We start from the raw sequence: 72,089 nt of genomic DNA on the forward strand, positions 1-72,089 counted from the left end.
GCATAATACTCCGTAGTATAAATGGACCACATCTTCCTTATCCATCCATCTGTTGAAGGGCATCTTGGTTCTTTCCACAGTTTGGTGACTGTGACCATTGCTGCTATGAACATTAGAGTACAGATGGCCCTTCTTTTCACTACATCTGTATCTTTGGGGTAAATACCCACTAGTGCAATTGCAGGGTCATAGGGAAGCTCTATTTTTAATTTTTTGAGGAATCTCCACACTGTTTTCCAAAGTGGCTGCACAAACTTGCATTCCCACCAACAGTGTAAGTGGGTTCCCCTTTCTCCACATCCTCTCCAACACACGTTATTTACTGTCTTGTTAATTTTGGCCATTCTAACTGGTGTAGGTGGTATCTCAATGTGGTTTTGATTTGAATCTTCCTGATGGCTAGTGATGATGAACATTTTTTCATGTTTCTGTTAGCCATTTGTATGTCTTCATTGGAGAAGTGTCTGTTCATATCTTCTGCCCATTTTTTGATATGATTATCTGTTTTGTGTGTGTTGAGTTTGAGGAGTTCTTTATAGATTATGGATATCAGCCCTTTGTATTGTCATTTATGAATATCTTCTCCCATTCCGTGGGTTGCCTCTTTGTTTTGTTGACTGTTTCTTTTGCTGTGCAGAAGCTTTTGATCTTGATGAAGTCCCCAAAGTTCATTTTCACTTTTGTTTCCTTTGCCTTTGGAGACGTATCTTGAAAGAAGTTGCTGTGGCCAGTGTTGAAGAGGTTACTGCCTATGATCTCCTTCCTCTAGTATTCTGATGGATTCCTGCCTCACGTTGAGGTCCTTTATCCATTTCAAGTTTATCTTTGTGTATGGTGTGAGAGAATGGTCAAGTTTCATTTTTCCACATATAGCTGTCCAATTTTCCCAGCACCATTTATTAAAGAGACTGTCTTTTTTCCACTGTATATTTTTTCCTGCTTTGTCGAAGATTATTGGACCATGTAGTTGAGGGTCCATATCTGGGCTCTCTATTCTGTTCCGTTGGTCTATGTGTCTGTTTTTATGCCAGTACCATGCTGTCTTAGTGATCACAGCATTGTAGTAAAGCTTGGAATCAGGCAACGTGATGCCCCCAGTTTTGTTTTTCTTTTCAACATTTCCTTAGCAATTCAGGGTCTCTTTTGATTCCATACAAATTTTAGGATTGTTTGCTCCAGCTCTTTGAAAAATGCCAGTGGAATTTTGATTGGAATGTCATTGAAAGTATAGATTGCTGTAGGCAGTATAGACATTTTAACAATGTTTATCTATAAAAAACAATATTAGTCACTTCAAATAGTTACAGGTTTTTTTTTTTTAAATTTCTCTTTGAATGGCTAATCTCTAATGAAATACTGACTTATGGCAATGACATTGGGTACCCTCATCTCATCCTTAATGCCTTGGGTGGGGATATTTCTATTTTGACCATCATATATGAAGCTTAGTGTACTGTTTCGGTTCTACCTTCACAGAGTGAGAAATTTGCTTGTGTTGCTAGTTTATTGAAGTTTAACTTTTTAAAAATTGTATATAAACTTGAATTCTAGCTAAAACCTTTTATATTAGGTCTTCTCAAAATCCTAGAATAAACCCTGCAGTGGCATCATGTTATCTATTAATATCCTTTTAGCAGCACATTGATGGGCATTATCCTCAGAATAAACTAGTCTTAAAGCAGATGATACAGTGAGGATCCAGGACCTTAATCTGTGGGTAGGGCCAAAAAGATTATGTTCATGTTTCTTATTCTCCAGATTTTAATTCTAAAAAAATATGTTTGTGGTAGAATACTATGATTGTGCTGGTGAGATACAAAAACAAAGGCAGTGAGCTAGTTAAATGAACAACTAGCTACTTTTATTTAATAGGTCAAATATGAGTACACTACGTTGGGGAAACTAATTTCCAACTAACTCAGATGTCAGAGGTTTGTTGGCATCTATGTTCATGAGAGGTACTGGGCTGTAGTTTTCTTTTTTGATATTAGGTTATGATAGTAGGGCACGTAGTATTGCCTTACAGAACAAGCAAGGAAGTATTCTCTATATTTCTATGCTCTGAAAGAGATTTTAGAGAACTGGTATAATTTCTTCCTTAAAGATTTGGTAGAATTTACCACTGAACCCATCTTGGCCTGGTACTTTCTGTTTTGGAAAAATATTAATTATTAATACAATTTATTTAATAGATGTAGACCTATTCAGGTTATCTATTTCTCTTTGTGTGAGTGTTAGTAGTTATGTCTTTCAGAGTTTTGGTCTATTTCAATTGGGTTAACAAATCTGTGACATAGAATTATTTATGGTATATCTTTATTGTCTTTTTATTCTCCATGGATCTGTAAAGATGTCCCACTCTTTCATTTCTGATTTTAGAAAATTGTGTCCTCTATCTTTTTTCCTTAGTTACTCTGCCTAAAGTCTTATACATTTTGTTGATCTTTTTAAAGAAACAGCTATGGTTTCATTGATTTTCTCTATTGATTTCTTTTTTTCAATTTTATTGATTCCTGCTCTAATTCTTACTATTCCATTTCTCTGCTTACTTTAAATTTTCTTTTCTTGTTCTCACTTCTTTAGGTAGAAACAGATTTTTTTATTAAAAGTCTTTATTCTTTTCTAATATATGCATATAATAATATAATTTTCCTTTTGTTTTTTATTTATTCTTGTTTTTAGAGAGTGAGAGTATAGGGGTAGGGGAAAAGGGAGAGGAAGAGAGAGAGAGAGTCTAAAACAGGCTCCACCCCCCCAAGGATGAAGCCTGACCTGGGGTTCCATCTCATGACCCTGAGATCATGAACTGAGCTGAAATCAAGAGTCAGACACTTGCCAACTGAACCACTCCGGTGCTCCAATATAATTTTTCTTTTAAACACCGATTTTACTACATCCTGCAAATTTTGCTGAATTTTCATTTTAAATAAGTTTATAGTATTTTTAAATTTCTCTTGAGGTTTCTTCTTTGATCCATGTGTAATTTAGAAGTGTGTTGTTTAATCTCCACATATGTTGGGATTTTATCTTTTTGTTACTGGTTTGTAGTTTAAATGCATTATCATCTAAGAGCAGATTTTATATAATTTCTATTGTTTTAAATTTTTTAAGATGTGTTTTATTGCCTAGACTGCAGTCTATCTTGGTTGATATTCTATGTGAGAATGAAATAAACTATGTTCTGCTGTTGTTGGTTAAAATAGTTGATATATGCCAAGTATATCCAGTTTTGATTGTGTTACTGAGTTCAACTATGTCCTCACTGATTTTCTGCCTGTTAGATCTATCCACTTGAGTTGGTGGTGTTGTAGTCTCCAAATATGATAATAGATTTATCGATCCATCTATTTATCATCTATTCTTGCAGTTCTCTAAATTTTTGACTTGTGTGGCTTGTGCTCTGTTATTAGTTGCATACATATTAAGAATTGTTATGCCTTCTTGGAGAATTGACCTTTTTATCATTATGCAATGCTCTCCTTTATTCCTGGTAATTTTCCTTACTTTGATGTCTTCTCTGTCTGAAATTAATATAGCTACTCCTGCTTTTTAGTGATTGCCAAGATATATTTTTCCATCCATTTACTATTAATCTATATTAGTATTTTTTATCTTTTTATCTTTTTTGTCTTTTTATCTAAAATGAGTTTCTGGGGGCGCCTGGGTGGCTCAGTGGGTTAAAGCCTCTGCCTTCGGCTCAGGTCATGATCCCAGGGTTCTGGGATTAAGTCCCGCATCAGGCTCTCTGCTCAGCAGGGAGCCTGCTTTCCCCCCTCTCTCTCTGTCTGCCTCTCTGCCCACTTGTGATCTCTGTCTGTCAAATAAATAAGTAAAATCTTAAAAAAAATAAATAAAATGAGTTTCTTATAGACAAATTTAGTTGGATCTTATTCTTTAATCCATTCTGACAATCTCTTTTAAATGATGCATTTGACCACTGACATTCAAAGTGATTATTTTTATAGTTTGATTAATATTTGCTATATTTGTTACTGTTTTCTTTTTATTTCCCTGGTTTGTTCCTATTTTTGCTTTCTACTCTTTTCCTTTTGTGGTTTTAAGTGGGCATATTGTATGATTTCATCTTCTTTTCTTCAAACATATGTTGTACTTACTTTTTAAACTTTTTTTAGTGGATTCCCTACAATTCAATACACCTTTACAAATAATCCAAGTCCACTTTCAAATGACATAATACCACTTCACAGATAGTGTGAGTACCTTATAACAGAATAATCCTAAATCCTTTTTCCTGTCCCTTGTATCATAGCTGCCATTCATTTCACTTTTATATAAACATACATAAGCATATATATAATACAAGGGACAGGAGGAAGAATATTTATATATATGTGTACATAATTGGGTACATAATTATTAATATTTTGAACACTCTAGTATCTGTTCAATTAAGAATATAAAAAATAAAAGTTTTTTTTTTTTTTACTTATTCCTTCTTTGAGTTTTTCCTTTTTGTGTATAGATACAAGCTTCAGACTTATATTAATTTCCTCTCTCTAAGGAACTTTTTTTTTAAAAGAATTTATTTATTTATTTGACAGAGAGAGAGACACACACACACAGAGAGAGGGAATACAAGCGGGAGGGAAGTGGAGAGGGTGAAGCAGGCTTCCTGCTGAGCAGGGAGCAGGATCCCAAGACCCTGGCCAGCATCATGACCTGAGCCAAAAGCAGACGCTTAATAACTGAGCCACCCTGATGCCCCTCTAAAGAACTTCTTTTAACATTTCTTGAAAGGTAAGTCTACCGGTAACAAAGTCCTTTATTTTTTGTTTGTCTGATAAAGCCTCTGCCTCTTATTTTTGAAAGATAGTTTTGCAGGGTGTAGAATTGTAGGTTGGTGCTTTTTTATTTTTGTTTTTATCTAAACACTTCAAATATTTCACTTGGCCCTCTTCTTGCTTGCATGGTTTCTGAGGAAAAGTCATGTAATATTTTTCTTTGTTCTTTTAAAGATAAGGTGCAGCTTTGTGCAATGAGGTTTATCTGAGGCACGATTATTGCTAATTAAAGATAAGGTGCTTTTCCCTTGGCTTCTTTCAATATATATATTTTTTATTTTTCATAGGCTTTTGTTGGAAAATGATATGCATGGGTGTAGTTTTTTTTTTTTTTAATTTATTATGCTTGTATTCTCTAAGTCTCCTGGATCTATGGTTTGGTGTCTGATACTAATTTGAGGAAATTCTCAGACATTTTTTTTCTTATATCTATCTATCTATCTATCTATCTATCTATATCTACCTATCATCTATCGTCCTTCCTCCCTTCCTTCCTTCCTTCTTTCTTTCTCTTTCTCTTTTTCTTTCTCTTTCTTTCCTTTTTTCTTCCTTTCTTCTGATATTCCCATTACATATTTTATACCTTTTATAGTGATCCTAAGTCTTTGAAGAGTCTGTTCTGTTTTTTCCATCTTTGTTCTTTTTGAATTTTTTGGTTTTCAAGGCTTGTATTGATATATCCTCTAGCTCAAAAATTCTTACCTCAGTTGTATCCTGTCTACTAAAAAGCCTGTGAAAAACATTCTTCATTTCTGTTACAGTGTTGCTGTTGTTGTTGTTGTTGTGTCTTGTATTTTTTTTAGTTCTTTATGAGGATTTCTGTATTTCTACTTACATTGCACATAATTATAGCAGGCTGCCTTCTTTATCCATTAGGTCCCCTAGCATATTAATCATAGTTCTAAAAAATTACTGGTCTGATAATTCTATCATTACTTCTATATCTGGTTCTGATGATTGCTCTGTCTCTTCAAATTGTATTTTTGCCTTTGGTATGCCTTACAATCCCCCCCCCCCACCAACAGCCAGACATGATGTACTGGATAAAAGAAATTGCTGTAAATCGGACTTTAGTAATGTGGTGTGCGGTGTGGTGGGGGGAGGGGAAACGTTCTGTAGTCCTATGGTTAGGTCTATATTTTGGTAAGCTTGTGTGTCTGAACTGTGAACTTCATAACCATTTCTCAGGGTTTTTTTGTTTTTGTTTTTGTTTTTTGCTTTGTTTTGTTTTTTTTTTTTTTTTTTTTTTTTTTTTTTTTTTCCTTTTTCCTTAGATGGGACAGGATGGGCAGAGTGGGCTGGAGTTGAGTATTTCCCTTCTCATACATGGGGTTTGTTATTTTATTAGATCATTTTGGCTCTAATACCATCCTAGCAGGTTAGGCTTGTTTAACTACATTCCACCAACATTAGTTCTTCTTAAGAAGAACAGTTTTCTGTCATATTTCAAAATAGTTTCTTTTCCCTTTTCCTTTCAGACTCCCAAAGAGATTTGTCTCTAATTTTTACTGTGGGAATTTGGTCCAGGTCCTGGTGGTAAAACTCAGAATATTATGAAGTCCCCTATGACTGTTTCCTCTTGAGTTTTTAACTCTCAGACTTGACTCCATGGAGCTTCCATCAGTCTTTCAATTACAATTGAGGTTTTCCTACCCCTGGCACTGGTCCTCAAGACAGTTACTGCCCAAAGAGTGTCCACTCCAGGAAGCCTCGACTGTCTGTATTCACTTGTCTGACTCTCTAGTCTTGCAGGAAGTGGTTTGCCCTGTGTCCTGCCCTCTCTGTGGTTCCAAGAAGGATTGTTGGAGTGGCAGTTTCCAAGGTTCTTACATGTAGAACTAGAAGCTAGAAGTCCTTGATGTGTTCCATTTCAAGAGTAATGTCCATCTTTTCATGTGTCTGTTAGACATCTGTATGTCTTCTTTGGAAAAATATCTATTCATGTTTTCTGTCCATTTCTTAACTAGATTATTTGTTTTATTGATGTTGAGTTTGATGAGTTCTTTATAGTTTTTGGATACTAGCCCTTTATATCCAACATGTAATTTGCAGATATCTTCTCCCATTCTGAAAGTTATCTTTTAGTTTTGTTGATTGATTTCTTCACTGTATATTTGTATATATGTGGTATATATGCAAATGATATATATGTTATATACAAGTTAAATATGTGTGTTATATACAACTGGAATATTACTCACCCATAAAAAAGAATAAAATCTTTCCATTTGCATGACATGGATGAGCTATAGTATGTTATGCTAAGCAAAATAAGTCAGTCAGAGAAAGATAAATACCATATTATTTCACATATATGTGAAATTTAAGAAACAAGACAGATGAACATAGGGGAAAGAAAAAAAAAGAGAAATAGAGGCAAACCATAATAAATATTCTTAACTATAGAGAACAATCTGAGGTTTGCTGGAGGAGATGGACTAAATGAGTGTTAGGTATTAAAGAGGACACTTGTTGTGTTGACCACTGGGTGTTATATGTAAGTGATGAATCACTAAATTCTACTCCTGAAACTAATATTATACTATATGTTAATTAACTAGAATTTATATAAAAACTTGAAGCAAAAAATAAGGGTAATGTCCACACTCATCATAGATATATATCCAAGTTTGCTCACTATTTTGACATAGTATAAATATAAAGGGTCTTCTATAGAACTTGAGGACCTCATCAAGAGAAAAATTTTTAAGAAGAAAGAAATCTATAACTTTCCAACAAAGAAAAATCTTTTTTTAAAAGATTTTATTTATTTATTTGACAGACAGAGATCACAAGTAGGCAGAGAGGCAGGCAGAGAGAGGGAAGCAGGCTCCCACTGAGCAGAGAGACTATGTGGGGCTCAATCCCAGGACCCTAGGATCATGACCCGTGCTGAAGGCAGAGGCTTTAACCCACTCAGCCACCCAGGCGCCCCAAGAAAAATCTTTTTATTAAGATTGAAATCCATAATAAAATTATACTTAAAAAGTAAAAGATATATTCTTGCTAACTACCCTGCAAAACAAGAGTCAGTTATTAGTTTTATAACATTACAACAGACATTTGGTTTTATTTTCATAACTCTGAAAATATATATTTTTTAAAAACCCTACAGATGTGAAAACATATTATCCATTTCAATACTTTCTCAGGAGTGATGATAGATGATGAAAATTTCAAGACAGTTTCTTGGTAGTTCTTAAAACCATTTGCAGAACTTTAATTTTCGTGCTACATGGGAGCATCCATAATGGCGGGAATAAAATGGATCAAATTTCACAAAAATATTAGCAAGATAATTTTCTAGAAGATTTAATGAGTGACTGAGCTTGACTTATCTATAATTTGTTATATAAACTGAATTTTCTGTACAAATAGAACAAGTCTGATAACTACTTCAAGAACACTTAAATAGTTACAAATGGATGTCATTTGTTCAAATCACAAACTGTTCTGCAAATCATAAAGTTTGGAATATGTTTTAGAAACAGTTTTTAAGTTTTATTGTTGGATTGAAACTTTCTCTTGCCAAATTCTAATTGTCTGTTATACCAAAGCTTATGCTGTATCATTCAAGAAACATTTATCAAGCACCATCTATATGTTTGAGATTGGGTGAAAGAATTTGGGTGCAATAATTAGGAAGACAAACCCATTTTTTCCTCTTACAGAACATATCATCTCATGTATAGTGACAATTAACCATGATAGCCATCCAAAGTAAATATTAAAATGCTTAACAGATATTTTTCCAAAGAATATGTGTTGTAGATGGCCAATAGGCACATGAAAAGATGCTTAATATCAGTAATAATCAGGGGACTAGAAATTAAAACTAAATGAGGTATCACCTCACATCTGTCAGATTGACTATTATCAAACAGACCAAAAATAACTAGTGTCAGGATGTGGAGAAAAGGGAGCCCTCATACACTGTTGGCAGATAAATAAATGGTTCAGCCATGATGGAAGTTCCTCAAAAAATTGAAAATAGAACTGCTGAATGATCCAGTAATTCTACTTCCAAGCATATAACTGAAGAAAATGAAAACGCCAGTTCAAGAGATATCTGCACTCCTATGTTTATTGCAGCATTATTTAAATGGGTGTCCATTGATAAATGACTGATAAAATACGTATAAATAAATACTATGATATATTTTCAGCCTAAAAAAGAATGAAATCTTGCCGTTTGTGACAAAATGGATGGACCTAGAGGTTATTATGCTAAGTGAAATAAGTCAGGCATAGAAAGACAAATACCATACAATTTTACTTACACGGGGAATCTAAAAAACAAAACAAATGAACAAACAAAATAAAACAGAAATAGACTCATAAATACATAGAACAAACTTGTGGTTGCCAGAGGGAAGAGGAGTTATAGGACAGGCAAAATAGGTGGAGGAGATTAAAAGGTACAAACTTCTAGTTATAAAATAAGTAAGTTATGGTGGTTTAATGTACAGCATAGAAAGTATAGTCAATTATATAATATCTTTGTACAGTGACAGATGCTAACTAGACTTATTGTGTGAATCATTTCATAATGTATAAACATATTGAATCACTATGCTGTACACGTGAAACTAATGGGATATTGTAGGTCAATTATACTTCAATAAAAAAGAAATTCTATTTTAAAAACATAATCAGATATAAGATTTTCCTAAAAAGCAAAATGCACTATTCAAATTAATAATTCTAGATTTTACTGGCAATATTTATAAACAACTGTTCTTCGTTAAGCATAAGATTAAAATAATAATGAGTATTCCCCTGAAGAATAAACATACTGTTTCTTAAGGGGGGTATGCTTTAGAATCACCTGGGGATATTTTAGAAATACCTATGCCTAGTCTCACTCCTAGAGATTCTTCTGCAAACATCTCTAAGTTAGTTTCCCAAGTAATTCTGAAGCTCACTTCTACCCTAGAAGTGTTAAATTATTGAAAATCTTTATTAAAAAGGCATGCAGTCCATATGCCTCCACAATAGCAATAATTTGACATAAAGTAAGACAAGTATAGACATACAGTGATTAACTACGTTAATCAATAAAAAGAGAATAAGCAACACTCAGTGCCCCAAGTAAAAGATGATTTTTCACTGGCTAGTGGTGCTTCTCAGTGTGAAATTTTAGAAGTGGTTGATACCTGAGATCAGTAAACCAATAGAACAAAGGGAAGGATACTTCCCCTCGCTTATAAATTTGGATAATTTGGGAAAATGACTAAAGAATTCTATTAGGCATCAAGTGATATCCAAAAGGTTAAAGAAAAGGTAGTAGGTGATACTAACTGGTGTATTTGAATTGTTCTATTTTGTTTATGAAGCTCCTAGAAAAGAAAAGAAAAAAACAAAACAAAATAAAACAAAAACAGCAACCACTAAGGGTCTCTAACCACTTGAAAAAAGCTAGGAAAAAATTATTCCCAGGATAAGTTCTGCTAATCATCTAACCAGGAGAAGTAGCAAACTCTTATCAGATGATCTGATCCAACTGAAAACCTTATATGGGGTTTATGCTTAAATCTTTTTAAGTTAACAAGAAGAAACAAACTATATTGACTTAACAATGCACTTATATTAACTATACTGTTATTTATGCCTTTATAAGTTATATTAGAATAAAGTGCTTCTGCAAAGTTACATATACTTTTGAATGTTATATTTAATAATATTACTGCTTGCTAAAATTAAACACATTTCTGAAGGAGGTTGTCCCTGTGAATGTGCCAGTTTGATTTTTCTTGTCATTAGAAATGCAGATGGTGTGGGGTCTGAAAGCTGAAATCTTTCTTCTTTCTGTTTTGACTAGAAATAATAAATGAATCCTTAATTGGTATACAACAAAATGTGTTTCCGTCTGTATTACAAATGCATTATGTTTACTAGGTAAATTATATTATTACTAAGGAAACCATAAAGCTTTGTGTAGAAAATCTATTCAAAGTGAATCAGTGAATGAAACAAAGTAGGCCAAAAAGGATTTGGATTTAGACTAGAAGAGAGTTTGTGTTCAATATGCGTACTTCTGAAAAAATAGCAGCCCTTTAATTTAATTAGATACATATAAAATATATAAATGCTTACAAATACTTGACCTTGGGGTGTTTGGGGTTTTTTTGTTTGTTTGTTTGGTTTTGTTTTTTAGCGACAAAGAATGTGCATATTTGCAAGTGAGAAAGAGGGGCTGGTGGGGGTGGGGGAGAGCGAGAGAGTGAATCTCAAGCAGGCTCCACTTAACCAACTAAGGCTTAACCAACTGAGCCACCCAGGTGGCCAGTGGGGTGTTTGTTTTATATCTTGCACATCTGTTCACTCCTTATTAGTCCCTATGTTTATTTTGTGGCACCATTAAAGGGGGAGAAAAAAAGAAAGACTTGGGTTTTCTCTAATTCTTTAAAAAAACTATTAAAAAAGAAGAACTCTTGCCATTGCTACTTTTCTTTTTTTTTTTCTTTTTAAAGATTTTATTTTATTTATTTGTCAGAGAGAGAGCGAGCACGAGAGAGAGCAAGCACAGGCAGACAGAGTGGCAGGCAGAGGCAGAGGGAGAAGCAGGCTCCCCGCCGAGCAAGGAGCCCGATGTGGGACTCGATCCCAGGACGCTGGGATCATGACCTGAGCTGAAGGCAGCCGCTTAACCAACTGAGCCACCCAGGCGTCCCCATTGTTACTTTTCTATATTAAATTTCAATTAGCATGTTTCTTCAACAGTTTTTCTTTTCATGTCAAATTTTAAAAGAGGAGGTGAATAAAAGCCCATACTTGGAAGAATAGAGGAAGTGAGAATGCAAGACTAGTATTTAGATTTGAGCCTATATTTTTTTATTGTGCTATGTTAGTCACCCTACAGTACATCGTTAGCTTTCGATGTAGCATTCCATGATTCATTGTTTGCAAATAACATCCATTGCTCCATGCAATCTGTGCCCTCCTTAATACCCATCACCAGGCTAACCCATTCCCCTACCCCCCTCCCTTCTAAAACCGTCACTTTGTTTCCTGGCATCCATAGTCTCTCATGGTTCATCTCCCACTCCATTTTCTCCCCCTTCATTTTCCCCTTCCTTCTCCTAATGTCTTTCATGCTATTCCTTATGTTCCACAAATAAGTGAAACCGTATGATAATTCACTTTCTCAGGTTGACTTATTTCACTTATTTCACTTATTTCACTCAGCATAATCTCCTCCTCTATGTTAATGCAAAAGTTGGGTATTCATCCTTTCTCATGGCTGAGTAATATTCCATTGTGTAATGGAGCACATCTTCTTTATCTATGCATCTGTTGAAGGGGATCTTGGCTCTTTCCACAGTTTGGCTTTGTGGACACTGCTACTATGAACATTGGGGTGCACATGGCCCTTCCTTTCACTACATCTATATCTTTGAGGTAAATACTCACTAGTGCAATTGCTGAGTCATAGGGTAGCTCTAGTCTTAATTTTTTGAGGAATTTTCACACTGTTCTCCAAAATGTCTGCACCAGTTTGCATTCCTACCAACAGTGTAAGCGGGTTCCCCTTTCTCCACATACTCTCCAACATTTGTTGTTTCTTGCTTTGTTAATTTTAACCATTCTAACTGGGGTAAGGTGGTATCTCAACGTGGTTTTGATTTTAATTTCCCTGATGGCTAATGATGTTGAACACTTTTTCATGTATCTGTTAGCCATTTGTATGTCTTCTCTGGAGAAGTGTCTGTTCGTGTCTTCTGCCCATTTTTTGATTTGATTGTTTTTTGGGTGTTGAGTTTGAGAAGTTCTTTATTGATCTTGGATATGATCCCTTTGTCTGTAGTGTCATTTGTGAATATCTCCTCCCATTCTGTGGGTTGCCTCTTTGTTTTGTTGTCTGTTTCCTTTGCTGTGCAGACACTTTTTATCTTGATGAAGTCCCAAAAGTTCATTTTTGCTTTGTTTCCATTGCCTTTGGAAATATATTTTGAAAGAAGTTGCTGTGGCTGATGTCAAAGAGGTTACTGCCTATGTTCTCTTCTAGGATTTTGATGGATTCCTATCTCAAATTGAGGTCTTTCATTCATTTAGAGTTTATGTTTGTGCATGGTTTAAGAGAATGGTCGAGTTTCATTCTTTGTTTACCAGCACCATTTATTGAAGAGACTGTCTTGAGATTTGTTAAGAAAGTTGGTAAAGAGAGGAAAATTCAAAACCATCAGTACACCTTGAGGAAAGCTCTGAAAAGTTCCCGCCAAAGAGGAAAGGAAACTCAAAGAAAGAAAGAAAACTCTGTATCTACAAACGCTCACTTTTTCCACATACTGACATGGAGATTGAGTTTACTTTTTGGTCTAGCTCTGCATATATCTGAGATAAAACTCAAGAAATAAAATTTCTAAGAAGTTCTTTTCAGTTTAAAAATTCTAGATCAAAATTCTGTTTAAAACATTTCTACATAAGGCTAAACACTCTGTAGAACAGTAATGAGAGGAGGAAAGAGTTGATTAGTAAATGACCCTTCTGATTACACTAGCATTTTCTGCTGATGATTCTGTTATTTATATATTTTGTAGGTAACTTACGGAAGTTTTACAATATTAGTTTTTTTTTTTTTATGGGAACTGTAAGGTCAAAACTACTTTCATCATAATAGTAAAGTGCTATCTGACTTTTTTCATAGTGTTGACATTTTCACTGATGACATAGAAGTTAATGGTGAACAAAACTGCAGATGGTTTGGCCTAGAATCCAAGCAATGGCTTAAAACTGAAATAGTAGTTCTTGTTTACTATCATGCACCTATAGTTAAAAAATTAAAAATACATGAATAGTTTCACTTAACATGACCTTAATGGAGCAGGAAATTTTATTAATTTCATTAAGTCTCTAACCTTGAATATAGCACTCTTTAATATTCTGTGTGAGAAAGTAGGAAATATGAATAAAACACTTCTTTTGGTTAGCAAGGTAGAATGTCTGTCTCAAAAAAAAAAAAGCATTTGTGCAATTGTTTGAGATGTGAGCTGAAAGAGCAGTTACTTTTTTTAATGAGGCACCACATTTAGATAAATATATTTATACAGAGTCAGATATTAGGCAAACGGTTTCTTGAAAAGGAACAACAAAAAAACCACAGTATTTGTTGCCAATAAAATTTGAGATTTCAAGCAAAACTTAGAATTTTGGAAAACTATCCACCATCATGAGCTTGACAGTTTCCTATTATTTAAAAAAAATTCTGATATCTGTAGTTGTATTAACAAATGTGATTTTGAAATTAGGTAAGAAACATGAAAACATTTGGACAATCTGTATAACTTAGTGAACCAATATATCTCAAATGACAAATGCCTTTATAAAATCATGTATGGCATTATAAAATCATGTATGGACAAAATGCCCATTTAATGTGCAAGACTGTTAAGTTGAGCATCCAACTTGATTTCAGCTCAGGTGGTGATCCCAGGGTCATTAGATAGAGCCCCACATTGGGCTTCTACTCGGTGGGGAGTCTGGTTGAGATTCTCTCTCTCCTTTTCCCTCTGTCCCTTTCCCAACTTACTCATGTTCTTTTTCTCTCTAAAATAAGTAAATAAATAACTCTAAAAAAAAAGAGTGAGGACACCTGGGTGACTCAGTGGGTTAAGCCTCTACCTTTAACTCAGGTCATGGTCTCAGGGTCCTAAGATCGAGCCCCATATTGGGCTCTGCTCAGCGGGGAGTCTGCTTCCCCCTCTCTTTGCCTGCCTCTCTGCCTACTTGTGATCTCTCTCTCTCTCTCTCTCTGTCAAATAAATAAATAAAATCTTAAAAAAAAAAAAGTGCAAGGTGGGCCAATGGATTTTATTGTAATAAAGTATGAAAAGTTTCTTGATATGTTTTTAGATTCTACGCTGCAACTAATGTTTAAGGAATAATACCAAATTTTGTAGTAACTTCACAGAAGAATAGTCAAAGTTATCTGAAAAGGTATTTAAATACTCCTTTCTTTGCCAACTATATGTTTTTATAAGGCAGCATTTTCTTCAAACATTTCACACAAGATATTACAATGGATTAAATGAAAAGGCAAATATGGGAACCCAGATTTCTTCTAGTAAGCCAGAAATTTAAGAAATTTGCAAATATTTTTAAAATGCCATTGTTCTAATTTTTATAAGTAATTTTATTAACAAGACTATGCTATTTATGTTAACAAATAATGGCTTTATTATTACTCTGAGGAATTTATAAATAAATATTTTTAAATGTATATTTTAATTTCTAGTGGCAAATATCACTAGATAAAACCAACATAAACAAAACCTCTTTGGAGTCCTGAATAATTTTTAAGAGTACAAAGAACTTTTGAGACCAAACTATCTGAGAAACATGGGGCTAGATTCTTCTGGTGTCTTATGTCAATCTGAGGTCATTGCTCTTTACTTCCTAATATCTTATAAATTTGGGGGAGAAAATATCAAACCTACACACAGATAGAGATAATAGTATATATTAATAATTATGTATTGTTTGTAATAACATATCATGTATTACATTATATATTAGCTATATAATTATATAACATATGATTATATATCAATACCCAGATTTAGTAATTGTGAACATTTTGCCAATGTTATTTCAACTATTTCTTCTTTCCATTGATATTTTATTTTGTTTAAGTTTTAAAAGCAAATATCAGATGTTATGGCATTACAGGGAAAGACTTCAATACGTGTACATCATATTCATGTATTTTTGTTATAAGAAAAAGGCATATAAATATGCTTCATAAAATCAATAATTTTCCTTTAATATTATCCAACATCTATTCCATATTAAAATATCCCCAGTTGTTTCAGAAACATATGTTTGTGTATTACAGCTGTTTTCTTAAGTTAGAATCTAGTTAAGGGTTAAGGTCTTCCCATTTTATGGGTTATGTCTCCTTTTTAACTCTAACTGTGTCATTCTCCCCACCCCCACCTCTACCATGCTGCCAATGATTGGAATATTAGAGAAACCATCTCTGTATGCTATGTTGGAGAAACCAGTTCTCTTGTCCAACACAATGTTTCAATTTCCACATTTGACTCATTACTTCATTTGATGTTATCAACTTTTCTTCTATTCTCTGTAAGCTGGTAGCTAGATTCAGAGGTGTGATAGATTCAGACGTATTATTTAGCAAGAATTCTTCCTAGATGGATGCTTTCAACTTCCTTTTGAAGTACCTCTTAAAACACAAAGGGTCTTGTTACATTTTTAATGAATAATAAAGCTAATCAGTGGGTACAGTAGTGGTCACCTTGATTTATCCACTATAAAGTTCTTCATTAACACTTCAGTTAATAGCTTTAGAATCTATTTAATAATTGTTTCTTAGATTTATTATTTCACTTTGGGTGATTTTTTAATTCTGTTTTCTGCACTTTTTAAAGCTGAACATTTTCTATAAAGAATAATTTTCCTTATTTACTATTCATTATTTTGATACAGGATCAAGGCTTGGTAGTAGCCAGCACTATTGGCCAACAAGGTTTTTTGTGTTTTTTTTTAATCATTATAAACAATTTTTTATATAATGTATGTTAATCAGTTGCAGAGAATGTTTTTTTCTGATGATTAAATTGCACCAAGCTTGCTTAGTGGGAACCCCTTCAAGTTGGCTGCTTTGTTGTATGTCATAAATTCATTAATCATGTGAAAACTTCCTTTCTTTCTGGCAAAAGAAGATGTTATAGATTCATTTTGTATATTTCTTGACACAAATATGGAAATACTAATTTCTGCAAGGAGATTTGTTTCTTTCCATAGGAAATAGTAACTATATTATAATAACTATAATAGTTATTATATATATAATAACTATATATATAATATAATAACTATAATAGAAACTATATCTAAGTGCAATGCCATTTTTAATTTCTCTTATTAATCTAAACAATTAAATTAGTAATTAAATACTTAAGAAAATCCCACCATATATTTTCCAGAATGAATAAATATTGTTTGGTCATTGGTGGAATTTGGAAGAAAGCATTTGATTGATTAATGTTCATTTTTTCTTCATGAACTTTGATAATTAAGAATTTATCACAAGTTTGAAATACATAATGTCTTTCAGTTATCTAACATAAACTCATTTAATTCTCTTAACATCCCATAAAAGCCCCAAAAAGGATGAAGTATATTTAAAAGTGGGCACCTAGTGTGTGTGTGTATACATAGTATATATATTAATGATTACTATATTAATACTAATATATTATTAATATATTAATATATGATATTAATATTAATACTATATTACAGTATTAATGATATGGCCACACTAAAAGCTTGTTCTCCTTATAGATTCTTTCAGTTTTCAATCTCTGAGTGCCTTAAGAGTCCTACATAGGACACTTGGGAATTTTCTAAGGACCTAGGACTACAAAATGAATAATATAGGCCCTTGAAATTTCCAGATTTTTAGATCAATTTAATTTAGATTTTCCATCTGATTAAAGTAGTCAGATAATTTGTAAACTCCATTTCACTTCTGCTAAGATATGGAAGATGTACAGTTCAGTGTTTTATCATCTTGATACAGTTTTAAACTGACAGTTTTAACTCTTCTTTCAAATGAAGTATTACCCATCATCCCAATATTGGCAAGGATATAAAAATAAAACACGCCCAGCTGTTCTGTTTGAAGCAGAAATGGGTGGGAGTGAAGCTCTAACTGTAGTTGGAGAGCAATGAATTTATGTTAGTTACTCTCAGTGTGCTACCCAGACCTGGAGCATCAGTATTCCCTGAGAACTCAGAAATGCAAAATCTCCAGCCTTATGCTGTGCCCACTGAGTCAGAGACCCAGGGAACAGAGCCCAGCCGTCTGTACTTTAACAAACCCTGAGGCATGCTGGAGTTTGAGAACCACTAACGTGTAGTACTCTATTTTCCAAAGTGCACTTCCCTGTACCCACTCCCATATTTTTATATTGCAAAACCTGCTTTGGAATTGAGAAACCTGAGAGACTCAAGCAAATCTACAACCAATATTCTGATCTTGCCTTTGAGTTGGAACACATTTTGTCCTATCATGTGGCCACATATTAAGTTTCCTCTGTTTTGGAATTTCTGTATTTCACCTGCTTGGACATATTTTTTTTTTTTTAAAGGAAGAGGTTTTTTTTGGGGGGGGGGTTAATGATTTCGTTTATTTATTTAAGAGAGAGAGAATGAAAGAAAGAGAGAACACAAGAAGGGGAGAGTCAGAGGGAGAAGCGTATTCCCTGCTGAGCAGGGACCCTGATGTGGGACTTGATCACAGACTCTCATGACCTGAGCCAAAGGGATTCACTTCACCAACTGAGCCACCCAGGCACCCCTTGGACACATTTTAGAGTGATGCTTGGCAATTACGTAATGAGAGCAAGAAATCCTTTCCCTTTGAAACTTCCTGTAAGACAGTTATCTGAATACAGAAGGGACATTTATCTTCTGAGGCTGCACTAACATCTTTTGAAATCAGACCTGGGCTCTCCAGCTAGAGACAGCAGTGTGCTGGGCACATGCATCAATTTAGCTCCGTAACCCCTCTTTTTTTTTTTTTTTTTCTTTAAGTAATCAGCTATTCAGGAAATTGGTCACAGTGTAAACTGCATCTATTTTAAGTGACTTTCATTCTTGAGGTATCCTGGACTCTAAGAAACACTTGAGCTGCTCCTTGTAAAACGTGGAAGAGATTGAGTTTAAAGATAAGAGTTTGTTTCCTCTTCACACGAGGCAAACTGTTGGATTATTTGTTCAGGTCCCCTGAGCAGCTGGAGCAGCGGTGGCCACGGCAGCCAGCGGCAGCGCGAACGGCATCAAGTGCGGTGAGAGGGAGATTCGGCACCCGAGGAAATGAAAAAAATATTAGAACTGTTATTATCTGTACTTACAATAGAAGTACAGCATGGCAGATAACGGCATTCGAAGTTCTCTTTTTTATTTATCTTACATTACATCTCCTGAACAAAACCAACGTGTAGACAACTGAAGCTTGTTCTAATAACAAAATTGTTGCCTGAAATGAAATTCTTGACATACCAATCATTCTCTGTAGTCAAATCATTTTTTCATATAAAACACGTTTGGAGAGTACTTTAATGAATGTTTTGCACTTAGTCATCCACTTTATTTTCTTTGCTAAGAGATCCTTCAGTAGCCACAAAAGAACAAAGCTTTCCTGGGCAATATATTTCCTGGCATGTTATTAGCAAAGGTCTTCCCAGGGAGTTAAGGCGAAAGAAGCTGACAGTGACAGACCATGACTTTTTTTTCCTTGCAATTAAAAAGAGCAAATGAGAAATTTGGGGATGGCTGTTTTTGACACTGTCCCTGAAGATTTGAGTGAGAATGTTCTAGGTCGGAGAAAAATCTGAAACCTAAGGATCTGACAAAGGCCACTACTAACTTAACTACTGGTTGATGGGAAATAGATCATGCCAAATGAAGGCCATAGCCCTTGAGTTTGAGGTGGATGACAGAAGACACATTTTAGGAGAGGAGGAAGGGAATCTGGGCTTAGTCCAGATAAATCAGTGTTATGGGTGTGTGATAACTTCCCTTGAGCAAGTCACTCTTTTCATCTCATCCTGAACCTCTCTCACCTGAAAAACATTTGAACTTTTCATCCCATAGTTAGAAGTAATATTTTACATGAGCTACCCTTAAGTAGAGGAGCACTGTATTTGTCTGTTCATTTTGAACTCTAAGATCAAGATTGGCTTGTTTTCTGAGAGGGTGTTTTGGAAACGAGGTAGGGTATGAGACTCTCAAGAACAGTAACATTAAGGAGGTAAGATCTCCACTAATGTATAGGCTCCTTGAGGACATGGTAACATCTGCCTTGCTTACCCTTGAGCTCCCTTGCCCAACATGAGGCCTGAAGCACCATATTTGTTGTTGGAATGAAGGCACGTGTGTAGGATGAAGGCTGCAAAGCAATGTCACTGAGAGTGGAAAAGATACCCTAAACTTTAAGGGTGCCACGAGTGTTTGGACTTGGAACTGCTGTTTCACTAGTAGTTGCTGGGAAGCTGTTCCCACTGGTTTCTTTCTTTCTTTCTTTTTTTTTTTTTTTAAGATTTTATTTATTAATTTGACAGACAGAGATCACAAGTAGGCAGAGAGGCAGGCCGAGAGAGAGGAAGGGAAGCAGGCTCCCTCCTGAGTAGAGAGCCCGATGCGCGCGCGCGTGAATGTGTGTGTGTGTGTCTAAAATACAAGGCCATTTAAAAAATTATCATTAGTTTCTGAATGTTGTGCTGCACTAACGAGCACCCTAAGTATCACCCTGTTATTTGCAAGACTGTGGAGTGAGCTGGGAACTCTCAGGCGATTGGCTATTCCAGCAGGGAACTGCAGAGCTGGGAGTGATGTGATGCATCCCAGCTCTGCATGCCAACTCTGCTCTCTGAAACATAGATAGGAAGAATTAAAGAAGCAATCATTTTCCAACACAATTACTTGTTATAAAATAGTGTCCAATAAACCTCAGACAAAACTAATTAGATACAGAAGCAACTACCTTCTCTTCTACCTCTCCCTTGTGTTCTGCCAAAGGCAGAGACTGTGGGTTGAGTGAGGAGTGTAGGTAAACTTGTTTAAGAACTTGTTTAACTAGATACCATTTTCCTTCCCATAGAATGTAGGTTCTACAAAGTCAAATGCATTGACTCTTCAAATCAGATTTGTCAGGCGTCTTATAGTGATAGATTTTTCTATTCATTTTAATTTTTTGGTGTGAGTAATATTGCTTTTTCCTAGTTTACTTCTTAATGCCCATTTTAAAACATAATTATTTCCTTATTGTGATTGTATGAATGTAATGTGTTGCTGATTATAGGTCTAGCTCCTAGAATCAAAAACTTTGCTATCAAATGCATTTTAATATTTACATTTTTTTCCTTATATAATTTTGCTATGGTTAGGAGTTTTGATGTATTATACTTTTGTTTTATTTCAGGCCTACATATTTTGTAACTTCTTTCCAATTTCTACCTAAGGTTATGAATTGTTTAAAATTGAAAAATTTTTTTGCTTCCAAATATATTTTAGCAACATTTGGTTTTGAGTTCTAATTTCACTGAATTGTGGTCAGTGAACATAGACTCTATGGTATTGATTTAAAAGAAATCGTGGTCTGATAGCCAAACTATGGAAAGAATCCAGATGTCTATTGAAAGATGGAAAAAAAAAGATAGGGTGTATATATAGTGGAATATCATGCAGCCTTCAAAAATTGATATCTTGGGCGCCTGGGTGGCTCAGTTGGTTGAATGACTGCCTTCGGCTCAGGTCATGATCCCGGACTTTCAGGATGAGTCCTGCATCGGGCTCCCAGCTCCTTGGGGAGTCTGCTTCTCTCTCTGACCTTCTCCTCTCTCATGCTCTCTCTCACTCATTCTCTCTCAAATAAATAAATAAAATCTTTTAAAAAAATTAAAAAAAAATTTAAAAAATTGATATCTTGCCATTTGCAATGATGTGGATGGAACTAGAGGGTCTAAGCAAAATAAGTCAATCAGAGAAAGACAATTATATGATCTCACTGATATGAGGAATCCGATAAACAAGACAGAGGGTCATAGGGAAAGAGAGGAAAAAATGAAACAGGATGAAACCAGGGAAGGAGACAAACCGTAAGAGACTCTCAATCTCAGGAAACAAACTGAGGGTTATTAGGGCGTGGGGATGGGAGGGATGGGATGGCTGGGTGATGAACACTGGGGAAGGTATGTGCTATGGTGAGTGCTGTGAACTTTGTAATACTCATGAATCACAGACCTGTACCCCTGAAACAAATAGCACGTTATATGTTAATGAAGATAAACAAATTATAATAAATTAATAAATAAAGAGAGAAATGTTAATTCTCTTCGTAAAAAAAGATTTCTTTGTTGTCTAAGAAATGTATAGTGCATATTTTATATCATACTTGTGTATTTTTATTAATATGATGTGTTTCTCTGAGTTCCTATTAATAGCTTTCCCTTTGAATTATATTTTACCTAATGCAACTAGCTTTTGGCTAGTATTTGAGCACTATAACTAACTCTACTCTTTATTTTCATCAACTTTACATTTTATTTTAGTTGCATTACTTATAATGTAAAAGTTACATTTTTAAAATCTAAGGCAAGAATTTTCTGATAACAAATGATACATAAAACATATATTTTTGGTAAAAAATTAACTCATTCTATACATTTTGCATCCTCCTGAACAAGACAAAAAAGAAATTTGACTTAGTATTAACCTGGGAGCCAGGTCAAAAATTATATTGCTTCCTCTCAAACAGAATGCTAAGGAGAAAGAGAAAAACGAATATGGAAAAGAGACAAGAGAATTCTATAGAGTTGACAACGTAAAATAGCATTGAGGTTCAGAGGGGAAAATGGAGATCAGTGAAAGCTGATTAGATCTTTGTGCATATAGATAGGAAATAAGTAATATAAGATAACCTATTCAGTTAGTGAATTCTCTGTTCAATCTTCTTTTTAGACACTATAATCATAGATCTTCTTATATCGAAGGTGAACATTCTTTAATACCATAATCAGAAACCTGAATATGCGGGGTGAAGATACTCTAAAGGGGTAGCTGTAAGAGAACAAGAGGAAACATTTGATGTCCCTTCATCAGTCTTTGGTGTAAGAAACACACGGTCCTTAAACTGATGGTGTAGGAGGAACAATAGTCAGCAGTTGAAAGGAGAGGCTTTTTAATAAGTGTGGCTCTGGATCTCCTTAATCAAAGAAGACATGCTCACTGCACTCAGGTGAGTCAGAATCCTTTGGGAACCTGAACACATCAAGGAGAGAGTCTGAAAATACATCACTTCATGTCCTCCATTTCATTTTCCAAATGCTGCTTAGAAAGCAGAAACAACATCTGGGTAACTTTCTGTTTCAAAGTAACAGTCTAAAAGAAATGCCTACTTTTCCAGGAAAATGAGGCTGTGCCTCCCATTTTTTACTTTATTTCTTAGGGACAGGAAGAAGAAGAGAAAGGTAGACATCAGGGATAACAGACAAAGTACATTTTGATATTTTGTGGTGTTTTTTGCTTGATTGTTTTTAGGGAGAGAGGAGTATGTGTGAAGCAAAATGAAGAACCAGAACGTGGATCCCCATTGGAGGGAGAAGGAAGTGTCAGTGATGGCGCCAAGGTCTGTAATTTACAATATCTAATTTCTTCTTGCCCTTTCTTCCATCACTGGTTCTCCATTCTAGGTTTCTCCACAGACTCCCAGATGCTATATATCTTCATGGAATGAAGTGTTTCCAATGATTCATTTCTTCCATAGTTTGAGCCTGCTAATGTAGTTATTCAGGAGAAGTTAAGAGGAACGTGTGTGTCTTTTTATCCAGTTATATGTGGAAGGGTTGTAAACACTATTGTTTCTTGTTTGCAAAAACGACAGTCAACTCTGTACAAATTCACACTGAGAAGGAAAAAAAAGAGTTTTGTTAGTATTTGTGTACTAGTACGAACTCCATTTTTTTAAAACTTGGTTTTTCCCTGAGACAATGTATAAAATGTATAGATTGGGGATTTTTCTTTAATCCATAATTGAATGAGTGACGAGACCAGTAGGTCACAGAAACAAAAATAAAAGTTATAGATTTCAATTTTCACAAGGATCCTGGTTTCATTTCACATAAACACTAAGAAAATAGTTTAGATAATACATTCAGTGCATCTAGTCAGTTAAATAGTCCACAATTATACAATTATAGCCATCAAGACTCAATGTTCTCTGGGGAGAGAGGAAACGTGACAAAGTAAAGTTTTAAAAGAGATCTGTCCTGAATCCAAAATAGATATTTTGTTGATATTTTGTTAAACATGCATGTTTTTTCAGACATCTTATTATTATACCCTTTCTCAAATAAAACCTGCAAATTCTAATAATGAAAATTTATAAGCAGGATTATTTGGTAGTCACTTATTTTCTAGTTTCGGTTTTGAAATAATTACTTCTTTTAGACAAACCATGATATCAGTAAGAATGATTTAATGAGCTAGCCATTTTAAGTACAAATTACTGGGTATGTATGTATGTATGTATATATGTATATATGTAAGTATGTATTTAGAAGTAAAGTAGAAATCTATGAGTCCACAATAGAAACTAGCTAGCTAGCCTGCTAGGTAGATTCAGTAAATGTCTCTTCTTACAATACAATGCTGATTGATAAATATAGAAGAAGCAACAGAGTTGAAAAATTATTTTGCAATTATAATTCTAAATATTTCAAGACTCATGAATGAGTATTAAGTCTAGGGGTGCAGCCATTATGGTGGAGTGTTAGGGTAATCCTGTTTATTTGCCTAAATAAAGAAAAAAAGGTTTGATGAAGATCAAAATAACTGCATAATCTCGAAGTTCCTGCCTACCCATTGCTTACTAACTACAGAACAGAAGTAAAAACTATTTAGTGTGAAACCTGAGGGACACTGTGATTGGGTCATCAAAGTTAACATCACCAATAAGGGACAGATGGACACTGTGAGCCTCCAGATGGGATAGCCTCTAAAGGTTACAATATAGGTTATGTAGTATTCCAGCAGCTGGGAATGCATAATTTGCATCTAATTATGAAGAGATATCCGACAGAACCAAAATGAAGAACATTCTATAAAATCATTGGCCAGTGTCTTCAAGCCACCCTTGTTATGAGATACAATAGTTTCCCCTCTTGAGATGCTGCTTTCCTAAACCATGATTCCTAGCCTTCACTTGACTCCGCAATCCTAGAAACAGCAGTTTGCCTTGCATTCGTCTCTTTCAGGGGTCTAAAAAGAATTGTTGATTTTTTAGATTGTTCGTTTTTTGCTTATCGTTAGAATGGGGTGTGACTTCCAAACTGCTCACATGGGGAATAGGGTGTTTTAAAGTTTTTGTGTGATAATTCCCATGTGAATCATCTCAGGATTTTCACCTGTTGATTGTCTTTTCCATTGACAGTTGGTCATGTTCTTGGTTGTTTTTTATGTTAAATAATTCTGGAATGCATCCTGGACACGTAGACTATTTTGTTAAAAAAATTAGGATCCTGTAAAATGCTCTGGAGAATGCTGATTTGCTTCTGATTTGCTGCTGATGCTGCTGTTGTTTCGCCAGGCTACTGACTCGCTTAAGTTCAACGAGTTCTTTCTTGCCTTCTGCAAGCAGTGATTCGTTTGTCAGCTAGTTTTCCTTTTCTTTTTCTTTCTTTCTTCCCCCCCCCCGCCACCTCAGTACCTGGGTGTAAGACTGTGGCAGGGACCCGCTGTGGCCTCTGGGATGCCTGCCTCTCTCCTTTCCCATCCCAGCCCCGGACTAGGTTGTCAGCTAATTTTTCAAAGCATTTGCTGTGGTAATTAGATCAGATCCCTCTATGCCACTCATAGTTTTCTGGGAGTTGGCAGTGGTTCTCAGTCTTTCCTACACTTTTGTGAGCCTGTTCCACACCTGTCCAGGTCGGGTTTAAGCCTAGTACTTGTGTTGGTTCATACACATAATTATGGAATTTTCTCTCCTGTTGTAACTTCTTTCAGACTTCACCTACAATTTCAGGTTAGCAATAGCCCCCTTTCCAAGTTCCTCTGACCTGAAATTTGGACTTTTCCCCAGAGTTCTAGCTTCCTGAGCATTTATATTTGACGGACAGGGTGTCTCCTTTAGGGCAAAATTGTGAGGAAATAGGAAAATATTAGGAATTCCATAGGATACATTTTTTTGAACAGCAACCTTTTTCCTAGTTCATCTGGCCAGAGATAAAAGTTTGACTGAGATTTTATATGCCCTTGACTCCATCTCCAAAACTGCAGCAGCTATACAACTCTGCAATGATTTTACCCTGCAGCAGGACTAGAGAAGAAAAGAATCAAGACATAAAAGAAAATAAATTTACCCAGAATTCTCAGCTTTTTCTGGCTCTAGAGCCAGAAAGAAGACATTTCCCTTAAAGTGTTTTGTTATTTGCATCCACTGCAGTTCCATAACTCTAGGTACTGGATTTTCCTTAAGTCAAAGCTGTGAAAGGAAGGAGAGGAAAAAAAAATTTAAAAATGTGCTAGTGTTGATTATGCCTCAAGTTTTGACCCTCTTTTTTATCTGCCTGTTGTTTAATTTTTCAGAGTTCTCTAATAGTCATATTTTTGTATTCTTTCAGGTTTTATATTTGTAACTAGTGAGAGAGATAGGCTCTTGTGACCTTACAGTATGGCACTGAAGTCTTCATCCTTACAGGAAAATCTCCTGAAATATTAAAGAGTAAAGGGTCATATTGTATGTAACCTAATTTCAAATGGCATAGAAAAGGTAATTTACACACATAGATCTAAATGTGGATATAGTTATAGAAAGAATGTTAAAATGCAGCAAAATGTTAAAAATTAGTGAATGTGATTAAAATATATAGAGTTCCCTTTCCATTTTTGTAACTTTTCATTAATTTTTAAATTATTAAAAAAAATTTAAAAGTGCAAATAACTCAAAACATCTGCAATTTAATATTATTCTCTAATAAAGTTCTTCAATACATGACACTTACCAATACTATTAAAAGATCCTGACATCTTTATAACTAGTGCTTCTCTGGGCAACATAGAATGACATCTTTAACACAATAACACAATATATCTTCATTTTTTATAAGAGAATATGTTCCTGGAGCAATAGTTCTTGCTATTGCTTTTGTTCCATCAACTCAGAAGTCAATGTTTTGTTACAAATTAATGTGATGGGATCCTAAAAACTGACAAAAACACTTCAGGGCACCTTTGTTTACTGTGTCAAGTATTTTTGAAATTATTTTATTTCCATTGTATTCACTTGCATAAAATCTCTGTATTAAAATAAGCAAAATAGAGATGAACATAGTGTGCTCTATTCTAGCTGAACTGTGATGTCCTGCTGAATTATAAAACATCACAATAATTTATTCTTTAAACAAATTCATCAATTATTACGTGTTGATTTTTGGATCTGTGTTGATTTTTTGAACTGTGTTTTTGTAGCATTTTTTTCATAAAAACACTTATTTCAATGTCGATGGCATAGGACTTAGAAGATTTTTTAATCTTCCTGAAGGTCTATGCTCCTTCCTTTCTTCAAAACAAACAAGTAGGGCACCTGACTCGCTCAGTGGGTTAAGCCGCTGCTTTCGGCTCAGGTCATGATCTCGGGGTCCTGGGATCAAGCCCCATATCAGGCTGTCTGCTCAGCGGGAAGCCTGCTTCCCCCTCTTTCTCTACCTGCCTCTCTGCCTACTTGTGATTTCTCTCTCTGTCAAATAAATAAGTAAAATCTTAAAAAAAAACCAAGTAAACAAAATTAACAAACTGTAATATCACAGGGTCATAGAGTTTTTTAAGCAACATTTCACTCTGAAAAATACTGAATAATTTCTTTTATCATAAAATGTAAAATTCTATGTTATCCCATCACATTCAAATCACTTTGGGTGGTAGTTTTGGGCAATATATGCTTTCATTTGCTCTTTCTGGTTGACCATTGTTACATATTTGGTTGATGATAGTATATGTGAATTAGTCTAATACACCTCCTGCCTTCATGGAATACAAGTCCAATGGAGGAAGCACACAACAATTGACAAAAAGATGAACAGAAAGATTCTAAATGATGACAAATAGGGTGTTAGGATAAGACATAAATGAATGAGACCAAAGAATAGGAATGTTTCAGGGAGAGGAGACATCCAGATGTGTAAGGAAAGAAAAATCTTTGGCATGCTTGAAGAACCAAAGGAAGATCAATGCGGTTGGAGATTAGTGAGTGAGGGAATGAGTGGGAAGATCCTGAACATAGACTGGAAAATTGTATGGGACTCTGAAAGCCATGATAAAGGACAGATTTTATTCTAAATTTGAAAGGAAGGCACTATTTATTAACATATAAAATTTACAATAAGAAATACATGTTTCTCTAATTACCAAGTAAAAAATAGATTGGAAAGAACAAGAATGAAAGCAGAAATATCATTTGGGAAGACTTTGCTTTAATCAAGAATGGATGTTAGCCTGCATGAAGTTGAAGGCTATGGAGACGGAGACATATGAATGAACTAGGGACATATTTTTGAGATGGAATCAGTAAGAAATGATAATACATTAGATGTTGGGTCTTGAGAGAATATTGAGACATGATTCTCAGGTTATTACCTTGAGTAGTTGGTTGGATAATTATGCAATTTATTGGGATGGTGGAGAAGGGGAAATAAGCATCTGGAAAATAATTTAATCAGGGGTTTGTTCTTGCTTATCTTAAATATCTCATTGGAAGTGAGAGAGTCTGATATTTTGGTCACAGATATACAGGTTAATCTTGAAATAGAGAATGATAATGAAACAAGAGTGTTAATCTTTTTCTCTCAGAATAGTGGTTGAACGACTCACTCAAGATTTAAAGAGAAGTATATTTTGAATAATGTGAAAATTTTATTAATTAATGAGAATGAAAAGAGAGGTTAACAGAGAAAGTTTGAAGTCTCAGTTGAAGTCAGATATCATGAATTTGTAATGAATATCTTAGTATGTACTAAAATGTACATCATTAGAGATGTTTTTTGAAATATCATATTAGTGATGTATTCTCCATCATGGATTCCTTTAGAGGTGTAGACACCATTGTTTTTGAACAATTAAGACATTGGTGCTTTACATGCACACACAGGGAGAGTGGGAAGCCATGTGAAGTCACTAACAGTGAGGCACCACACAGCTGCTTGTGAGTCTGGATCAGGCCCTGCCTTCTATCACTGGCTGGCACTAGTACCCACCCGCAGCTAGTCCCCACAGCGGGGTACCTGCATACCGCAGCCTGACTCTGTCACCAGACTCCACTGAAGTGTGTACACCTAGGGGGACAGTGTGCAACCACAGAAGAGCAGGCTGCCGGTGAGCCTATGGTTGGCCCTGGCCCTGGTTATTTACCTTGGTTCTCATCACTACAGGTATGTCTACATCTGGTCTACCATATAGGAAACTGCTGGTGGCCTCAATAGCTGAGTGTGTGCACACCACTGAATCTGGTCACCATTGCTGCCTACTCTGATCCCCTGCTACTAGGTGAGAGGTGCCATTTTAGGACCCTATTTTAGGTAGCCACTGTGAACCTCTGCAGTGCTTGCCAAGGACCACACAGTTGTTGCTACAGTGGACACCAGAGACCTGAGCTAAAGAATATCATGTCCTCCTGGGCCTGCGGAGACATGTGGTGGAACTGAATTGACATCTTGTATCACGAGACCTAGGGTCAAAGCACAATCCAGCATGACCCCACTGAGAGGTGATAGGCTTCCCTTCTCAAAGTCAGTCCATAAGACTTGGAAAAGGTGGGTGCTTCTTCAAATGCAGAGAAAACTACAGAAGACTACAGAGATCATGAAGAATCAGGGAAACATATTTTCACCAAAGAAATACAGTAAACTTCTAGTAACTGGCCCCAAAGAAATGGAGATCTAGAAATTGCCCAACAAAAAATTCTAAATAATTGTTGTACAGATACTCTGAATGCTATAAGAAAGCACAAAGAAATAGTATAGCAATAGGAGGAAAACAGTACAAAAACAAAATGAGAAGTTCAACAAAGGGAGAGAAAACATAAAAAAAGAACCGAACGTAATTTTGGAGCCAAAAAATACAATGAACTGAATCATTCAACCACAAGACAAGTTAACTGAAATTATCTAATCAGAAGAGTTAAATAAATAAATAAATGAGAATAGCATATGGTAATTATGGGACATCAGCAAAGAAAAAAAAAAGAGAGAAAGAAAAAAAGAGTGGAAGGAGTAGAAAGCTTATTTAGATAAATAATGGTTGAGAACTTCCTTAACCTGGGGATATATTTGGAAATTCAAGTTCATTGAAATTAATAGGTCACCTCCAAATTTCAATCCAAAATGATTTTCTTCATAGCACATAATAATAAAACTGTTTAAAACCAAAGACAAACAGAGAATTTTAAAAGCAGCAGGAGAAAAAAAAAAAATTCTCTTGAAAGGGAACCCCCGTAAGGCTATTAGTGGATTTCTCAGCAGAGTCCGGGAGAGAATGGTATGATATTTTCAGAGTTCTAAAATAAGAAAACTACCATCCAAGAATACTTAACACAGGAAAGTTGTCCTTCAGAATTGAAGACTAAATAAAAACTTTCACTAATAAATAAAAACTGAGGGGTGCCTGGGTGGCTCATGGATTAAGTGTTTACCCTCAGCTTAGGTTGTGATCCCAGGGCCCTGGGATCCAGCCACACCTAGTGCTCCCTGCTCTGTGGGAAGCCTGCTTCTCCCTCTGTCTGCCACTCCCCTTGCTTGTGTGCTCTCATTCTCTCTTTCCCTCTAATAAATAAATAAAATCTTAAAAGAAAAAGCTGAGGAAATTTATTGCAACTAAACATACTTTATAAGAAATACTGAGAAGTTTTTCAATCTAAAGCAAAAGGATGCTAATTAGTAACATAAAAACACAAAAATATGTAACACACTGGTAAAGGTAAGCATATAGTGATGTTCAGAATACCTAATACAATACTATGGTAATGTGTTAATTGACTACTTAACTCTAGTATAAAGGGTAAAGGAGAAAAATATTAAAAATAACAATAGCTTCAATGAATTGTTAATGAATACAGAATATTAAAGGAGGCAAATGGTGGCATCAAAAACATAAAAAGGAAGTTAAAAATAGATTTTTATATGCAATGTATGGCAAATTGTTATCAGCAAAAAATAGACTGTTAAATACATTAGAAATATGTAAGATGTTTTGGGTCAGCCTCAGGAAAACCACAAAACAAAAATCTACTATAACCACAGAAAAGATTTAGAGAAGGGAATCATAGCCTACAACTATGGACAATAATCAGTTCACCAAGGAAGACAGCAAGAAAGGAAGAAAAGTAAAATGGAACTACAAAACAGCCAGAAAACAGTTATTCAGATGGTATTAGTAAATTTTAACCTAACTACTTTAAATGTTAATGGATTGAGTCCTCTACTCAAAAGGCACAGAGTAACAGGATTGTTAAAAAATAAGCCCCACCTATATGCTACCTCTAAGAGACTCACTCTAGGTATAACAATACATAGGCTCAAAGTGAAGGTATAGATTATCCAGACAGAAAATCAATAAGGAAACATTGGATTTGAAACATACTGTAGACAAAGATATAAACAGAACATTCCATCCAACAGCAGTAGACATTTTTCTCAAGTGTACACAGAACATTCTCTAGAATAGATCAAATTATAGGCCACAAAACAAGTCTTTGCAAACTTTAAAAGACTGATATTATACCAAGTATCTTTTCTGACCATGATGGTGTAAGACTAAAAGTCAGTAACAGGAGAAAAGCTGGAAAATCCACAAACTTGTGGAAATTAGAAAACATGCTACTGAACAACTAATAGGTCAGGAAGAAACAAAAAGGGAAGTGAAGAAATATCTTGAAACAAACATAAAAGGAAGCACAACATATCAAAACGTATGGAAGGCTGCAAAAACAATTCTAAGAGGGAAGTTTAAGATGATAAACATCTATATTAATAAAAAAGAAAGATCTCAAATCACCAACCTCACTTTATACCTCAAGGAAGTAGAAAAAGAACAAACCGAGACAAAAGTAAGTAGAAGGAAGAAAATAACAAAGTTTATAGCAGAAATAAATTGAATAGAGACTGGGAAGACAGAAAAATGAATGAAGCTAAGATTTTGTTTTTTGAAAGGATAAAAAAATTGACAAACCATTAGCTAGACTACCTCAGGAACAAAGAGAGGCAACTCAAATAAAATTAGAAATGAAAGGGAAGACATTACAAGTGATATCACAGAAATACAAAGAATAATGAGAAATTACTATGAACGATTATATGCCAACAGACTGGTAACAGAAGAAATGGATAATTTTCTAGAAATATACAAGGCTGAATAAAGAAGAAACAGAAAATCTGAACATACAAATAATCAGTAAGGAATTGAATTAGTAATCAAAAATCTAACACAAAAAAGTCCAGGCCCAGGTGATGTTACAGGTAAATTCTATCAAACATCTAAAGAATTAATACCAATCCTTCCCAAACTCTTCCAAAAAAAGTTGAAGGAGAGGTACTATTCCCAAATTCATTTATGGGGCCAACATTACTCTGATACCAAAGCCAGATAAAGACACTATGAGAAAAAAATTACAGACCAGTACTCATGGTGAATGTAGTTGAGAAGGTTCTCAACAAAATATTATCAAATCTAATTCATCAGCACATTAAAAAGATTTCTCATTGTGATAAATGGGATCTATCCCTGGGCTGCAAGGATGGCTCAACATATGCAAATCAATAAATGTGATATACCACAATCAGATAATGAAAGAAAAATTCAATATTCTTCTCAATAGATGCAAAAAAAAAAGCAGTTGATCAAATATAACATCCTTTCATGATATAAACACTCAACAAATTGGATATGGAAGGAACAATACTGCAACACAATAAAGGCCTTGGATCACAAACTCATAGCCAACATTACACTCAATGATAAGAGGTTGAAAATTTTTTTGCTAAGATCAAGAACAAGACATAGGTGCTTACCCTTATCACCATTATTCACACAGTACTAGAAGTCCTACCTGGAGCAATGAGACAGAAATGAAATAAAATAAAAGGCATTCAAATAGGAAAGAAGTAAAATTGTCTCAGTTTACAGATTATATGGTCATATATACGGTGAATTCTAAGACTCCACCAAAAAACTGCTAAAACAAATTCATCAAATAATTCAGTAATGCTGTCAGACATAAAATCAACATACAGATAAGAGCTGTGTTTTGTACATTAACAACAAAACACCTGAGAATGAAATAAAAAAGACACTCCCATTTATGATAGTATAAAATATACCACAATGCTTAGGAAAAAATTTAACCAAAGAAGTGAAATATTTGTACACTGGAAACTATAAGACTTCAACGAAAGAAATTAAAGAACACACGAACAAGTGAAAGGATGTCCTCTGGCATGGATTAAAAGACTTAATATTGTTAAAATGTTTATACTACCAAAGTCACTTACAGATTCAATACAATCCCTATCAGAATTCCAGTGGCCTCTTTGTTTTGTTGACTGTTTCCTTCGCTGTGCAGAAGCTTTTGATCTTGATGAAGTCCCAAAAGTTCATTTTCGCTTTTGTTTCCATCGCCTTTGGAGACATATCTTGAAAGAAGTTGCTGTGGCTGATATCAAAGAGGTTACTGCCTATGTTCTCCTCTAGGATTCTGATGGATTCCTGTCTCACGTTGAGGTCTTTTATCCATTTGGAGTTTATCTTTGTGTATGGTGTAAGAGAATGGTCGAGTTTCATTCTTTTACATATAGCTGTCCAGTTTTCCCAGCACCATTTATTGAAGAGACTGTCTTTTTTCCACTGGATATTTTTTCCTGTTTTGTCGAAGATTATTTGACCATAGAGTTGAGGGTCCATATCTGGGCTCTCTACTCTGTTCCACTGGTCTATGTGTCTGTTTTTATGCCAGTACCATGCTTTCTTGGTGATCACAGCTTTGTAGTAAAGCTTGAAATCAGGTAACGTGATGCTGCCAGTTTTATTTTTGTTTTTCAACATTTCCTTAGCAATTCGGGGTCTCTTCTGATTCCATACAAATTTTAGGATTATTTGCTCCAGCTCTTTGAAAAATACCAGGGGAATTTTGATCGGAATGGCATTAAAAGTATAGATTGCTCTAGGCAGTATAGACATTTTAACAATGTTTATTCTTCCGATCCAAGAGCATGGAATGGTCTTCCATCTTTTTGTGTCTTCTTCAATTTCTTTTATGAGTGTTCTGTAGTTCCTCGAGTACAGATCCTCAACCTCTTTGGTTAGGTTTATTCCGAGGTATCTTACGGTTCTTGGTGCTATAGTAAATGGAATCGATTCTCTAATTTGCCTTTCTGTATTTTCATTGTTAGTGTATAAGAAAGCCACTGATTTCTGTACATTGACTTTGTATCCTGTCACGTTACTGAATTGCTGTGAGAAGATATTTGCAAATGACAGTACAGACAAAAGGTTGATATCCAGGATCTATAAAGAACTCCTCAAACTCAACACACACAAAACAGACAATCATATTAAAAAATGGGCAGAAGATATGAACAGACACTTCTCCAATGAAGACATACAAATGGCTACCAGACACATGAAAAAATGTTCATCATCACTAGCCATCAGGGAGATTCAAATTAAAACCACATTGAAATACCACCTTACACCAGTTAGAATGGCCAAAATTAGCAAGACAGGAGACAACGTGTGTTGGAGAGGATGTGGAGAAAGGGGAACCCTCTTACACTGTTGGTGGGAATGCAAGTTGGTGCAGCCACTTTGGAGAACAGTGTGGAGATTCCTTAAGAAATTAAAAATAGAGCTTCCCTATGACCCTGCAATTTCATTACTGGGTCTTTACCCCAAAGATACAGATGTAGTGAAAAGAAGGGCCATCTGTACCCCAATGTTTATAGCAGCAATGGCCATGGTCGCCAAACTGTGGAAAGAACCAAGATGCCCTTCAACAGATGAATGGATAAGGAAGATGTGGTCCATACACACTATGGAGTATTATGCCTCCATCAGAAAGGACGAATACCCAACTTTTGTAGCAACATGGACGGGACTGGAAGAGATTATGCTGAGTGAATAAGTCAAGCAGAGAGAGTCAAGTATCATATGGTTTCACTTATTTGTGGAGCATAACAAATAATATGGAGGACAAGGGTAGATGGAGAAGAGAAGGGAGTTGAGGGAAATTGAAAGGGGAGGTGAACCATGAAAGACTATGGACTCTGAAAAACAACCTGAGGGTTTTGAAGGGGTGGGGGGTGGGAGGTTGGGGGAACCAGGTGGTGGGTATTAGGGAGGGCACGGATTGCATGGAGCACTGGGTGTGGTGAAAAAACAATGAATACTGTTACGCTGAAAAGAAATAAAAAATTAAAAAAAAATTCCAGTGGCATTTTTTTCACAGAAATATAAAAAAAATAATTATGTGTATGGAGCCACAAAACTAGCCTGAATAGCCAAAGAAATCCTGAGAAAAAAGAACAAAGCCGAAGGCACCACTCTTCTTAATTTCAAACTATTCTACAAAGTTCTAGAAATCAAAACAGTACGGTACTGGCATAAAAATAGACCTATAAACATAACAGAAATCCCAGAAATAAGGCCTACACTTATGTTTAATTAATATTTAACAAACAAGCTAAGAATACCCAATGAAGAAAGAAGAGTCTTTTCAATAATGGTGCTGGGAAAACTGAATAACCACATGCATGAAAATGATACGGAACTCCCACTTAAACTGTACACAAAAATGTACTTGAAATGGGTTAAAAAACTTAAACACAAGACTTGAAAATGAAAAGCTTCTGTAAGAAAACATAGGGAAGTAGCTCCTTGACATTGGTCTTGGCAGTGATTGCCAGGATATGACACAAAAAAACACAATCAACAAAGGCAAAAGTCAAATAGACAACATCAAACTAAAATGCTACACAGCAAAAGAAACAATTCTCAAATGAAATAATGAAATAACCTACAGAATGGGAGAAAATATTTGCAAATTGTATAGCTGATAGAGGGTCACTCTTCAAAATACATAAAGAACTCAAAAAAACTCAATAGGAATTAAAAAAAAAAAAACAATTAAAAAGTGATCCAAGGAACTAAATAGACTGCTTTCCAGAGACAACATACAAATAGCCAGCAAGTATATGAAATGGTACTCAACATCAGCCATTATCAGGGAAATGCAATCAACAATGAGATATTACCTTATACCTGTTTGAATGGCTATTATCAAAGAGACAACAAATAGCAAGTGTTTGCAAGGGTGTAGAGAACACTTCTATACTGTTGGTGGGAGTGAAAATTGGTAGAGCCACTATGGAAAACAGTATGGGGGTTACTAAAAAAATTAATAATAGAACTACCGTGTGATTCAGCAATATCTCACTTCTGGATATACATCCAAAGGATTGGAATCAGGATCTCATTAAGGTATCTGTACTCTCATGGTTATAATAACATTACTCACAATTGCCAAGATATGTGACTAACCTAAGTGTCCATCAAAAGATGATTCTATAAAGATGTGGCATATAAAGTTTGTATTTTAATGTATATATAATATTCAGCCACAAGAAAGGAGATCCTTCCATTTTTTATAACCTGGATGAACTTTGAGGGCATTTACTAAGTGAAATAAGTCATACGTAGAAAGTCAAATACTGTATGATATAACTTATATATGTAATCTTAAAAAGCCAAACTCAGAGAAATAAAGTAAGGTATTACTTACCAGGGACTTGGATAGGGAAAAAAGAGGATATTGTTCAAAAGGTATAGACTTCCAGTTATAAGATTAACAAATTCTTCAGACATAATGTAAAGCATGGTGATTATAGGTAGTACTTTATTTTATATCTGAATGTGGCTAAGAGAATAGATCTTAAGTGTTCTCACAGCAGAAAAGAAATGATAATTATGGGGACCTCTGGGTGGCTCATTCGGTTAAGCCTCTGCCTTCTGCTCAGGTCGTGATCATAGGGTCCTGGGATCAAGCCCGGCATGGGGCTCCCTTTTCAGCAAGGAGTCTGCTTTTTTCTTTCCCTCTGCCCCTACCCCTCCACTCTTGCTCTCTCTCACACTCTCTCTCTGTCTCAAATAAATAAATTAAATATTTAAAAAAAAAGAAATGGTAATTATGTGACAAAATGGAGGTGTTAGCTAGTGTTGAGGTGGTGATCATTTTGCAATATATAAGTGTATTAAGTCAACAGATTGTATACCTTAAACTTAAAAGATGTTATCGGTAAATTATGTCAATAAATCTGGAAAATAAATTTTAAAAAAGATGAAAATTGAACTTTATTAAACATTTTCAAAAGACATTGATGCTTTAGTGTAAAAGATATTTTTTAAAAAGTTTTTATTTATTTATTTGAGAGAGAGATCACAAGCAGGGGGAGGGGCAGAGGGAGAAGCAGACTCCTCGCTGAGCAGGGAGCCTGATGTAGGACTCGATTCTAGGACCCTGGGATCATGACCTGAGCCGAAGGCAGATGCTTAACCCACTGAGCCACCCAGGTGCCCCTCCCTCCCTGTAAAGGACATTTTTATCTTATGTCCAGAATGAATATTGTAAAGTGAAGTTTCAGTAGAGGAAAGCTTATAGAATCATGATATTCTAGAACAGAATTGGAAGTTGATACCTTCTTGACATCCTGGAAAATTGCACTGATGAGAAATCTGCCGATTGAGACTCTCTACAACTCTGTGTCATGACTTTTTGCTTGTTGTGGTTAAACTGGAATAAATCTAGGAACACTCAAAACTCTGACCTGTTCTATGATTTCTGTTAGGCATTAGGGTAAGGTTTTTAATAGTGTTAGATAATATTATAATCAAGGCTGTGAAAAGAACTTTTTTCTCCCCATAAAGTTTCTGAGAGGATTGTCAAGTCAGGAAAAAAAGCAGATTAGAAAAAAAAATCTCTCCAATACTAGCTCACTTAGAGCTCTGGTGAAAGGCTGCCTGCCTTAGAGCTGTCTGTGCCTTTCCATTCTTAAAATGTGTAGGTAAACCAATTTGTGCCTTTCATGCTTTTTCTTTCTCTTTGATTTCAGACTTAAATATTTGTTTTCCTAAAAAAAAAATCTTACCAATTATTGCTGTAGAGTGCCCCACAGAGAAAGATAAATCTGAGTAGCTTCTGTTCTATTAGAAGCTTCCTGACCGTCTTCAGTGGGGTTATACCCCAGGAGAAATTTTCTCAGCTTCCTATGCAAACCAGACCTAAATCTGATATATTGTAACATCTCTATTCCTTTTATCATGTCTTATTTTCCTTGTTTTCTTTCTCCTGTGATATACCCAGGCTCTTCTCACCTGGAATCACTGTGAAACTCAGTTAATAAGGTCTAAAATATTCTTTGGTGAAACCTTAATCTTCACTTCTTAATGCCATCCATATTTAGTATAATCTCCTAGATGATCAAGCAAGAGAGATTTCCTAATTTTTCTTGTTATTTCCTCTCTATGTGTCATTCTCAGAGGGCACTGCTCAGTTCCTTGGATCCAGACTTTTGAGGTGTAGGATAGTGAGACATGGCTCTCTGAGACCTTGTTTCATCAGCTGTTGACTTTCTTTGGGACTTAAATATACCTATATTCCTAGAACCATCTATAAAAGCAATAGAATGTGAGCATGACTTTTTTTTTTCATTCCCTGCCATTTAGGCTTTGTTTTAGAATGAGCTCATTTGGTATAAATCACTATGGGTTCCTATACACAGTTTAAAAACAGCATATTCATTTAATGTTAAATCTCCACAATTTTTGGAGTGAAATTTTTTTCATTTTTATTTTTAAGTACCTTGTAACATTAACTGGAATGTTATTGTAAGCACCCTGGTTCTTGTGGAAAGTATCCCTGGGAAATCTGTTAACATTTTCTCACCTTGAGAATCAATGCCATCATGATAGGTTTAAGTTCTTTCAAGAGTCATTTCTGCCACCTCCTAGTGAGTATAAGCAGAAAATCTCTGGGAAGAAACCACACTTTATAGTCATAACATAGTGTTCAGTAATGTCTACTTAACGATAACTATATTTTAAAGTATTCAGAGTGCTTCGGTCATGTTGTTAAACATCATGGGGAGATATTTAGGAAAATGTCTTTACTGATGATTGATAAACCATAAAAAAATCAAGTTTTAACTTGTATTCATGTCTGTGGCAATATTGCAAATTCTCCTATACCCCAGGAGATTCTTTGGTGACTGTTCTGTATATGACACAAATCCTGGGCTTTGCTATAATGCAGACAAAGAAGATTAGCTGAGTGGGATAATATGAATTGCTGCGTAGTTTTGATAACTTTATTCCAAGTGATTATGGTCCACATCCTTTTTAAAATCCCAGGCCTTTATGTCCCTTGCAGAGTATGACTATACACACTTAAAATTTCAATGAGAATCTTATAATCTTCTGGCACTGGGCTGAGGAGTTACATGAATAAACATGATGATATTCTGCAGCCAAAATTACCTGATAATTTTGGCAAGCCTTTGCCTCATATGTCTTGAAAAGTATTTACAAAGCTGTCTTTAACATTTTTGTGCCTTGGAATAATTTATTTCCTCAGGTAAGGATGTTTAAATTCCTTCCTTTTGGAGGCCTGCAAGTGAGGGAAACTTGGGGATTAAGCTCTAAGAGAGGACCATGTTGAAAACAAATAAAGAGTATTGGGATGATGGTGTAACTACTGAGAATGTGTTGGGGTCATGTGTTTCATGGCTATGTGTTTAAAATATAGAATTAGATAACATAATTCTAAATTATTAGGTCAAAGATCTTCTAACTTTTCTGGTCTATATCCTTTCTGTGGAATCAACTCTGGCTGCCATTTAAATGCTGTGTTCATGGGGTAGGCCAACCACTTGTTTAAGGCTGTGGAATTATATGTAGAAGTTTGATGTGAAGAAAAGATTTAGATTCCTCAGGGAAGCTGAAAGTAATGAAAGATGGTAATAAATGAAAGAAAGTAATAAATTTGCATCACTTCAGCAAACAGTGGTGAAATTTAATGCTAATAAATCTTGAACGGATCTAGAAATAATTTTTTTTTTTTTTTTGGTATAGGTACCTGGGAGTACTGTGCTTAAATAAGATCTCCAAGGGGAATGTTTTCACATAACTGAGTCTGTTTACATATGTCCCATAGTGCTGCTTAATATGTTAGAGAGTGACCTCAAATCCTTCTAATACAGAGCAGTGACTGGACTGTAGATGTGTTGAGGTTCAGATGTGAAGAGACTATAAGATCACCATATAGTGTTGCATTTTTATTATACCTCAGTAAACATGACTTTAAAAAAAAAAGCCAAGTCATGTATTATTAAACATAAAAATAAATCAGTTTTCACAATTTTTTTAAAAAGCTGTGTTTTTCATAAAGGATGATACAATGTTCCATATTAGTTTGGTAGTAAGCAGACAAATCATTTTCCTCTTGTCATATGTACCAGACACCAAAATGTGTGAAATAAATGATTTGGGAGTGCCTGGGTGGCTCAGTCATTAAGGGCCTGCCATAGGCTCAGGTCATGATCCCAGGGTCCTGGGCTTGAGCCCCTCATCAGGCTCCCTGCTCAGCGGGAAGACTGCTTCTCCCTCACCCACTCTCCCTGCTTGTATTTCCTTTCTCGCTGTCTCTCTGTCAAATAAATAAAATCTTTTTAAAAAATTAAATGATTCTGGACAAACACAATTGGTCTATTCTGTCCAGCCATTGGAAGGAAATGCAATGAGATAGTTAATGATAACTCTGGAACCAAACCACCTAGTTTTGAATCCTGGCTGTGTCACATATCCCCTGAGTGCTCTTGGAAATATTTTTTCATCATTTTAGCCATTAGTTTCCTCATTGTAAACTGGAGATAATACTGATACCTTATAGGCTCATTGATGGGATACATAGAAACATTAATATTCAATAGAGTATTGCACACAAAGTAGTGTCTGAAGGAGAGGAGGCACAAAGGAGTCCTGCCCAATCATTACACTAATGAGAAGAGAAGCAAGAAGGGGTCTGGAGGCTTTGGGTAGTACCTCCTCCAGGTATGACAGCACTGCCTCAGTGGCTTCTGCAACAGTTCCCACATTCCTTCCATTCGTGCCACTTCTCCATTTTCTTCATTGTGTAATGGGTTTACCTCGGATACCTGGAGCACCTGGCTTTCAGCTGATCCAACAGGCAGAGCATCAATGAGAACAGGTGAGGGCCAGCAATTATTTCTGTTTTGAGGTAGCCATAGCACCCTTGTTAGAACTGGAACTCCTGATTTCCTTTTTTGATAAAAACACAGGGCTCCAGTAAAGGGGATTATGGTTTAATGAATTTATACTGAAGGAAGACTTTACCTCCCATAGTGTATACACTCCATTAGTGGGGATCTGGGCTCATGCCACTCATTGGATTAACCAAATAAGCATAGTCCTGATGTATAGTAACTTAGTGGTAAAGCAAACAGGCTCCACACATAGACTGTTTGGATTCCCAGATTGGTTCCTTTATATCCTTGCTGAGTGATCTGGGGCAGGCTACCTAAGCAATCTTAGTCTTAATCCTTATATTTCCTCATCTATAATATGGGGGATACTAATATTTTACTCTTAAGATTATTCTGAGGATGAAATGAATTATTGCATAAAAAATAGAACAGGGCTTGGCATATGTGTTACTCACTATTAAAGGATACTTGATATTATTAGCGGTATTAATTTACTACCCTCTTTTTTTTCAAAATTCATGGGGAAAGATCATGGCAATTGCTACGGATTTATAGGCAGTGAATACATTGCCACTCCAGGTGCTGAAAGAAATAGTAGGATGATGACACCAATGTCAGGGAAGTATGGACAGAAGATGCCCCAACAGAAGGCAGCCAACTGCTCTGTCCACATCTGTGAGCACATGCTTCAGCTTTACTAAGATGAGCCAAGCTATAGGAGCTATCTAGTATCCCTATTGCATGGAGGCAAGTTCTGACTGTTGCCCAATGGTGTCAAAGCATGGATTTGATGAGATTTCAAAGCTGGACCCAGCCTTCTGTCCTCCTGGAAGAATGTGAAATTCCTCACTGGTGAGGTTGACATTCTAGGGACATCTCACACATAGAGTGGCTTGTCTTATTCTCACCACTCAACCACCTATTCTATGCTCCTTCTGTCAGTGGGGTATGAGTACTTCCACTTCACGGCATATTTTGTAGTCATTAACATTTTCCTGAAGAGTGTATAATGACACGAGAACATTAGTTATGAAGTCAAATGGAAGAAAAGATGAAAATTTTTGTTATTTTTTCCCTACCCATTAAAAAATAGCCCCATATAGTACCTATTTTCATCACAACACAGATGAGTGCTTTTTAAGACACATCGTGCTTTTTAATAAGTCAATTGTTTATAATTGCATTTGAATTAAAAATGAGATCTTTTTCTCCACCTAACCCCTACTTAACCCCTGATAATTACCTAATAAAACCTCAATGAATGAGTGAATAAGTGAACAAAAATCTTAGCCACTAAAGCTTACTTGTATTTTTTTCATCACTTTGAATGTCATTCTTAGAGGAATGGAGATACTTCTTAAGTTTTCTTTATCCCTAAATCTCAGTGGGCAGTTGGTTTTTCATAAGCCGACATAAATTAGACTGATAACATCCATCTGCCTTTGCAGAAGTGGTATTACTGCTGAAAATCATGGGCCTCTTTATCATTACATCACCGATCTACACACATTAAGCTTCTTAAGCCTAACTTGGAAATCGATGCTTCCTCTCCCCAGTCATTTCTGTTGCCTACCGCCCTATTGATAGGGTTATATTACCTCAGACACTGTTATCAGATGTGGCCTCCCCAGAGCTTTGTAGAAAAAGGCTATTACTTTCCCATTCTAGGATCAAACGTCTCTTTATATGCAGCCTTGAAAATCACTGCCTGTTTGGGTGCTGTATTACATTGTGTGTGCAATTCTAATTTGTCCTCAGTTTTCAGCCATTTGTCTCCTTCGGAGATATTGATTTCTAGGGCAGTTCTGCTCGTTGATTTCAGACTATTTTCCTGAGGTCTATTCTTGCTTGTTCTCTTCAACATTTATGGAGCACTCCAGATTTTAACATTCACATTCTTATATACACACTTCAGGATAAGTCTCACAAGAACTTTGTATACTTTCCTTGCATTTTACAAATATATGTGAACAAGTCCCAGGAAGATAAAATAAACCTCTCTGGAAGGAGTGAATTTGGGGGATAAACAAACTTAGGAAAACGTATCAGGGAAGCTGGATGGAGATGGGGATTACCAAAAACTCTTTTGTTTCCTTGTATGCCCTTGCACAAGTCAAACACTATTCTTAAATCTCAGTTTGCAAATTAGAAAAAAGGAGAAGGATAAAGAAAAACCCAAAATTTTCATTTTCCTTATCTACAATCTATATTACAATTTTTGTAAGAACCAGCTGAGGTAATGGATATAAATACTTCACAAATGATGAGTTTATCTCAGGTTAAAGAAGTAGTGATCATGTTCGATATTATCTAACTCAAATCTTGACAAGAAGTGTTAGTAATGAAATAATCACTAATACTGATTGCTGGTTGGAAATTTCTTTCACTTTTTTTTTCCTTACCATGTGTACATGAGAATCATCTGCATGCATAGTAAAAATGCATGAAATTCATAGATTTGAATAAAACTCCTCTTAGATGTATTCTACCTCCTAGAAATTAAAATTATTTATGAGGATTTAAAAGTACCAAATCATCTGTGAAGATAGAGAGTTTGACTTCTTCTTTGGCAATTTGAATACTTTTTATTTCTTTCTGTTGTCTGATTGCTGTTGCTAGGACTTCTAGTACTATGTTGGACAACAGTGGTGAGAGTGGACATCCTTGTCATGTTCCTGATCTCAAAGGGAAGGCTGTCAACTTTCCCCATTGAGGATGATATTTGCTGTGGGTTTTTCATAGATAGATTTTATTAAGTTGAGATATGTTCCCTCTATCCCTTATCTTTGAATAGTTTTAGTCAGGAATGGATGCTGTATCTTGTCAAATGCTTTTTCTTCATCAATTGAGAGGCTCATGTGGTTCTTCTCTCTTCTCTTATTGATTTGTTCTATTACATTGATTGATTTGCAAGTGTTGAACCACCCTTGCATCCCAGAGATAAATCCCACCTGGTCATGGTGGATAATCTTTTTAATGTACTGTTGGGTCATATTAGCTAGGATCTTGTTGAGAATCTTGGCATCCATATTCATCAAGGATATTGGTCTGAAATTCTCCTTTTTGATGGAGTCTTTGCCTGGTTTGGGGATCAGGGTAAGGCTGATTTCATTAAAAGAGTCTGGAAGTTTTCCTTCTGTTTTTGTTTTTTGGAACAGCTTCAGGAGAATAGGTATTATTTCTTCTTTGAATGTTTGGTAGAATTCTCCAGGGAATCCATCAGGTCCTCGGCTCTTATTTTTTTTTGGAGGTTCTTGATCACTGCTTCAATCTCATTACTAGATTATTCAGGTATTCAGATTGGCAAAGAAGAAGTCAGACTCTCTCTCTTTGCAGATGTCATGATACTTTATATGAAAAACCCAAAAGACTCCACCCCCAAACTACTAGAACTGATACAGCAATTCAGTAATGTGGCAGGATACAAAATCAATGTATAGAAATCAGTTGCTTTATTATACACTAACAATGAAAATATCAAAAGGGACATTAGAGAGTCAATTTTATTTACTATACCACCAAGAACTATAAGATACCTGGGAATAAGACAAACCGAAGAGATAAAGGATCAAGGAACTACAGAACACTCATGAAAGAAATTGAAAAAGATGCGAAAAGATGGGAGAGCATTCCATGCTCATGGATCAGAAGAATAAACATTGTTAAAAAGTCTATACTGCCTAGAGCCATCTATACTTTCAATGCCATCCCGATCAAAATTCCACCGGCATTTTTCAAAGAGCTAGAACAAACAATCCTAAAATTTGAATGGAAACAGAAGAGACCCCGAATTGCTAAGGAAATGTTGAAAAAGAAAAACAAAACTGGGGGCATCACATTGCCTGATTTCAAACTTTACTACAAAGCTGTGATCACCCAAACAGCATGGTACCCCAGATATAGACCCTCAACTCTATGGTCAAATAATCTTTGACAAAGCAGGAAAAAATATACAGTGGAAAGAAGACAGTCTCTTCAATAAATGGTGCTGGATAAATTGGAGAGCTATGTGTAGAAGAATGAAACTTGACCATTTTCCTACACCATACACAAAGATAAACTCGAAATGGATAAAAGACCTTATCGTGAGGCAGGAATCTATCAAAATCCTAAAGGAGAACATAGGCAATAACCTCTTCGACATCTGCCACAGCAGCTTCTTTCAAGACATGTCTCCAAAGGCAAAGGAAACAAAAAAATGAACTTTTGGGACTTCATCAAGATCAAAAGCTTCTGCACAGCAAAGGAAACAGTCAACAAAACAAAGAGGCAACCCACGGAATGGGAGAAGATAATCGCAAATGACACTACAGAAAAAGGTCTGATATCCAAGATCTATAAAGAACTCCTCAAACTCAACACACACAAAACAGATAATTGTGTTAAAAAAATGGGCAGAAGATCTGAACAGACACTTCTCCAAAGAAGACATACAAATGGCTAACAGACCATGAAAAAATGTTCATCATCATTAGCCATCGGGGAGATTCAAATCAAAATCACATTGAGCGGGTGCCTGAGTGGCTCAGAGGATTAAGTTTCTGCCTTCAGCTCAGATCATGGTCTCAGGGTCCTAGGATTGAGCCCTGCCATCAGGCTCTCTGCTCAGTAGGGAGCCTGCTTCCCCCCCTCTCTCTCTGCCTGTCTCTCTGCCTACTTGTGATCTCTCTCTCTCTGTGTCAAATAAATAAATAAAATCTTAAAAAAAACAACAAAAAACATTGAGATACCACCTTACACCAGTTAGAATGGCCATAATTAACAAGACAGGAACCAACAAGTGTTGGAGAGGATGTGGAGAAAGGGGAACCCTCTTAGACTGTTGGTGGGAATGCAAGTTGGTGCAGCCGCTTTGGAAGGCAGTGTGGAGATCCCTCAAAAAATTAAAAATAGACCTACCCTGGGGTGCCTGGGTGGCTCAGTGGGTTAAAGCCGCTGCCTTCGGCTCAGGTCATGATCCCAGCGTCCTGGGATCGAGTCCCGCATCGGGCTCTCTGCTCAGCGGGGAGCCTGCTTCCTCCCTCTCTCTCTGCCTGCCTCTCTGCCTACTTGTGATCTGTCTGTCAAATAAATAAATAAAATCTTAAAAAAAAAAATAGACCTACCCTATGACCCTGCAATTGCACTAGTAGGTATTTACCCCAAAGATACAGATATAGTGAAAAAAGGGGGCGATCTGTACCCCAATGTTCATAGCAGCAATGGCCACCACAGTCGCCAAACTGTGGAAAAAACCAAGATGCCCTTCAATGGACGAATGGATAAAGAAGATATGGAGTATTAGGCCTCCATCAGAAAGGATGAATACCCAACTTTTGTATCAACATGGACAGGACTGGAAGAGATTATGCTGAGTGAAATAAGTCAAGCAGAGAGAGTTAAGTATCATATGGTTTCACTTACTTGTGGAACATAAGGAATAACATGGAGAACACTAGGAGATGGAGAAGGGGGTGAACCGGAGGAAATCGGAGGGGGAGACAAACCATGAGAGTCTATGGACTCTGAGAAACAAACTGAGGATTTTGAAGGGGAGAGGGGTGGGGAGTTGGGTGAGCCTGATTTTGGGTATTATGCAGGGCACATATTGCATGGAGCACTGGGTGTGGTGCATAAACAATGAATTTTGGAACACTGAAAGAAAATTAAATTAAATTAAATTTTTTTAAAAAGTACCAAATCAGACAGTCTTAGCTTGAATCTCAGTGTCATTATTTACTATGTGATCCTGGAATAGTTACTCACCTATAATTTTCTCAACTATAATGTGGGGTAATGTAGCATAATCTGTTTGAGGATTGAATGACAATGCAGGCCATGCCTCAAAAGGCAGTGTGTAGCACATCTCTTATTTTAATCAATATGTGTTATTATCAATTTTCCTTTTACATACATTTGACTATAGTTATTCATCTTTTATTTAGCTACCTATCACTTGAAAATGTGTGCAATTCTTTATTTGCTATATCTTCCAGATTTATATGTTAGATACTAGGGATATAAAGATGGATGAGATTGAATCTGTACAGCCACTAGCTGTGCTGGGACTAGCCCCTTGGTGCAGCACACTGAATAACACTGTATCTGGTACATAGTTAATACTCAAAATTCTTTTAATTAAATGAGTTAATGTCTTATAGTGCTTTGGATAAGCAGTGGAGGTGATTATGTAAATAATTTTGCAAAGCACACTATAATAAGTCTTATAATTTAGGAGTCTACTGTCTCAATTTAATTTCATTTCATCATGCTATTGTGTTGTTGTTTAGTTGAAATTAATTTTCTTTATTTTTCCCTTTATGGCTTCATTGCTATTGGTTCTTAGGCTTTTCCAACATTTGCAATGCCTCCCAATTTTGTACCATGTAAAAATTTTATTAACTTGGTATTTATTCCTCTGCCTGATGTTGACTGAAAATAATTTCATACAACAGTTACTAGCACTAACTCTCATTCTGTGGCTGCCTCCTAGCTTATTAAATACTATATTTATCATTTGCTTTGATATCTGGCCTTTGAGCCATTTTGAATCTTTACAACTATGATTTTATCAGACAATTTTACTTTTTTATCAAAGACAATTTTATAAGTGTGTTTTCCAACAACATACTTAGGAAGAAACTTCTGAGACCTAGACCAGTGCATATATGTGTGCCTATGTATATTTGCGTGCGTGCCTATGTGTATTTGTGTGTGTGTGTGTGTAAAAGAGATTGAGGGAAAGAGATTCAGTCAAGTAAATCTGAATCAAATTGAATGACGTACATCTAGTAATAATCACATAATGAAGTGATCTCAGGGGAAATTATTTTCTAAAGCAGAATATACTTTAGGTCATGAATAAGGACTTTCAGTCCCAAATAAAATAATATTAGCTAATGTTTTTAAGTAGTTACATAGTGTCAGGTACTGTTTGAATTTTTTTAATTAAATCAACATTTCTAAGAGATAATTCTAGAATTTTCTTTAATTTACAGATGAGGAAACTGAAGTACAGATCAGTTAAATAACTTGGTCAAAGTCACAGAGTCAGCAAACACATGGCAGAGTTGGGATTCCCATCAATTACTGGCACCAGAGCTCATTTTCTTCCCAACTAGGATTTTTAGCTGTTACAACTTTGCCTATCCAGAGACCAATCCTCGTATTTATGGTAACAGTGCCTTGATTTAGTTTTGGACACCATCCAGAGCTACCGAAGGAAAACTTGGTAGAGATGTTTTTCAATTTTCTTGACCAGTTTTTCCAGAGACATGTGCATGACCTGAGAGCAACCAATCTTTTTCTTCTCCCAGTTTTTATCTTGATTGGAAGACTACAATGACTAAAATGAATGGAGTTCATTCACCTTGAGGGTGGCACCCTGAAAAGACACTGTACTTCCAGATTTAAAGTCTCTGACTTTGACCTTCCAAAGTCTGGTTTTTCATCATTTCCTTCATTTCTCCCAGGTTATGGGATAAGGCCGTGGATTATGATCATAAAGGTTTTGCGCTGTCTAATGCTAGTGAATACCAAAGCTCAAGCAAAGGCAGCTTGATCTCTCATATCTTGTTCACACATTCTTTTTTGTCAAAATTAGTTATGGCCAGTGTTGCTTGTGATTAAAAAACCTTAATCAATCTCCCAAGATAAAATGGCTGTTATAGACTGGATCATAGTCCTTCAAATATCACTACATCAAAAACTAATGATGTACTATATGTTGGCTAATTGAACATAATAAAAAACAAAAAAAATAATACAACTTCCAATTTGACTGTATTTGGAGATAGGTCTGATAAGGAAGTAGAATCTCATTTAAGGTTAAATGAGTCATAACGAAGAGTCCCTAATCCAACAGGATTGGTGTCCTTATAAGAAGAAGAAGTGACACCAGAGATCTCTCTCTCTGCACACACATAGAGGAAAGACCATATGAGGATATAGTGAGAAGGCTGTTGTCCACAAGTTGGAAAGAGAGATCTCGCCAGAAACCAACCATGATAGTACCTTGATCTTGGACTTGTAGACTCCGTAACTGTGAGAAAATAAATTTCTGCTGTTTAAGCCACCCAGTTCATATTTTGTTATGGAAGCCCTAGTTGGCTAATATGATGAGCTTTTTTGGGTAATGTGCACCTATTGCACCTCCTGCACCTATTGTCCAGAGGCTAATAACTACCATTAAGGCTATTTTGGTTACTCCTCCCAGAGGGCATCATTCTATTCTAAACAATAAGGAGTTGATGGTGTCCAAAGCAGACCCAATCCTTGCCCTCATGGAGGTCGTTTAAAGTAAATAGTGTTAACTTCATACACAACTCTCTTACTTCTTTAAGATTTCTGCTAAAATGTTAACTTATCAGAGGTCTTCCTTGATGACCTACCTAAAGAAGCAATTTCCTAACTATGAGCTCTCCCTGTCCTGCCTTAGTATTTACCTTCTGTAACATTTACTCTCAATTGACATATTGCATATGCATTTCTTCATCTGTTCATCTTCTTTCCCCATGAGAATGTAATCTCTGTGGGTGCATGGGCCTGGTTTTCTTTGCTGATACATCTGTTTCAGTTAGACAGTGTTGGGCATCTGAAGACACTCAATATATTTTTGATTAACTTAAATTAATTAGAGAATGAATAAATGGGCTACATAGAAAAGTGAAACTCATTATCAGTTCAAATTTCTTTAACTACTCTCTGCATGCTTTGTATTGTGTGAATTGCTTCTTTCTTCCGTGATAGGATTCTTTTCAGCATAATTTGTCTCCTCTGACTTTTTACTCTCTCTTTACCTCCTCTTTTGCTTTCTAATATTCAAACCTGCTTCCTCTGCTTCCTCTCCTGCTTTCTAACTCTCCCTTTTTTAGTTACCATTTTAACAGCTGATTATAATATAATGTATAAAGTGTATTTCAAATTACTTGATTAAGTGGCATATCCATTCTTATTAATTAAAAGGTTGATGAAGTCACTTAGTTAAAATTCTTTCTGTAAGAAAAGGGTAAGCCAAGTTATATTTGATTTCCATCTTAATTGATTAGTAGGCTGTGAATTGAAAAACGTTTCCTCAATTGAATAACAACCCTCTTGCTTCCCTCTGGAGTCACTGATAATCCCACTAAAATGATTTTTAAAATGAGATTTGGTTGCTAACATTAAAATTTATTTAATGCCATACTTTAAAAACTCTCCAAACCTGCATTTCTGGCTCTTGTTGTGAAACCACATCCTGGAGACACTTCTACTGCTGGAAGAGTAGCAACTGTCCTGTGTGGTCTATAGCTCTCCCCTTCTCTTCACCCAACACTCCTTATTAGATACCCTGCATCTGACCCCATTTGTCCACTTGTATCTCATAAATAACCCCTTAAGATATGTGGTATCATAACCCTGGTCTACACAAAGAGATTTTTTTTTTTAATAAGAGATATAATTGTTTACATAGAACTGTTGCATTAGTCAAACCTTTGTAGGTTATGTTAATGAAGCAAGAGAAATTTTAAATTGGAATCAATTTAGAACAGTTATATGATTAATTCTCTGTCAAACTTATAGTCTTACTTATGACCAGCCTCTTTTTCTGATTTCTAAATGGCTACAGAAAGGGTCAAACAGTTCCTCACTAAGATACCAGTACTTCTTCATGATCTGAGCCTAGTGTTATTCACCTCAAAAAGGGCTTTCATCCAGCATCTCAATCTTACAGCTAGTTCTACTCTTCCTTTCTGTCCTAAGTTCCAAAAGCTCAGATTTTGCCTTATTTCTGGTGCCAAGACCACAGCTTGTAGCTCCATTTAAGCAATGAGCCTTTCTTCCTGGCCTTCTGTCTTTGCAATATTTCCAGGATTGATGTCCCAGCTGCTTTCATCAGTTCTTGTAGGGACTTTTGCCTTTGAACTCATATACATACATTTTGTATACTCTTGCTTGATGGAAATTTAGGAATCCTTCATTCTTTGTGTTCTTTAACAAGTTAAAAAACAAGAACAAAACAAAACAACAACAACAACAAAAAACAATGCACAGGGCCAGAGGAAAGCAGAGTACAGCATCAGTCCTAATTCCCGTGGTTGTATTGAAGGCTATGGTTTCATTGAAAAGGAGACTTCTTTCTATCCCCAAAGCTAGATCTTGAGACATTTGTCCAAAAAGTTAGCATACGGAAATAAATCTTTATACATGAAGAAGACATATAACTTCATGAAAATAAAACATCCTAAAGAATGGATGGATCCAGAGAAAAAGAGAAGAGGGTAGACGGCCAGGTAGGCCTCCAGGTAGACCTTTAGAAGGCATCTGGTTACTGATCTGTGTCAGCAAGATAAAAACCTTCCTTAGTGATTGTAATAGCAGAAGAGAGATAAAATCAGGCCCAATTCCTGTTTTTAATGCAGCGACACCACTCAGGGTTAATGTGACAATGTGTATCAGGCTTTCCCCATATTCAGTGGCTTCTTATGTCTCTGCATGGATGAACAGGGGGAAAAGTGTTTAAAAGGCAGGAATGTTCAATACTGCCCTCTCTTGGGGTTACAGATAACAACAGAAATTGAAACAAAAGGGTAGAACAATGTTTCCTCTGAATCCACTACAAAGTGTACTTACTGTGTCCATTTTACAGGTGAGGAAACTAGGACTTAGAAATATTAACTAAATTGCACCAGGGCATAGTAAGTAGAGACAGAAATTGAACTTGACTTCTATGCCTTGTGGACAGACTACCCTGATTAAGAACACCTGCCTGCTTAGCTTTCCATCTTTACTACATCCTTGGATGGAACCTAAAGTTCTTCCTTATTTCCCAGTTTGTTCACACTGACAACAGAACTTGTCAGTTCTGGCTGTGTCAACAAACCACTATGTTTTGGATATAATATGGAGCATTAGAGAGGAAAAAATGAGAGGAATAATAGTAATGTTTCTGCTTAATTTCCAGGGTCCCAGAATGAGAATAAGATTATTTACTTAAAGTCATTAAATATCTATTTTGGGGAGTAGTATCATGCAGGGAGAGTGGGCTGTACATTTTTAACAAGAGAAGGAGATGCCCTGGCACAGAGGAATAAATTCATTTGTTCATTCAGAGCAAAGACACATTTGTAAGTGATAAAATATTTTATTCATTTCACCAAATAAAATGCTCTGTAGATAAGGGTTACTTGGAATCTGTAAACAAAGCCTTCCTCATGGCTTTTGGAGATGTCTATAATAGATCTACACCATAAGAAATAGTGTAGTAAGGTTAAATTTAAAGAACATATTTTAAAGCTAGATATAAACCCCCTGAATGATTTTTGTTCATCTTGTTCACAGCTCTTACCCCAGAACCTAGAATACTGGGTTAAACACTTAATAAATATTTGTTGAATGAATGAGCAAAATTTGGGAAAACTATTAAGTCATGGGATATTGAGGCATAAGTAGCTCACTAGAATATGCAGATAAACAATCAGTTCTGTGAGAAGATATAATCTGAACTTACTTCATTTTTTTTGTACTATAGTTAGTCCTGGACATATCTCAGAACTGGCCAAAGTTTGTCTTTGGCCTTCAGTATAATGACCCTTGACGACATGTTCTTTCCACTCACTTTGGTGTCCACTTCCCTTACTGTCCTTCTTTTCATTTTCATTTTACAATTCCTAAATCTAAAATATGCTTTGAAGAAAGCATCTCTAATAAATATTAAGTTTTACCTTCAGATCCCAATTTTTTACAGTTATTAGTAGGGATAGACATATAAACTTTATTTAAAAGAAAAAAAGAAAAAGAAATCCCCTTGGCTGAATTTCATGTAAGTGACAGTAATTGTGGAATGTACCGATGGAGCCATAGATAATTGCTGGCCCCTTTATCATTGAAGTGCAAGCAGTTGTCCATTCAATCTGCATATTTGACCAGCCTTGAGACTGAGCTGGTGATCACTCTGACACAATTACTAATTTATTATTTTATCAGCATTATTTTCATTTATTAATATTACATTTATTAACATTCAAATATAATAATTTATTAATATGCACTATTATTTATTAGTAGTAACTGCACTTAAATATTTGATGCTATTTAAAGTGTCTCTCTGGACAACAAGAGCTACTCTATTCACAAATGATAGTGTTTTAGCCTCTGAGGAATATTTATTAAATGCAATTGCTTTAATTACAGGTTTTTAATGTTTAAGAAGGACTCTTGAGGAAAAGGGTCATCAGGATTTTTAAGTTTCTTCACTGTACAATATATCACTGTAAAGATGTATCTATCTAACAATATTCATCACACTGAGGTAGCAGAGGCGATCATACAAAAATTTAAGCCATAGAGGAGAGGGAACAAAAATTTGATTATGTATCCAGTTAATAAAGTGCCTATGAATCTAACTGCTTCAGAGAGTTATAAACATTAGTGCATAACCTAGGGAAAGGTGAGTCATTGCTTTCAATGTAATAGGCCTGATATTCAGTCACTGAGGAAGAAAACTGAAAGTTGAAGAAATAAGAAATTACAATATACTCCTTATGCCATTTGACCTGCAATGACGTCAGACTCCATGCAATTTCTAAATTGCCAAAATGGAGAGTATGAAAAATATGTAGTTATTCCCCCTTGACAAATGTCATTTTGTGTCTGAAGCTTTAATTATTTTAAATCAGTAGTCAATGGGTCTAGATTTTTTCTTACCTTCTATGATATAAATTATAAGAGCAGACATCTAGAAGGTGCTCAGTAAATATCAGTTTGTGGAAAGAATCAACAACCTTTTCCTTCTCATCTATTTTTTTTTCCCATTTAATTTTATACCTGAAAATCTACTCTACTAATACTGGCACACACAAAAATTAAAAGTACTCTTATGTAAGAGTCCCTTTAACATTTTTCACTATTGTCATTTTCAGTTCTGATTACATCGAGATTATATTTGCAGATTCCTGCATCAAGAGGATAAAACAGCATTGAGTCTTTTTTATTATAAGAAGTCTATTTGGGGAGGGGAAAGAAAGGAAATAGTTTGCTTAGGACTAATGGTGTTCTATTAAGCAGTCAGTAAATGTTTTCAAGTCATTGCTAAGGCTCATGCCTGATGTTAGGGACTGGGAAGAATTCTATGATAGACTTCCTTATGGTCCCTGTCTCCATGTTATCTAACTCTAGTGCAGCCTTGGAAACATCTTCCTCCTGTTTTATTTTTTATGTTCTTTTTTTTCAAGATTTTATTTATTTATTAGAGAGAGAGAGAGAGAGAGAGTATGAGCGGGAGAGGGAAGTGGGTTGAGAGACAAGGAGAAACAGACTCCCGCTGAGCAGGTAGCCCAATGCAGGTCTCAGTCCCAGGACCCTGAGAACATGACCTGAGCCAAAGGTAGACACTTAACTGACTGAGCCACCCAGGTGCCCCCTTTTCCTGTTTTAAAGGTCTGCACCCAATGCCAGCTGGAGGCCTTCAGAGAGTATCCTCACATGTACTGGGCAGGTCCTGAGGGTGGAGCTCTCCATTTCCGTACTCTGGCTCCTCCAGAAAGAACTCCTGGCATTAGATTTGGGAGTTGTTTCTGTGACCTTTTATGGTGACCAATTGCATTCAGTTTTCTCAAGCAGGTAAACATTAATAGCACTTAATAAGAGAACAAGCAAAAAGGACAATAAATTAAGGGAATTAAGAACTTTGCCCACTCACTTCAGAACTATTAACAGATGGGAAGACAGTGGAGTATAGTGGGAAGGGTGTCACATGTGGACACTGCCTCTGCCACTGATTATCCCTGGTGTCATTGGGAAAGTTAGTTAAGCTTCTCTGAGACTCACCTTCCCTATAATATTCCTCCCTTCCAACAGCAGGTGTTGTGTCCTTTAAGTGAGGTAGTATATGCAGTCTTTATACATAGTAAGTGCTTGTGTTAGTATTCTCAACCCTTTGTTGTTTTTTATGAAGACCAGGTTGACCATTGCCTGCTGGGTAAATTCTCACCTACCCAGGCATAATTCTTGCAATTTCTAATAAACATGTGTTTTAAGTACCGAAAAAGTTGACATTTTTTGAAATACCCCAAATACCCTTTGAAAATAGGATTTTCATTATGTTCACTGAAATATACCTTGCACAAGTTGCATCCACACTTCTGTGGGGGTTCCTAGTTGTTACATAAAACCTGAACAAAAGAGACGTATGAATAATGCTGCCGTTTCTGTTCATGTTCTTCCCCCTCAGAGGATTTTAGAGTCTTCAAAACATATTTGCTAAGACAGAGCACAGCCTGCGGTTTCTCATTTTCCCAGAGGAATGACTAAGTTCTCTGTGTTTAATTGTTCTTGAAGACCTCAACTTCTCTCTTGGAAGAGTGAAAATAAGTATAACATGTGAGCCAAACTGCCCCCTCATTCAGAAGCTGGAAGAGAGAAATAGGCCCTGAATACTTCACAGGCTCAGCACCTCTGAAGCTCCTGAAAGACAGTGTATGTCTTATAAAGTGACCTGTTAACAAGATCTGAGGGAATGATACTTTCCTCAGGTTGTATTTAAAGTTACAAAGCGTGGAAAGTGTATTGACTTTTCAAAATGAAGCAGAGAACATTCTGTTTGTTACTTTCCCAAAAGTTTGATTTGGTTGCGTTACAAAAAGAAAAAAAAAAAAGAAAGAAACAAACCTATTTTGGGGATGGAATGTTTCCTTTCCATGTTTAAGATCACTGAGAGTTCTGTATCCTTACCCTAACTTTGTACCTATCCCACTGCCTTCTTTCTGTAATCCCTCTGATTCCCCCATTTAAAAGAATAAATCTGAAACAAGAAAAGCTGTTTATTTTTTTTTTCATTTTCCCTTTTTTGCCCTCATGCTGTTTACCCTATGTGGAGTTCCCTCCCTAGTTCTATCAGTTCTATCTGTTCATCAAAGATCTGAGTTCTTCTCAAACCTACCCTAAATATCTTAAGCCTAACTGAGCTCTTCTTCATCCATAAACTGATACCCGAGTTGCCCGTATTTCTCATTTCACACCTATCACGTACTATGTGAAGAGGAGAATCTGAGACTTTTTGGCTATTACATGTACGTACACATATAGAGGACTTTTGTCTTCTTCCAAGTCATACTGTATGTTTCAGGGTGACACTCTGCCTTATATGAAGAAGTTTCTTGGCATTTATTGTTTTTGAAATGGGTGCTTATTACTTGATATAGTCAGATATTTGTTTTTAAAACCCCATATTTATTACCTTCGTGGCAAAGGATAAGGAAGGATTGGAAGCACACTCTGATTTGTTGCTTAATTAGCTTCCACAGTGTCCATATAAAGGTTGATGTCCCCTGGCATCCTGGCATCTTTGGGGAGCCTGCCAAGCTACTTTTTACTTTATTTTTGGTCCCTCATTGACTTGTAGGCCCAAAGCACAAGTTTGTGTCTTCTTCCAATAAAGATTTTATATTTACCTTAACATTTATAAAGGGATGTTAGAGAATCAGAAAGAATCATGAATGTCATCTTAATTAACTATTAGGCCTTTGGGATAATAAAAACGAAATTGGACTTTAAGCTTTCAATCAGTATAACTAATCTATGGGTTGAAAGAGAGTAGTCCAGGTTAGTATATCTCAAAATAGTTCTTGCTAATAGTATTTTCTTTAGATATATAGATAAGTCATCACAGTTTGCGGACGGAGATATGAGAAGAATATTGAGCACTTATAATTATGAAATAGACAAGTATTTGGAGACAACTGGCTGACAAGTCCTCTACACTGGAAAGGGAAGAGTCAGAAGGAGACCCAGGAAATGACAATGCTCCATATGGGAGCACCAGGAGTGAACCTTGTGTGGTCCCAGAAAACCCTTCTCTCTCTACTATCACTTCTCCCACCAGAAGAAAACCTTCACCGCCTAACCATCACCAACTACCTAGAGCCTACGTGTAATCTCAGGCTCTTAATTCCTGTTTAATGTTATTATTCAAGATGCATTGGCCTCCCAGAGCATCTCTTTCCCCAGAGGGATTCAGTGAGGCCACACAGTTTCCATTAGTCTCCCTGCCCCTTCTCATCTTTATTTCTCTTCATATCACTCATCACTAGATGTGATATACTATACGTTTTACTAATGATCTCTCTGCTCTGACTCGAAAATAAGCTCCATGAGGGCAGGTGTATGTATGCATGGTGTGTGTGTGTGTGTGTGTGTGTGTGTGTGATTTTGGGTTTCTGTATCTCTAGTGTTTAGTGCCAGCACATAGTAGACACTGCACAGATATTTGTTGAATGAATGGATAAATGCATATATGAAAGTTTATCTGGAGAGTGTGTTGACTAGCAAGGTCAGGGCTCTGCAGAACAAGATCTTGCTGGGGGATTCCTGAAGTCCATCTCCTCCTTTATTTGGCTATTCTTAAAATGTCTGCAAATATTTCAAAAGCCAGACCAATATTTTTCTTTCACTGTTCCAAGATTCACTGTTTATGCACCACACCCAGTGCTCCATGCAATATGTGCCCTCCTTAATACCCACCACCAGGCTCACGCATACATCCATCACCCCTGCCCTCCAAAACCCTCAGTTTGTTTCTCAGAGTCCACCATCTCTCATGATTCATCTCCCCCTCCGTTTTACCCCAATTCACTTTTCCTTTCCTTCTCCTAATGTCCTCCATGTTGTTCCTTCTGCTCCACAAGTAAGTGAAACCATATGATAATTGACTTTCTCACTTGACTTATTTCACTCAGCATAATCTCCTCCAGTCCTGTCCATGTTGATACAAAAGTTGGGTATTCATCCTTTCTGATGGCTGAGTAATATTCCATTGTATATATGGACCATATCTTCTTTATCCATTCATCTGTTGAAGGGCATCTTGGCTCTTTCCACAGTTTGGTGATTCTGGCCATTGCTGCTATGAACATTAGGGTACAGATGGCCCTTCTTTTCACTACATCTGTATCTTTGGGGTAAATACCCACTAGTGCAATTGCAGGGTCATAAGGGTAGCTCTATTTTTAATTTTGTGAGGGATCTTCACACTGCTTTCCAAAGTGGCTGCACCAACTTGCATTCCCACCAACAGTGTAAGTGGGCTCCCCTTTCTCCACATCCTCTCCAACAGTTGTTGGTTCCTGTCTTGTTAATTCGGCCATTCTAACTGGTGTAAGTTGTATCTTAATGTGTGTGTTTCTCAATGTGTGTGTGTGTGTTTTTTTTTTTTTTTTTTTTTTATTTGTCAGGGAGAGAGAGAGAACACAAGCAAGCAGGGTGGCAGGTAGAGGTAGAGAGAGAAGCAGGCTCCCCGCTGAGCAAGGAGCCTGATGCAGGTCTTGATCCCAGGACACTGGGATCAGGACCTGTGCCGAAGGCAGTGGCTTAACCAACTGAACCACCCAGGCGTCCCTCAGTGTGGTTTTGATTTGAATCTCCCCGATGGCTAATGATAATGAACATCTTTTTCATGTGTCTGTTAGCCATTTGTATGTCTTCTTTGGAGAAGTGTCTGTTCAGATCTTCTGCCCATTTTTTGACACGACTATCTGTTTTGAGTTTGAGGAGTTCTTTATAGATCTTGGATATCAGACCTTTTTCTGTAGTGTCATTTGTGAATATCTTCTCCCATTCCGTGGATTGCCTCTTTGTTTTGTTGACTGTTTCCTTTGCTGTGCAGAAGCTTTTGATCTTGATGAAATCTCAAAGTTCATTTTTGCTTTTGTTTCCTTTTCGCTTTTGTTTCCTTTGCCTTTGGAGACATGTCTTGAAAAAAGTTGCTGTGGCTGATGTCGAAGAGGTTACTGCCTGTGTTCTCCTCTAGGATTTTCATAGATTCCTGCTGCACAATGTCTTTCGTCCACAGCCCAATATTTAAATTCAAATCTCACCTCAAGGGCTTTATGGTAGGGAGTTATAGAAGAGAAGGACAGACTTTAATGCTCATAAATACTGACAGCAACATTCATCTGTTTATCCATCCATTCATCTACCTAACAAATTTTCATTCATCACATATTATGGGCTGGAAAATGTGTTAGATGCTGGGGCTATCATGGTGAACAAAGCTAGGGCTCTCCTTACCCTCATGGAGAGTTTACAGTCTAGTAAACTCTAAATAGTAAACCATTTTACAGTATAAATTTCAAAAATATATACAACTATAGATTGGATAAGATTACTTGTAACATATTTTGTATTCTGTTGACAGAAGAATTATGTTTTGTTACAGCGTTCATTATCCCTGAGCATCTCTCTAATCACCCTCCCTCATCTTCACCCTAGGTCTTGTCCTCATTGTATTTATATGCTGGAAAACCTTATATTTTCCCTTCATTTACTACCAAGAGGAGTTCTTTTTCTTCTTTCCACAATAAGCTACTATCTGCATATCTCTATCATAAATTTACCACATAGTTCTGTGATTACTTGCTTATTTGTCTTCTCCCATTTTTACAATCTCTTCCAAATAAAATTCATGTCTTGTTAATTATTGAATCTCTACATCTGAAAACATTCTCTTGATACATAGGACCATACATGTATATCAACCAAGGCATGAATAAATGAATGCATCACGGAATTTAAGCACTATACAAAATGATGGGCAAACTTGCAATTAAATATATTCATTTTTTAAACAATTTTTGTCACATGCAGTAAAGATACATTTAATCTATAATGTGAATGTTTGTCTTCCCAATTTTCTTGTAATTTCTGTGTTTGTGTATTAGGAAAAGCTTGAACTTCTCTGCCCCAAATTGACATCTTATAAGTGATAGTGAGAGTAAGAATACATCAAACATCTGAAATGTTGCAATATAACCTCTTAACATACTTGCCAATCTTTACTTCTGATTTACTTCCTTTCCATAGAGCCTGAATGTCCTCACTGGTAGTATTACAAAAACAGTATTAGTATAATTATTACTGATTCCCTTTAAGTTTACCAAATTAGTTTTGTTAAGATTTCTATTTTATTTGGTTTAGAATCCAGTCAATCACATAGTGTAACAAATATTTATTAAGAGTTTAATAAATGGCTGTCACTGTGCTGGGTCATAGAGAGCAAATATATCAGGCAGACAAATTTCACATCTGAGAAAAAATTTCTTTAAGAAACTTCCCCCAGACAAACCATGAGAGACTGTGGACTCTGAGAAACAAACTGAGGGTTTCGGAGGGGAGAGGGGTGAGGAGTGTGGGGTTGGGCGAGCCTGGTGGTGGGTATTAAGGAGGGCATGTATTGCATGGAGCACTGACAGTGAATCTTGGAACACTGAAAAAAAATAAAATTAAATTAAGAAAAAAGAAACTTCCCACCTATTTAGTATCCTATAGTATGAATGTCACAATTTCCATTTCCATTTTCTTTTCCCTGCAAAACTGCAGGTAATTGGTTGCCATCTTTCATATTGTTGTCATATATTTTTATATAGTATGAGTAATGTAATTATCTCTGAGTAATTAGAAAAAATGTACTTTATTGCTTCCTTTAAATTTGTTAGCTTTTTGTATTTTTAATCTTTTTGATGGAAGAGATCAAACATTCAAAAAAGGATATAAAATGGAATAGCATAGTGAATCCTGCTTCAATAATGATCAACTTTTGGCCATTCTTGTCTGATCTATACTGCCACTCCTCTTCCTCCCTCCACCTCCACCCTACTTATTGTTTTGAAGTAAATATGAATTAATTTCTAAACATTTGCATATATATCTCTAAAATAATAGTACCAAATTAATATGTTAACAAGATCACAAGTGTCATGCTAAAAATTTTAACAAAAATTTCTTAATTACAGTGTTCATATTTCCAATTGTTGCATAAACCCTTTGTTTTTATCTTTGTTTAAACCAAAACAAAAATAAGTTACACACCGAAATTGATTAATGTGATATTTAATTTCCTTCTATGTTACAGGTCTCTTCTGTACCATTTTCCCTTGTAACCTATTGTTAAAGAAGCCTCATCATTTGTTATGTGGATCTTTGCAAAGTCTGGATTTTGCTAGACTACATTCCTATGGTTTCATATTGTCTGTTCTGTCCTCTGCATATCTTGTAAATTGCTCATTGAATACAAGAAAGTAATAGGATTCAGGTTCCACATTGTTGGCAAAACTTTTTTTTTAAATGTTGGCTTGATCTTGAAACAAATAATATCTGATTACCTATGTTTTTGGTATGTCAGCACCTCTTAGTGTTTAGTTTCTAGATCGAATCATGGATTAATGTAAAAGTGACATTCTAAAACTAACTCTTTTGTTACCTAAAATATTTCTATCAAGAGAAATTTCTCTTCCTTTGCTATTTGTTAACAAGTGAACAATTTATAGGGAAGTCAGCACAAATGCCTAATTTGTTTCTTTTACTTACCAGTTTTCAAAATAGTAAGTTAGTTCATTGATATCCATCAACAGTAACTTCTTTTTTTCTTTTTTGGATCATAATGAGCTAATAAGTTAAATGTCTTTGGCCTTTCTAACACATTTCAACTATTACTATTATTATTAATTATTATTATTATTATTATTACTATTACTCACAGTGTCCCAACTTTGGTCAGTGGGAAACTTCAAATTTCCTTTGAGTCCTTTAGATATAGGCTTTGTAGATTTTGATGTGTTCCTTGTTTGGTGCAACAAGTGTTTCTAGCTATGTCTCAGCACTGGAATTAGCCATTACTACAAAAACCCTTGTTCCTTTTAGTAAAAAATGATGTTTGAAAAGTCTAATCTACTCCTACCCCTTAAGGGTGTTCATTGCTATTAGCCCACTAGTATTTCCAGACTTCTTCAGTGGACAGAGGAAGGGAACTAAATATTTTTTTAAGATGAAATACTAAAGAATAAATATTGAGAACTTCAATTAAAATGTACACTATTGAGTTTTAATTCATTTTTTCTATTTGCATCTGTTTCTCCTTTCTCCCACTAGAATCCTGACAACCACTCTAGGAATGGTTAAATTTGAGTATCATATACTCATCTACTTTATGCTGTACCATACACGCTGTATTCCATTATTATTGGAGTAATAATGCCAGTGCTACCAGAAAAAATATGAAAAGGAAACAGGTCTTTTTCTTTATACTTCCTTTTGACTTCAGGATATATCCCTCTAGAAATGACTTACCAAGTTATTCTGCCTTAATATCATATGAAAAAAAAAAGTTGCTTTCTCTGTGGTCATGTTACCAATCAGAGAAACATTTGGGTTGATTTGTCTCATTTTATAGTTTTAGGGATGTCTTTTAAATTTAATTTTCTGTGTATACATAATGTTTTTAAAGTCAATCTAAAAACCCCTATATGTATATAGTAATTTAAATATATATAGTTACATATATTTACTAGTTATTTATATATGTGTATCCTTTCATTTTTAAAGTGATAAATACATACACACACACACACACACACATATATGCAATCATTAGATACATAATATGCTCATTCCTTAAGTTTTCTATTTTTATTTGATTTCTCTAGTTATTTTTCTCTTTTTTTAAAGATGGATTGTATTTTTGTTTCAATGGCTACCTTTATGAGTTTCCCCTTATAATACTTTTAGTTCCCTCTTTTTGGGTTATTATCTATTGTTTCACTTTGATGTTCACTATTAAAATTAAGTTGCAGGCTCTTTTTTTTTCCTTTGCACCTAGTATCATTTTAGATATGCTCCTTTGATTTTTGCCTTTCTTCTTCTAGTTACTCTATTTTCATTGAGGATTCAGCTAGATTTAAGAATGATGTAGCTTTATCTCTGTCTTTCCAGTCAGTATAATAATTTCTAACTTAATTTGCTATCTTTATGGAAGGACATATTGGGAAGATCCTGTAGGAGGAAAAGAAATCAAAATTACCAGGATTCAACTTTCTCACAGCATTTCCAATTCGAAGGCAACTAATTTATACATATGTTATAATCAGGATAAAAAGTGAAATAGCTTATAGATTCTTAATGGTCAGAAGTTAAATGTTCATCAGATTTGGTCCTTCACATTATAAATTTCTAGGTAATTATATTATTCTAAATGTTAAAATGCTCTAAATAGTTTTACATTTTTAATATTTGTCAAATGTAGTCCTGGTTATTTTTCCTTTGTTCTTTTATTTTAAAAAGTTAATCTCATAATTAACAAAAAACAATTATAAAGTACTTTATAACTCATGAGAGCTATAGACATAATGAATAATGACTGTGAACTCTGTATGCCTTTTATAATTTGTACAGTTTTATGTTGGATAAAAAACAATTGCCCTAGAAACTAATGGATAGCTCTACTCTGATGAGTTCAAAAAACATGTGTTAGGTTGAGGAGTCTTTGAGGAAGAAATTCTAGAAGGGAGATAAGTTGATTGCAACAGAGATAGAGCCTATATGTTTTCAACCGGGTCCCTTCAGTAATCAAGTATATCTTTTGCTTTCAGTAACCCCCACCTCAGCTTCTTGAATTGTAGACTTCCAACTTTTGTACTGGGGAAGAGACATGTAAAGTTCTCCCCCTGCTTCTGTTGAGTTCTGGCATTGTGTTTGTGCTCCGGCCTGTCACAATTATGTGATTCCAGCAACTGATCTATCTTTCTTCCTTCCTTCCTTCCTTCCTTCCTTCCTTTCTTTTTTTGAAAAACAAGGAAATTTATCTCACATTATAAGAAGTCCAATTGCTTTCTTTATTAGAAAAACGAAAAAGAGGCAATCAGACTTCTGATGCCACATATAAAAAAGGTATCCTGTGATATTCCTTTTTAAATAAGAGACAGTGCCCTTCAAACTGTTTAGTTTATAATAAATAATAGGTAGCAGAGAATAAAAGATACCTGTACAGGTAAAAAGGATACATATTTTTCCTTGTGGAGTTTACTCTAACATGCATGCTGTTTGAAGAGTGTGCTGTCTACATGAGATATTGATTAGGGGAAACATCTATGCAATGAATGTTTGCCTCTACCTCTGTCTCTGTCTTATAAGGTTGGGCAAAAGAAAAAAAAATTCCATCTTGGAAGACATTTTCTATCATACTTCATTGTTTACACTCATGATTTGATTCCCATCACCATCCCAAAATGCTACCAAAGAAACATTGTTCTGATGCAACTCAAATGGAAGATTATTTGCATCTTGAATGCGAGTCCTGTGATGCTTCATTTCCAGACAGAAATCTGTGTCATCACTGTCCTGGTTTGCCACTGAGCAGGAGTCAGATTCTTCAGGACTTCAGCATTTCTGGGGCCACACCAGAAGGGAAGGGGTTAGAACCTTGGGCTTCCGGTATTCTCTGAGCCTTAGCAGTAAGCAAAAAAGCAGCCCAGGTTCCTTCCCTCCCTCCTCCTGGGCTGGTGACTGCAGGAATTTCCCAGACACTGCACTCTATGCCTTTCATAATTTCTCTCTCATAAAGGCTGACATAATGACACTGCCACCTACTCACAGTACAGTGATAACGAAGGTGATGTTTCTAGAGAACAACACGCTCTGCAAATAGAAGTTCAGCAGTGGCAGAACTGTGAGTGCAGCAACGCCTTGGAACAGGCTGCTGCACACTGATAAAAAGCACCGAGAACCAGGGACTTGCTCCTGAGCATGCCCTTAAAAGACTCTGGTATTGTTTTTCATCTCCTGTCACACCACAGTCATTGTCCACCCTTCCATCCCCTGACTTGATTTTGGGTGCCCCCCACGGCTTACTGCTTCAGCCACATTGACCTTCTTTTGTTGACTTTAGTACACCAAGATCCCTTTCTAGACTTTCTTCCCTGCCTGGAGTACTGTGCCTCAGATGTGCCACTAGCTCTTCCCATGGATACCGCCTCTGGTCACTCAGTTTTTACAGATGCTTTCTCTTCATATCTAAAAGAGCTTTATTCATTCCCTAGCACACCATCTCATGACACTTCTTCATATCATCGTGAATGATATTGCTTGTTTACTGATTTATTTTGTAAGCTCAGCTCCTCTCCCCAACAAACAAACAGAATATGGGTTTCATTAAAGGAAACTCATTGTCCTACTTGTGCACTGCTAGTCTCCAGTGCCCAGATAAGTATGCACCCAGTAACTATTTGTGGCAAAAATGACCATTCTGTATCTTCTACCTTTTGGTGCAGGTGGAGCTCTAAGAAGGTATTTAAAAATAAATAACATTGAATTTTTAAAAATACAACTCTTACAACAATACTAAATGGCTATGCAAAATATAAATGCACTTCTGTGAAAGCCAAAATTCTGATAAAGGCCCAAAGTTGCATTAATTGTCCATGGAGGAATCCATACTGTTGGTGTGGCTCACCTTTAAATGACTCATCTCATTTTGCTCATATGATGTCAATGACATAGTCTCTACTGACTCCATTATGAGTTAGAAAAAAGTATAACTATTTGTGATGGTAAATTTGTCTTCTTAAACTGGGTGATTTCAAGACTTGATTTATTTTTTGGTATATAACTTACATGTATATTGTATGTCATTGGTATAGTTTAAAGTAGAGGAAATAAGAGTAGCACAGTGATTGATGCAGTTTGGTAAATACAGGTTCAAAGGACTTATTACCTGCCTTATCCTGGGCTAATTCTCTTCTGGTTTCTTCATATTTAGTTCCCCCTAATCTATGACTTCCTTGAAGCTGATTATCACACTATTGGTCAAATGGGTTGAAGTACCTAGAGTCCCCTCCACTCTCTGAAAATGGCTTTATTATGTTCATGTTAATGTTGGTCTTAAGTTTGAATTAGCATAACTGAGTGATTGGTTGGGGTCATTTGGACTGTGAGCCAGAGGACTAGCTGGTTGTGCTGGAGTGATGGATAGGGATCCCAGTTGTACACAGCCACATAAAAATGTATAATTTGAGGCTCTTCTCTTTGGCTCTATACAATAGTCTATTTTGCAGCCAGGCCAACTACTGTCATTGCTAGGACCCACAGTCAGAAATGGTGACTTAGCATCACAGTGGAACCATAGGCGCTGGGATGAGCTTCTACATCCCCTCCTTTTCTTTTGTGCTTACTGCCAATGCATGAAAATTTTGGAGATGCCTCACAACAGAGACTCACTTTCTTCTTCTTCTGGACTAAGTGATTTTGTGAAATGGTAATAAAGTCAAGGCATTTTGCTTAAAAGTGTGGGTACCTGTCCCTTGTTCTTAGAAATAGATGAAGTTTTGTTGTTGTTATTGTTGTTATTGTTGATCTATGACCTGATCATAACTGATACACTTAAGTGTACCGTAAATCCTCTTGCTTCCCATCTAAGATACCCATTTGGATAATCCAATTCAATTTATTGAGAATTAAACTGCCATATAAGTCTAAAGGACTAATAGGCTGACCTATAATTTTGGAAGAGGTGAAATTTCCCTCTTAAATATTAATTTTTCCCATCCCAAAAGCTTAGCAAATTTAATTGAGCCAAAATGTGGTCAAGAATTGTGACCTGGGAAGTTCTTTATAGATCTTGAATATCAGCCCTTTGTCTGTAGTGTCGTTTGCAAATATCTTCTCCCATTCTATGGGTTGCCTCTTTGTTTTGTTGACTGTTTCCTTTGCTGTGCAGAAGTTTTTTTTATCTTGATGAAGTCCCAAAAGTTTATTTTCGCTTTTGTTTCCCTTGCCTTTGAGACATGTCTTGAAAAAAGTTGCTGTAGCTGATGTTGAAGAGATTATTGCCTATGTTCTCCTCTAGGATTTTGATGGATTCCTGTCTCACATTGAGGTCTTTCATCCACTCAGAGTTTATCTTTGTGTATGTATGAGAAAGGTTGAGACTGTATATAGCAGTCCAATTTTCCCAACACCATTTATTGAAGAGACTGTTTTTTTTCCTTTGGATATTTTTTCCTGCTTTGTCAAACTCAACACCCATAAAACAAATAATCAAGTAAAAAAATGGGCAGAAGACATGAACAGACACTTCAAAGAAGACGTACAAATGGCTAGCAGACACATGAAAAAATGTTCATCATCATTAGCCATCAGGGAAATACAAATCAAAACCACAATGAGATACGAACTTACACCAGTTAGAATGGCAAAAAATTGACAAAGCAAGAAACCACAAATGTTGGAGAGGCTATGGAGAAAGGGGAACCCTCTTACACTGTTGGTGGGAATGCAGTTTGGTGCAGCCACTTTGGAAAACAGTGCTGAAGTTCCTCAAAAAATTAAGAATAGAACTGCTCTATGACCCAGCAATTTCACTACTGGATATTTACCCCAAAGATACAGATGTAGTGAAATGAAGGGCCATCTGGACCCCAATGTTCATAGCAGCAATGTCCATATTAGCCAAACTGTAGAAAAAGCTGAGATGCCCTTCAACAGACAAATGGATAAAGAAGATGTGGTCCATACATAGAATGGAATATTACTCAGCCACCAGAAAGGTGGACTACCCAACTTTTGCATCAATGTGTGTGGGACTGGAGGAGATTAAGCTGAGTGAAATAAGTCAAACAGAGAAAGTGAATTATCATATGGTTTCACTTATTTGTGGAACATAAGGAATAGCATGGAAGATATTAGAAGGAAGGGAAAAATGAAGGGGGAGAAATTGGAGGGAGAAATGAATCATGAGAGACTATTGACTCCAAGAAACAAAGTGAGGGTTTTAGAGGGGAGGGTGTGGGGGGATGGGTTAGCCCAGTGATGGTTATTAAGGAGGACATGTATTGCATGGGGTATTGGGTGTTATACGCAAACAATGAGTCATGGAACACTACATTAAAAACTAATGATGTACTCTATGGTGACTAACATAACATAATAAAAAAATAAATTAAAATTTTTAAAAAAATCTTAAAACAGAATTGTGACCTGGAAATCAATCTAATTAATCTAAATTCTAAACACTTTTCAAGCCAAGATACTCTCCACAGTATTGTTCAAGGTCATGATGTTTGAAATTGGGAATTTTGTCTCAAGTTCTTGCTAAACTACATGCTATATATATGAATTTAGGCAAAATACCTAAACTATTCAGTTTTATCTGCCTCAACTTTAAGAAGACAGTTGATATCCATTTGATAACAGGTTTTTTTATAAGAGTGTTTTGAGATTAAGATGAAAAACTATTCAAAACTTCTACCACAGAGCAATAAATATAAGCTAATTTTATTATCTCAAATTTAAAATGAAGTTGAGTTATTGATTTTCAGTTAAGGAGACTTTGTAAAGGCACAGAATAATTAGTGATTTTGTTAGAACTGTATGGTTGAGTAGAATAAACTTAGACAATATAAAGACTTACACTCCCACAAATGGAAGAAAAACTAAAAGACCTCTGATAAATTCCAGCTTTAAGTTTATAGGTATATCTCTACCCAATCTAGCTAAAAGATTAGGACTTTTAAATTTGTTCTAAATTTAATCACTGAGAAATGTCATAAAACATAATGAGGAAAGTGAATTTAACCAGAAGCGAAACCATCAGTGGGAGAAATTCTTGGAGTTGAGATGATCTAAACAGACAAAAGGATTGATGATACAGGATGACACAATAACTGTTTGTTTATTTTGAAATTTAGACTTGTGTTTTCCCAAAGAATAAATTCTCAGCCTATTCTTAGATGTCAGTATGATCTGGTTTGAAGTTTTAGAAGAAATCAAGTAAAAAAAGAAATTAAATATCATTGGTTTTTATGAGTTGCGTTACTACTTTATTTTGCATTATTCTCTAGTTCTCCAGATAAGAAACAGATTTATTCTTACTTGATAAAAGCTGAATCTCCAATGCCTAGAATAGCACTACACACCTGTAGGCACTGAGGAAATACTTGTCAAATAAATTAGTAAATGATTGCTGTCCTTAGGTTATGGTTTTTTGTGTCCTACTAGAAAGCACATTTAACTTGTAACTCTGCAAGATGTTGTCTTGGGGTATGGAGATGTCAATTTAGACCATGATGGATTCAGGTACAGAGGTGTATCTGGCTTAAATCAGCTAAACTATTTCAGGGTACCTAAGAATACTTCTGGAGAAAAAAAAAAGACCTCTGAAAAATGCATTATTTTACAATCATAACAATTTAAAACTATTGCTACTTTGGAAATAAAAAAGGGGCTAATCAGATTTAAGAAAAATCTGCAATTAAGATTGACTTGTTTAAAACTGGTGTCTATTCATTGAATTTGTGGCTTTTAGTATGGCTGCAGATCTGACACCTTACTTAACCTCTATCCTATGTCAGTGTGCACATCACACACAATAGTTGTGGGGGCTGGTAAAAAAGAAACTTTTAAAACTGAGATACAATACCTCCCCCGCAAAAAACAAGTCAAACCTGTATGGTTCGAGTCTCCAAAATAAATTAAACTTTTAAAATTTCTGGAGAGTTACTATAAAAACTGACTTCCTAGACATATAACTTTATCCCTAACTTTCACAATGGAAATGTCTAAATATAGGAAAACAATTGCAAATATAATATATATTTAGAGAAAATTGTTAACTTTTATCATAAATTGACTAACTATAAGGTAATATTTGTTATCTTTTAGAGTTCTATTTTTTAAATTTCTTTTTATTTCTTTTTTAATTTGGTGATCAACTTCTTTGAAGCCTGGACTCTCTGGCAAAACTTCTTTCCAAGCAAACTACTTGCTCTTCTAAATAACTTTATCTTTCCAGTACTTCCTTCATAAGTGAAAAGTAAAGATAATAAATATAATAATTCAAGTATATTAAAATGTTTTATCAGAATTATGTACTCTAGGATATTAATGTGTCTTAGAGGAGACAGTGGGATGGTTTATGCTAATGTAGAACTTTAATGAAACTTGGTTGTAGTATTCCTGTCTAAAAGTGGTAAATTAACAGTCAATAGAAGAAAAGCGAAATAGCACTTATAATAGTATGAAAAGCTTTATTAAAGTTTGAATAATATAAAATCAGAATAACTAGAGACATTATTATTGATGGGCTCATTTAATAGTACAGACATGTCCACTCTCACCCAAAACATAACTAGATTTCTAGTGACAGGTGAAAAAAGATATAGAATGAAATTTGTAGAATAATATCATTCAAAATAAAACAGTGCTACTTATTATATAAAGATATATCCATACGTAAGGAAATATCAGGCTACTATGTGAATTCTTGTAGGTATAGAGGGGAATAGGGGTTGGTAATAAGGGTGGGAAAAAATATAAAATAAAACAATGGGAGAAAGTTGCATGGGCTGGTGATGAGAACATGCTGTGGAATGAGTATGATCATCACAACTCTCAATATCTGAATGCCACACCCTCCTCTACCACAGATTCATATTAAGCATCTACTCGGTATCAGCTCAACTACCTTATCATATTAATGAGAGAAACACATAATCTCTCTCTCTCCCTCCCTTTCCTTCCCGCATTCCCTCTCTCCCTCCTTCTCTTTCTTTCTTCTGTCTCCCACCATGGAGAAAAAGTAATTTGACCTTGATCTTCTACAAACATTTTGTATTCTCCATTGTCTAGTCCCAAGAAGCAACTAAGTAATGGAATTTCTCATCCCAAGTCTGGGCTCTTGTACATCACCTGAAGTGGTATGAGAGGTCCCAGCTGAAAGAATCTGAAAGAATCTGAAGCTAAAAGAGGCTTTAATTCTCTTCCTGGATGGAAGAGTTTCATTGCTCATTTCTATTCCTGTGATAAAGGAGGAATGAGCCATCATGCTGACCTCCTTTAGCCAACATTTATCTGTCAGTATTATTATCTTCATATGACTTCATAATGACAAGGTCTATGTGGTTGATGTTTTCCTAGATCACAGACCAGGCTGTTTTTGGCATAAAAGTCATGATTCTTGCTACTTTACATTAAAAATAGAAGCCCTCTAACTCTGCTAACCACTCAAGATCCATGTGGGCTTTTTGAGCTTGGATGTGTCACAGCACTCAATTAGTTATTCATCTGTCTTTCACCGCTGTGAAATTAAATGTAAGGGCATTTTTACACAGAAACAGTCCTGAAATAGGTAACTATTTCTAATCTCTGTTAATGCTGTCTTAATTGTTTCTAATTGATGTAATTTGAGAACCAGATACAGAGTGTCCAATTAACTTCAACAAGAGATGGCTGTCCTTAATCCAAAGTGCCAGGCTCTGTTCTGAATTCCGATGAAGAAAACGAAAACCCCTTTCTCTTCTCTCTTAGCTCTTAATGCAAATGCATGCCTAAACATTTTCTTGTCAACAAAAAAGTGAAAAACAGGGATTTGAAAATAAGAGATTATGAAATAGGTCCCAGGAAATTTAGTACAATATAATTCCTGATTTTCTTTTTGTGATGTAATAGGTTAGAGAAATGGCTACTTGATCAAACTTGATCATGATATAAGTGAAGATTTGGGTCCAAGCTCTTTGACCATCTAGCTGCATTTCCTTGAGGAAGAAAACAAACTTCTGAGTTCCCTTAATCATGAACAAAAAGTATTTTTTCAGGTTTGTCTAAATAATTAAATGAGATAATGCATAAGATATTTATTTACTACATATAGCACGTAGCAAGTTATATATTAGAGTAAATAGTATGGTATCTTAATTTGTGTTCTTTCTTGATGTATCTCTATGTGTCTTGATGTGCATACTAGTTTTTCACTTTTAAGAGTTTATAGCATATGACAGAAGGGTGAAGGAAAAAAAGAGTTAATTAATGACCAGTTTTTAAAGATGATAGTTTAATAACAGAATATTTCCAAATTTTGCTCTTTTTGGTAAATCATCATTTAGAAAATATAGTGATAGCATTCATTCTCCATAAATGGAATCCTAAAAGACTCCTTTCAATTTCAATTTCTTTGATATTTAGTTACTGATTTGTACCACTTGTTTAAGGTTAGACTACAATAAGAACATTTCAGAACTTACCTCAACCAACTTGTAAATAGTATCCTTTATCCCAGTGACTCTTTTAAGACCATGAGATTATTGCTGCCAAGCTTTGAATTTCTTTAAAGGAACCATTATCTGAAAATGAGGCATTTATTAATAAAGTAGAAAAATATTTATGTCATGCAAGAATTATTAGTTAGGATTAACTAATATGATCTTCTACGTTAACTAACATGAAATCTACGTTAGAAGTTAAGTAACACAGAGCCAACATTTGCACACTTAAAAATAAACATACACTAGGAAATGATTTTCAGTTAAAAAATGTGCATTTGAATATTTACAACTTGCAGAAAGCTGCCATTGAATTATATACCAGTTAATTGACATAATAATCATTTATTTAAAATGAATAACATTAGGAAACATTTTGCTTCCTGGATATTGTGGGATATTTTCATATAATGAGCTTCCTGGTAGAAGGCAAGGTTTCTTAATACTTTTTGGCTGATGAGGTGCCAATTTACATCTTCCAAATCAAAGTGTATTGAAAAAGGCCTCTTTCCCCTTAGCACTTTCACTTAATTCCCAGAACCAGAGATTCATCTCATCATATTTTATTCCCTTAGAGGCCCAGAGATCCTTTGCTAAGATACAGGTACCCCCGGTATAGCCAATAATTATCC

The sequence above is a fragment of the Martes martes genome, assembly GCF_963455335.1.
Source record: "Martes martes genome assembly, chromosome: 6".
Classification (NCBI taxonomy): domain Eukaryota; kingdom Metazoa; phylum Chordata; class Mammalia; order Carnivora; family Mustelidae; genus Martes; species Martes martes.